General features: G+C 43.4%; 1 protein-coding gene across 1 annotated transcript; it reads right to left on the bottom strand.

Annotated features, from left to right (window-relative positions):
* Nucleotides 1-12,165: 12,165 nt before the first annotated feature.
* Nucleotides 12,166-28,432, bottom strand: RGS18 (regulator of G protein signaling 18). Its single transcript, XM_056844477.1, has 5 exons — nucleotides 28,295-28,432; nucleotides 22,037-22,141; nucleotides 18,347-18,408; nucleotides 16,634-16,800; nucleotides 12,166-12,460 (listed from the first exon to the last, which is right to left on the bottom strand). The coding sequence occupies exons 1-5, from the start codon at nucleotides 28,408-28,410 to the stop codon at nucleotides 12,203-12,205; spliced, it is 708 nt and encodes a 235-aa protein (XP_056700455.1). The 5' UTR covers nucleotides 28,411-28,432; the 3' UTR covers nucleotides 12,166-12,202.
* Nucleotides 28,433-72,089: the final 43,657 nt, after the last annotated feature.

The raw sequence follows: 72,089 nt of genomic DNA, 5'->3' as shown, positions 1-72,089 counted from the left end.
CTGCCCTATCCAGCATTCATGTTGGCTGTTGGAAATCCTGATGACAACAACCAGTACTGATTAGATATGGAATAAATGGGTATCGGTTATTATGGACATGTTCCTTAATAGGGAACAGATTTCCCCCCCCTAAATAAATATATATTAAATAGGTCAAAAGAGTAAACATATTCTCAGGGTTTTTAGATATTAAAGCAAATTAAGCATATGTTTGTATTGTATGTACAATAGTTATTTCTCTTTTTCTTTTTGGTATCATCTGCTACCCTCTAGAGTACTGGAATAAATAGATCATTTTTCTGACCACTGTGTGGCAATTGCTATATTCATGCAGTTAATGATTAATAAAATCTGTATTGTTTTTATTCAGTTACATTATACTCCTTGCTTCCTTTATTATTTTTCATCATCTTTCATTTCACACTCCATGGTAGAAGCTCATGGGAATGGAAGGAAGCCTGGCTTACTTTTTTAAATCTTGAATTCTCAAAATCATCCCATGCTTACTAAAGTTCATGAATTTTACATGATTATCTCTCAATGCTTGGTGTATGAATTCAGTCAGCAGTGTCGTTTCCGCAGCTAAAAAAATTAATCTAGCTTCACCCTTACAACACATTTTCCATCCAAGTTTCTTCTGTCTCTGTTGTTCATTGATTGAGCAATCTAGCAATTATTGCAAGCACAAGTTAGACGGTTTGGACTGGTAGGTTGCTGTTGATCGGCTGCTGTCTGTGTTTTGCTAAGGCTGCTTCCAGTTGAAAAAGGTCCTTGATGCAAGGTGCATTAAATATATTCATTTATTGAAGTTGAACATGGTTAAGTGTGTGATTGTGGCCCTTTGGTAAAAGAATAGAAATTCTCACAACAGAGGAAAATGGGAATGTGGAGGCAGACCCCAAATTTACAGTGCATTCCTGAGCTTTGTAGTGGCTGGGGACAGCATAACTGAGGCACCGCTGTGGCGCCTCCAAAGCCGTTCCCTGGCTCCTTAAAGGCTTAAAAAAGCCTTTAATTTCTTTCCTGAAAATGGGGCATTTTGCCCCATTGAAAACAGCGAGGCTACGCAGCAACACTGTTTCAAAGGGGGTGTTCCTGGCCCAAAGGGGGTCAGGAAGCTCCCTACTGGTAGCTCCCCCCCTGGAACACCCCGGGAATGCCCCCCCCCCCAGGATGCCGGCGTGGGTATTTGCTATGCTGGATGCCCGCGGGAGGCCAAGCCGGCATCCCTTGGTCGTGCTGCCACGGCAGCTCAGGAAGGCCAGCGTGAGCACCCCAATGCCGGCTCCCCTGCCTCTCACAGCAGCGCAAGTGGCCCGGCCGCCAGTGCAAGCAGCCCAGATGCCAGCGCAGCCACTTGCGCTCTTCCTGAGCTCTATTCAGCCAAGAGCTCAGGAATGGGCTGTCAACTCTTCACATATTGTATCTGATGTTTTTCTTGGGAAATTGTCTTTTTATTTCCTTTCTAAATAATATTTTGAGAGCTGTAATAAACAGAGGAGACCCCCCTCCCCAGTTTCATAACATACAGTGTTCCAGTTCTTGCTGACTCCTAATCTTCTTGGAGCTCAAGGTTCACTGTGAAATATAAAATGGTGCCGTGAACATGCATACCAATTTTCAAATGTATCTTCACCACAGGTTTGGGATTTTTTTTCACCCAATTACTAAATAATTGTTCCATATTGTATGCTGTCTTGAATTAACTGTACATTGTTCTCCGTTTAAAAGCATGGGGTTATCCTTGTTGTGGATTATATATTCTATGTGAGTTGCACATTATTTACAAGCAGAATCTGAAGATCAGCTGAGCCTTGCTGATTCAGACCATCTATTCTAGCACCCTATTTCCTACAGAAGCCAAGCAAATGCTAATATCCATTGGTAGACATATCCTTCATGAAGTTGTATAATCCCCCTTTAAAGTCATCTATTACTTTTATTCACTTCATTTATACCTTGCTGTTCTCTCCAGCGACGACCCAAAGTACCTTATATCATTTTTCTCTCCACCATTTTATTCTCCCAACAACCCTGTGAGGTAGGTGAGGCTGAGGGTTTGACCGACCCAAGGTCACTCAGCAAGCTTCCAGGCAGAGCAGGGATTTGAACCTGGGTCTCTCAGATCCTAGTCCAACAGTCTAACTACTATACCACGCCGGCTGTCTACAGTACAGTAAATCAGTTCTAAACTAGTTAGTTAAGTTAAACTAGTTCTGAAGTAATTATCATAGGCATGTGCAAATATTTATGTAATTAGGATTAAAATTGCACTGTTAACTTGCAACAACAAATATGTCCTCTTCTACCACAAAAAAAATAAAAATAAAAAAATACAGGAATCCACAAATATTACCAGCATTCTACTAATGAAGAGTTTGTGACTATTCATGCATCTATTTTTTTTTCCATTTCATCTTTGCAGGTGTTTGAATATGAATGAGTTCAACCACAGTTGGGCTGGATTGAGAATTTATAAAATCTGAGTGAAATAAAATCAGGTTAAAATATATTTTCAGCAGAGTGGTTTTTTTCAATTCAAAATATCTGGGGCTTGTTAATGTAAGAAGTCATCATGAGGTCAGGAAAAACAGGGAGTAAACTGTTGATTTTCTCTCTGTGCTATATCAATAATAGATCTTGTTGAGAAATAGCGTAAATAATAGATATGTGTGTCAAAAGTATAAGCCTACACACATTAATATTTAGTGTGCATCAATGCGTTTCCCCATATTGGCTGACAGTGTTCATAGCGGAGTGTGAAAGATCATTCAAAATGGTAATCTGCATACTTGCTTTCCCTTGGCTTGTTGTTATTACTATCTCATTTAGCTGTATAACACCACACATGAACATGGTGCTTTGCAGTGTAACATGCGCCAAATGAGAGGTTGCTGCCCTGGACAACTTGACATTAACAGTGCATTCCTAAGGAGAGTTACTCCAGTCTAAGGCCAGTGAATGGGCTTAGACTGGAATAACTCTCTTTAGGATTGCACTGTAAATGTCAACACTGGGCAAGAAAACAAAGGGAAGGGAATACCAGGGCTAACAATGAATGAATATGAACAGGTGAGTTTCACATTTGGAGTTAAGCTAAAAGCTTGTAACCTTGAAGACTTACAGAATTTTATTCCAGCATACCCTTCCATGGACTGGAGCCCACTTCTTCAGATGCTGTCAGTGGCTCCTCTGTACGCAGACGTTTTATGTAGGAAGTGTGGAAAGAAAAGAAACAAACAGTAGGGGACATGAAATGTAAATATTGAATAGCTATAGTAAGATAGAAATCCTAAATTTCAGTTCAGCCTTGATGGGGAGGTTCAATCCCCATGATTGAACTGGGACTTGGGAATTTATGAATGGTCTCTGGTTCCCTTGACCCTGCTGGTCCCTCCCCCCTTCTACACCTTCTACATAAGGTCTCATATGAATTGGGCTTTAGTCCACAAAAGTTTATGCTGGAAAAATATATTATTAGTTTAAGGCAGAGTTTCCCAAACCTTTTGAGTCATGGAGTGCTTTTCAGGAGAGAAATTCATCACAGAGCACTAATTTTCACCTAGCATCTACATACTAAACCGAATGACAGTAGTATTTTTCTTTCCAATCTCTTCATGGAGCACTAGGAGATGTTTTGCGGAGCACCAAGTTCTCCTTGGAGCACAGTTTGGGAACCTCTGGTCCAAGGCATCCCCAACGTGGTATCCATGGGGGCCATAGGTCCCACTGACATCTTTCCTTGTACTTGTCAAGTGTTTTTAGAAAATAGATGGGGTTAGGTGGAATTTTTGCCCAGCAGGGGTTCTGATCGGCCGTTGGAGATCTGATTACCTATGCAGATTTTTAAAAAGTTATTTCTGCAACAGCTGCCACCTCATCTTCACTGTGTGCGAGAAAATATTTTTAAACAGTATGCTCATTTTAAAAGGCATCCTGTTACACAGAGCTTTTGCCTGAAATGTTACTGTTAGAGTTACGCATACTCTCATACTTTCCTGACAGTTAATGGCTGGCTCTTATTTCTGACATTTTGTGGTTGTGCCCACCACCCTGTGTCAGAATTCCACAGGTGTCCGTAAGCTTGAAAAGGTTGGAAACCCCTGGGGCAATGTAGAATTATGATGGGAAGGGTGGATTTTAAGGAAAGAATGGAAGGAAAAGAGAGAGATGGCATTATGTAGGTTTGATACCTTCATAAACTCAATATTATTTATGCAATGTTAAGAAATGCTTAGGTCTTTGGAGTATAAAGTTCTTATTAAGTTCAGTGATATTAACATTGACCTTGGAGCTGGTTTGGCATCTTTCTCCAACCACGAGGATCCATTTTCCCTGCTAAAACTAGAAGGCAAAGATTTCTCTGGGTCATCTTCCTTCTTGGAAGATATACAAGTCTCAAGGCGAAGCTGCATATTATGTTGCAGATGGGTTATGGAATCTCTTGATGTATAGCTTAATTTTTTTTAAAAAAAACTACAGGGTGGTGACTTTGAATCAGTGCCACATCCCCCATAAAAATCCCCCTTGAATGGTTACTATTTCTAGTTAAGGAAAAAGACTGCTACCTGCATTGTAGATGACTGGTAGCCATGTTAGTGTGTTGCAACCAATATAATAAAGAGTTGTGCATCACATAACCCCCCTTTTATTTTTTTTGTGCATTCTTATAACAATATATTGATATTATTGCTGTGTTATTTTTTTAAAAGGCACTAAATATTGATATATTGATATATTGCTGTAATGGCAGGTCAAGAAGGTTCTCTGAATCCTCAGATTTCATTAAAAAAAAATTAAGACTGCAATCCTGAAGAGTGCCCAGCGATTGGCTTCCGAGCCTTCTCGGCAGCATTCGGGCCACTAACGCCAGTGTAAGTAGCCTGGACACCAGCACGGGGCCCCCGAATGCCGGCACAGCACCTTCCTGGCATCCTAAGGGCTTTCGCCCTGGAGGCTCAGGAATGCGCTGTTTGTTTAAAGGAAATATTTTATTTGGGGGAGGGACTTGCTCATCTTAACAGCCTTCCTTTCAGTGTATTTTGTTCAGTACCTGAACATCTGGTCAGTGGCAGCAATTCATGCTCCCTCCAGATCCATTCAGATCTGCCTTCTATTTATTTGTGACATTAATATTCCATGAGCATCCTTTTACACGAAGGTTAATAGAACAACTCTAGCTCACAGTAGGTGTACCTGTTAGTTTACTTTGCTTTAAGAAAAGGATGGCTCCTTTAAAAAGAAGCCACAGCAGCAAGCCAACTAACCCGTGGCTTCTGTGTAGCACTGTTATGACATAAACTGAAAGGGATTAACTTTAATGAAACTCCTCAAATAGATAATATTTGATATGGTGAGCAATTTGGTATGAGTTTATGTAAGTAATTTACCAGAATTTTCTTCCCGAAATGATAACATTTTGTATTTCAGCTTCTAAAATACAGAAGTTTCTTTACCAAACAGTGCATTCAAGATAGGTGAGAATCAGACAGTAGAGACTTGGAGCCAGACTTATTTTTCAGCCTTCATTCTTTTCTATTTTAATGAACATACTTTCTCATTATTGCTACTACAAAGCCTAATCCTAAACTCTTCATAGTTTCTTGTCATTTTTAAAGCTATCACAAATTTTGTTGTAGTGTATAAATAAATATGGGGTAACCCTAGTTGTCATCAAAAAACTAACTTCTATCCCTCACCTTAATAAGCTTTTTACTTCTACTGAGAATCACCAAGAGGCACTTACAATAAATGACAGGAAAATACTATGTGCCACAATGAAATTTCTAGGCACCTTGGCACCCCAGCACCTGGGATTTGTCAAGCCTGCCTTAGCACAAAGTGTCTCATGGATTGGAAAAACTGAAGAATACCATACTAGCTTCTCAAATGAATTAAAGCAAACAAAAAAGTATTGTAGGTTGGCAGTACAAGCTATTTACACACTGTCAGGATAATGTATACAAATGAACCTTCTCATGCATTCTTTCTTTGATTGGTTTTTAAAGGGGGGGGGGAAGCAATTTCTATGCAGTGCAGTTGTTTATGCCAGTCACACTTATTATTAAATCCTGTCATTGGTGAATTATTGAATGAAACCCATGTTTAATATTTTAAGAACTACCGTGCGCTACAAGATATCACTGCCATACTCCCTGCAGCAAAAAGGCTGAGTAATTGACACATGCCAACTCTGGGACTGGAAGCATGACTTGAATGGTAAATATTTAAAGAGAGGGAACTCCCCTTCCTCGCTGCCAATTGTCTGTAGATAGTGTATTCAGCAAACAGCTTAATTTGGAAACTGGAATGGCTTCCTGTGGTCTCAGTGCTTCAGTAATTCTCTTTCCTTTGCTCTTGTTTCAACATTTGTACTTTATTTTCTAATATAATATCACTGTAAGTCTATACAGGACATCCCCTTGTTTCACCTGGAATGTGATTTTCAACAATATCGTAACAGAAAAATATGTCTTGGTTACTGTGTGGTTCTTAAAACAACACAGATTGTTTTATTAAGGGTGCAATCCAGTGCTGTGCCTCATCCTTTCCTCTGTCTATGCTGCAAGAGCCCTCAATCTCCCTCTCTCGTTTGTTTATTTTAGTCCATTTCTGCTTCCTTCATCTTACCCTCACAGCAATGTGAGATGGGCTAGACCACTTTAGCCACCCTTCCACATGCAAGGTCAGAATAAATATTAATTGTACCTTAAGATATTTTTCACAAAAATCATTCCTTGAGACTAAACTCGACATGATAGATCCACAAGTCTGATCCATGGACACTGCCACCATATTAAAGGGATTTAAAAATGCTGTAAGGGCTGAATCTGGATTTTGGCACTTAAAGAGGCATAGTGGGGGGGGGAGACAAGAGTGCCTCATAGAATAATAGAATAGAATCATAGAGGTGGAAGGGACCACCAGGGTCATCTAGTCCAACACCCTGCACAATGCAGGAAATTCACAACTACCTCCCGCACACACCCCGTCACCCCTACTCCATGCCCAGAAGATGCCCAAGATGCCCTCTCTCTCATGAACTGTCTAAGGTCACATAATCAGCATTGCTGACAGATGGCCATCTAGCCTCTGCTTAGAAAATTCTTCCTAATGTCTAGGCAGAAACTCTTTTGATTTAATTTCAACCCGTTGTTTCTGGTCCCTTCTGGGGCAAGAGAAAACAACTCGGCACTATCCTTCATATGACTGCCCTTCCAAGTAGGGCTGTTGAAAAAAAAATTCGGTATAGTTCAGCTTCGGCAAAATTTGGCTGGTTTTTATTCAGGCCGTGCCGAAGTCCGAACTCCCCCGCTTCGGATCCCCGGAAATTCGGGGGTATCCGGAGTTCGGGGGAAAATTCGGCCCCCCGCGCGCCTTCAGGGGGATTCCCTGAAGGCGCGCGGGGGCCCTTTAAACAGATCTGCACCTCAAAGGGCCCCCCACACGCCTTCAGGGAAGCACCCTGAAGGCGCGTTGCGGGCCCTTTAAACAAGACCCTCTGCGCTGTCTGGGCAGGCATCGCAGAGGGTTTTCAGACGCCCCCCAGCCCTGCCGGGACTCCCAGCAGGACTGGGGGGGGGGCTTTAAATATGTCTGTGCCTCCCGGCCGGGAGGCACAGATCTGTTTAAAGGGCACCCCGCCCCCCTTCAGGGGGCTTCCCTGGAGAGGCGCAGGGTGCCCTTTAAAGAGATCTGTGCCTCCCGGCTGGGAGGCACGGATCTCTTTAAAGGGCACCCCACCCCCCTTCAGGGGGCTCCCCTGGAGAGGCGCGGGGTGCCCTTTAAACAGATCTGTGCCCCGGAGGCACAGATCTGTTTAAAGGGCACCCCGCTCATCTCCAGGGAAGCTCCCTGAAGGCGCGTGGGGTGGGGGAAAGGGCCCGAATCGGCCGAATTTATTCAGGAGCACCCCGAACTCGGCCAATTCGGTTCCCCGGTTCCCCCCCTTTTTGAGTTCGGTTCGTCTGAACCGAAAAACCGCCGAATTGAGAGAAATTTGGCTGTTTTTTGGTTTAGGCTGAACCGAATCAACAGCTCTACTTCCAAGTACTTGAAGATGGTTATCATATCCCCTCTTAGTCTTCTCCTCCTCAGGCTAAACATACCCAGCTCCTTCAGCCTTTCCTCATAGGACTTGGTCTCCAGACCCCTCACCATCTTTGTTGCCCTCCTCTGGACACATTGTCTACATCCTCCTTAAATTGTGGTGCCCCAAACTGAACACAATACAGAAGTCAAGCTGATGGGTTGGTAGTTACCCAGATCCTCCTTTTTCCCCTTCTTGAATATGGGGGCAACATTTGCCCACCTCCAATCTTCTGGCACCTCACCTGTTCTCCAAGAATTCTCAAAAATAATGGTAAGAAGCTGAGAAATTACATCTGCAAGTTCTTTAAATACCCTTGGATGCAATGAGGACTTCATTTCATTTAAAGAAATTAGGTGTTTGTGCACTACCCCAATGCCAATCCTAAACTCCAACTCCCTTCCCTCATCATATGTTCTGCCTATGCCATGTTGAGCATTATTTCCCTTGCAAGGAAAGACTGAGGAAAAGTAGGAATTGAGCAGTCCTTCCCTCTCTTCATTTCCTGTTACAATTTCACTTTTCGGTCCTCACAGTGGGCTTATCATGTCCTTGTTCTTATTCTTACTCTGTACATAGGAAAATAACCCTTTTTGTTGAGTTTAGCATCTCTCGCTAGCCTATGCTCATACTGAGCTTTAGCTTTCCTCTCCCTACAAGCACTAGTTATTTGTTTATATTCCTCTTTGGTTATAAGGCCCTCCTTCCACTTCCTAAACGAGTCTTTTTTATTTCTCAAATCTTTAAAAAGCTGTTTATGGAGCCACCCTGGGTTCTTTAGACTCCTCCCATTTTTCCTTCTCATAGGAATGGTTTGTGATTGCACCTTCAGTATTTCATTTTTAAGAAACTCCCGCCCTTCTTGAACTCCCTTCTCCTTGTATTTCTGACCATGGGATTCTACCTAGCATAAGTTTAAGCTTGTTAAAATTTGCTTTCCTGAAGTCCAACCTATATGTCTGACTACGTACAGTTTTTCCTTTCCCCAAAATTGTAAATTCCAAGATTACATGGTCTCTACTACCCAGGGTGCCTGCTACTTTAACCTCATCAGCCAGTTCTTCCTTGTTGGTGAGAATCAAATCTAAGATAGAAGATCCCCTTGTTTCCCTGTCCACTTTCTGGAATATGAAGTTGTCAGCAAGACAAGTCAGGAATTTATTGGACCTTGCATTTTTAGCAGAGTTGGACTTCCAACAGATATCCGGGTAATTAAAATCTCCCATGACCACCATGTCCCGTTTCTTTGAGAACTTTTGTAATCTGGTCTAGGAGTGTCTCTTCCAAGTCCTCTGCCTGGTTTGGTGGTCGATAGCAGTCCCCCACCATAATATCACTATTATTTCTTATTCCTTTTATTTTTACCCATAGACTCTCAACTGGACTTCCATTCTCAGATTCATGTATTTCTTCACAAGTATTCACATCTTTGACATATAATGCTACTCCTCCCCCCTTCCTTATCTGTCTATCCCTTTTAAACAAGTTGTACCCCTCAATCTTAATATTTCAATCATAAGTGACATCCCACCAAGTTTCAGTAATGCCTATTAGGTCAAAATCCCTTTCCTGTATTAGGGCTTCGAGTTCTTCCTGCTTGTTTCCCATACTCTATGCATTAGTGTATAGACACTGGAATCTGTGGTTTATGTGCCCCAAGGTTTTCGTTTCTGTATTTACCCGTGAGTTTATGTTTCCTTGCATACATGCCACTCCCTGCAAATCTTTATTGTTCTCATCTCCAGTTATTATCAGCATCCTAGGCTTCAAGTTTTTGTCTCGCTCCCCCATAGGATATAGTTTAAAGCCCTCCTGATCAGGTTTGCGAGGCTCTCACCAAACACATTTTTTCCTATCCTTGTGAGGTGCAAACCATCTCCTGATAGAAGAGCTTCTTCTCAAAAGCGTAAGCCATGGTCATCCCTCACAGCAGTTTTAAATCACTTTAAAATGGTAACATGGTCCACCATTTAGACCCAGTCACATCTAGTTTGGCCATCAGGGTAAATAAGATAAAAAATTGTGTTCATTTTCAGCACTGACTCCCTATTTTTCCACACACACCCCCACACACTATGTACCACCTGTGGTAAGGGTATCATCCAAGCTCTGTTTTTGTCCATTGCTATTTTAGTTGCAGAATTCAGAGTACATATATATGTTCTGTTTGAACCAATGAGGTTGGCTGCAGTTCTAGCCATACTTGCTTGGGAGTAAATCTTAGGGGTGTGCACCATTTTTTCTGGTATTTTTCAGGTTTGGATTTAATAAACGCAGAATTTTTTGAAAAATCCTTAAAAAGCCAAATCCCCATACTGGTATGGGGTGGGTAGGTTTCTGTCATTTTTTGGATATTTGAATTTTTTTTCCAGAAATTTGAAATGTCAGATAATCAAAGTTCTCATTCAGCTCTTCACTGCCTGCCCATATGGACTTCGGAGGTGGTGACAGCAGCGCAGAGCTGAACACTGGGTTCGGCTGAGCTGAGCCCGGCATTCAATTCTGCACTGCCTGCTGCCTCCCAGACCCAGCCAGCAGATAAGTGAGGGCGAGAGGCAGGGCGGGGGGAGAGGGGATTCCCTCCAGGTTTTTTTGTTTAAATGGTGGTGGGGTGGAAGTAGCCCAAATAATGCCATAAAAATTCGGCATAATTCAGGATCCACTTAAATGGCTCCCTTAAATCACCGCCATTTATTCAGGATAACTCCCCCCAAATACCTACAAGGTATTTTTTTGGATTTTTTTTCTTTGACTTTGCTGAATGTACACCCCTAGTAAATTTCAAACCCATGGACTCAGCAGGACTTTCAACTGAGTCAACATGCATAAATCAGGCTATATGTACATCCCAAACCCTTTTTATTCCATTCATAGATACGAAAGGCAAATCCTAGTTTACATATCTTAGTGACACTCTCTGTTATCACACTGTAGTGTGACCAATAAATAAGATTCTGATTGGCATTTGTTATGCTTAACTGGCTGAGTTCTCAAGGGCTCCCATTGGTTCAATGTGAATATTGAGATGGGGGAACTTCTCTTTGCCCAAGATGCTGTTGTCAGCAAAAGACAAGAGGAAGGACTGACCCCAAGTTCAACAGTAGACTCAAATGCACCCTTTACATTCTCCCATACAAGATAGTGGCTAATATTCATTTCTATCAAGGACTATACTTGGAGAAAACTTTATATGAAGTGGCTTTCTGAGTCAGAACACTTCAGGAATTTATCTTCTGGACAGTTTTGTACCACCCAGATAATGTATATGTTTTTCTGAATGTCATTTTAAAAATTGTATATTATTTCTCTCTTTTTATTGTACTTATGTATGGTAAATTTCAGTGCACTACTGATAAAAAGAGCACTTCAGCACCGGGATGGCTTTTGTGTTCTGATAATTTATATGCCTGGGATGTAAAAGAAAACAGGAAAACATAAACCAGAGTATTAACGCCCCTCAGCTTCTGCCCACTTTATGTTCCTCATCATTTGCAAACCAAACTTATTGTATCAGAATGGCTTGTGCTGGCTTTATTCTTGTGTTAAAAAGGACAACTCTGAACATGAATATTTTAGCATAAAAATCTTAGGTGTATCACATTACAATAAGTAAGGTGCTGGGCTACTACCAGCCCTCAGGACAGATAAAGCCCTAGAAGCTTTATCTTTATATGTCCCCCCAACAAGAGCCCCTAACCCAAAATGTTTTCACATTGCAAGAAGTAGAGAATCTATATATAATCTCCAATCTCTAGTTTGGATTTTGTATCTAATACCTCACATACTATATTATGTCCAAGAGCATGTGCTCCGTAACAGTGGATCCCTTCTTGTTCCTCCAGTGTAGACTGTTAGGGCTGTGCAGGGTATTATTGTGAATTATTATGCAACTGATCACTACCGACAGTAAAAAAAAAAAGGGGGGAAGCTATTGATTACCACTGCCAAGTAAAACTAATTGGGAAAGACTTGAAGACCAGATCATTAACAGGTAAAAGTGGACACAACTCCATGGGCATCTGAAGCTACACTCGCATAAGTCTGTTGAGGCAATGACCTTCAACCAGTATCACTGTATTCTCAAAGTGGCAGACTCCAAAAGGGATTGTTTCCTTACAGCCAGATGGCAAAATCTGGCTGAGCATTTTTGAATTCATTGAAGGTGAATGAGCGCGATCTTCTTCGAAGCGCTGAATAACCCAGAGGCCTGCTGTTGAGCAAATCTGAGTAAAGGTTCGACTTCAGAAAGCGTGGGTAACTGTCTTGCTCCATCAGTGTGTAGATTTTGGTTTGTGCGGCGTCAAAGCTGTTGAGTGTAGGTTGGCTGATGTTCTGACTGGCGCACTCTTTGGTGTTAAAGTCAAGGTTGACCTAGAGAGCAAAAGGAAAATCAGTCTGCATGGCGACTAGGGATGCAAACCTCCAGGTGGAACCTGGGGATCCCCGGAATTACATCTCCAGACTACAGAGATCAGTTCCTCTGGAGAAAATAGACGTTTTGGAGGGTGGACTCAATAGCATTGTACCTTACTGAGAGCCTTGTCCTCCCTAGGTTCAATCCCCAAATCCCCAGGAGTTTCCCAACTTGGATCTGGCAACCTCCCCTCCCCCCCATTCCTCTCCGATGGCTAAGGGGGCCCTGGGAACCCTAATGGTAACACAAATTAATGCCTATGGTTAAAAAACTTCCAATTCTGTTATTTCTCATTCATCAAGTTCTGTGGATACATAGAAATTGGCAATTGGACATTTTTTCAACTTTACTGTAGGCATTTCCCCTCATAGAGGAGTTAGTTCTGTGTCAAAAAAATGCTACACTTGAACCCTCTGGTGGTGGGCTGCAGTTAGGCCTCTAAACATATCTGTATCAGACACACTAAAATTCAAAACCCTGGTCCATTATGAAAAATATTGGATGATCTTTTGAAAGTCACTGTTTATCCACAATTTGTCACATTGTAGGATATGTAGGAATATTCCTTGGACCCTTAGAACGATGTGAGAAAAAACACATTAATAATATCAGATGATTTTAACTGATTTGCCCAGTACTGCGGCAGGATTAATCAAACCTACACCATTGTTCAAATTTTTTTTAATATTTCAAACTGTCTTGAGAAGGTACTTCTACATTTCATGTAGTCAGCTTTTTAAATGGTCTCTCATGTGCTAGATAAGAGACAGACATCAAGTAGTATCTCTATATGACCTTCGAATAAGGCATATGCATGGTTGCTGCTAGAACTTATTCAGACTGCAGATAGTTCCAGGTCCACTAGTGGGCGCTGAAGAGCTTATGTGTTTATCACAGCTCCGGTTGGATGGCCTTTTAGCCGAATTACATCCAATTGGAATAGCATTGGGCTGAGAATTTCTGAAGACAGCCACAGGCACTTATGCATCTGGAATTCTGCTCAGTGTATTGTCCAGTGGCACCCATTGTCTGAGGATGTCATGTACAGGTCAAGAACCTAGCTGTGGGATGACAGCAAAGGAGCAGCAGATTGCAGAAAACACTTCCAAGGACAGCATGTAGCCCATCTGTATCACGGAAAATCACCACCATTAGACTAAAAAGTCTTACATTGTGGTCCTAAACATTGTGGTCACTGAAGTCAATGGGCTTAGAAGGGAGTGGCTCTGTTTAGGATTGCACTGTGATACCCCAGTGTAAAGCAAAGCAACGTTCCCATGTGCTGCCCCTGTTTGTTTTGTTGGACTATTTCAATAGAAGAATGGAAGTCTGACAGGTTGTTTTACTTGAAAATCATCGGGGAGTGTCAACTTTCATATGTGAATAACAACACAGAATTTTGGATATTCACTGTAACCTATGAAGATAATAGCCAGTTCCTAACTGTCTTTGTCATGCCTGGAAAAGCCACCAGGATTCTATCTTCTTTATCAGTGTACCAAGAAACGAAAGGGAAGAATGTTGAATGGGGAAATATAGTTGAAGGATGTTGAACCATTCAGGCAGAGACTGGTAGGTACGCTTCCCAATGGCTTCAGTTGAATTATGAGACAGTAATCTGGGATGCAGTTGAAAGGATGCAAAACCTTCCCCATTTATTTTGAACCACATAATTGAATCTCTGCCGTTCATTTACATAATTAAAACCAATTGGCATTTATTTCTGATGGTTATTTCTCCTTTCCAGCTTCAGAAGCTTATAGTAATGAACCAAAATAAAGTGCTGCATTTGGAGACATCTTTCTAGTGAGTGAAAATGGTAAGAGACAGCACAGTCTCTACCAGCAGGAACTATATGGGAAGGTTGGGGGGGTGGGTTAGTACTGCAATATGAGTCTGCACTATTTATTTATTTATTGGACTCCCAGGTCATTTAGAAGCAGGTGCCAATATGTTAATTAGTCTTCCCTATCTCTTCTAACCCCAACTTTCCAAAGCCTCTTTGAACAAGAACATCTGATACTATGTTGAGAAGACATACAGTCTTGGTTAGTTCAGGGGAAGAGAATGTCAATGAATGTGTACCCCCATGGACCTGACTGATTCATAGATGGCACACTGAGCAAACCTGGTCAATTGTATATGTTGTGGTGGAACATGGAGATGGAGGCAGTCTCTAACAGCGCATTCCTGAGAGGAATGCCTGCACCCGTCATAGGAGGCAGCGCGCCTCTGCTGCCTCTAAAGGAGGTCCTCCCCGAAACCTCCCTGCGATGTAGAAAATCCATGCAACCCTTCATAGGGTTGCACGGGAGATACACCACCTAAAACCTAAAAAGGTGGCATATCTTGCCAAAATAAAAAGGGGCGTTCCTGGCCCGAAAAGGCTTTGGTGGCCGCCTAAAGGCAGCTGGGGGAGGCCCCAGCCCAGCCCTGGAACGCCCCAGGAATTCCTCTTGGGATGCCAAAACGCCTCCCTGGATGCTGGCGCGGGCTTTTACAACAGTGGGATGCTGGTGGAAGGACCCATTGGTATTCCAGGATGGTGCTGCCGCAGCAGCGGCCGGCACCTGGCATCCGGGCCTTCCTGACAGTGTTCGGGCCACTAACGCTGGCGTAAGTTGGTCGGACGCCAACACGGGGGGCCCAAATGCCACTGGATGCCAGGTGCTGGCAGCTGCCTTTCTGGCCTCCTCCTAAGGAGGAATGCTCAGGAATGCGCTGTTAGACATACTAAGATGAACTATTATACACACCATCTTTCCTCACTCATTCACACGTACATGGTGCCCATCATAGAGACAGACACTTAGGAAGTTAAATATAAATGATAATTCAACTGATATATAGACTGATATATCCACTGTGTATATTTGTTTACATGTGATATGTCCTGTGTATGTCATTGTTAATACTGCTTTCTGGAACAAATCTGCAGTCCATCTTTTTTTTAATGCTTGGTGGAGTATGATTATTACCCTGAAAGCTGTGTTTAAATTGGTGATTTGTTTTATTCATTTGGCTTATTATCTGAAATCTTGGCAACGCAATAGTTATAGTTTGTAAAAGTAATTGGATCTGTAATTGCTGGTTAGCAGACTGATGAAGACTAATTCTTACATCCTCACTTCAGATATAAGCAAATAAAATTCTTGGGCAGATACATATTTGTACTTCAAAATGATATTGTTGTGGTATGCACTATAATTTCTCTGACATGTTTTCAAAGTGTGAGTATCATCCAGACAAAGATAAGAACTTTACATTCTCATTGGCTTCCATGAGAGAGAGTTCAGAATGTGCTCAGTGCCCCGTATAAATTAATGGGACTTAAACATCCTTAACTTTGCTGGCTCATTCTCTATGACTGCTGTACCAGTAAGGAAGTTTAGAGATTTGGCATAATTAGGTTAATGTTTAAAAAGAAGAAAGGGGTAGGGGAAGCAAGTCCCATGGAATTCAATGGAGCAAATTTCAGCATATGCTCTTGTGCCAAGATAACAGGATTGTGCCTGTTATTTTCATTCTTTGACTTTTGTGCAGTTAAAAAATAGAGCTGACTGTGTGGCTGGTGCATTCTGCTACTGCACCACATCAAGACCAAAAATAATAAAATCATAGGATCATAGAGTTAGAAGGGGCCATACAGGCCATTTAATTCAACCCCTTGCTCAATGCAGGATCAGCCTAAAGCATCCCTGACAAATGTTCGTCCAGCCACTGCTTGAAGACTGTCAGTGTGGGGAAGCTCACCACCTCCCAAGGCAGCTGATTCCACTGCTGAACAACTTCTACTGTAATTTCCCCCCCTGGTACATTTCCATCTATAATTTAAACCCATTATTGTGAGTCCTATCCTCTGCAGCCAGCAGAAACAGCTCCCTGCCCTCCTCTAAGTGACAGCCCTTCAGATACTTAAAGAGAGCAGTCATGACCTCCTCAACCTTCTCTTCTGAACATTCCCTTCCCAAGTCCCTCAGCCTTTCCTTGTAGGGCTTGGTCTCCTCCAAACCTCTGGGGTTCAGCCAGGTGATGTTTATGTGCAGAAATTCATGGTGTGTGGGGGGAACTGAATCAATAAGGTACCAGCAACAATGCACTGAACCTCATCAAGACCATTTTCACTATACCTCCTTTGGAGCATCTTTTTCAATGAATGCCTTGTATATTTCCTTTGCTTTGAGTGAAAGTTGACCAGGGTCTTTGATCTTTTTGTAATCTTCACACGCCATCCAAAACTCAATGTTCTCTTCACTAAACTCGGATTTGAGGAACCTTATGAATGCATCTATCCCAGCTACAAGACAGAAAGTTTGGTTGTCAAATACACTCAAAACAAAAGTTGCTAGATGATGAAACACAAATACTTTTTAGATGACAATTGCAATGGGAACAGCTACTTTGGGATTTCTCTTCAGCAGCATTAAGTAACAAAAGGGGTACTGAAAAAATAAATATTTTGCTGAAGGGGTTCGTTTGAATTGAAAAAGCAGTCTAGGTCATAACTTTCAATTGTAACCCTTTATCTAGAATAGCCATTTTGAAACAACTGAAAAACACATGGTTGGTTTGATGAAGGAAATGTGTGTTCAGCGTTAGTAGTGGGTTAACTCTCCTCAACGAACAACTACTTAAAAACAAAATGTCTTCTGAGTCGAGCTCTGACATTCAGACACAGTCTCTCACTTGTGATGACATAACTGGGAGCACAATGGGGTACAAACACCATTATAGTGTTCTAGCAGGAATGGAGGAGGACGGGGTTCTCTCCAGGTCAGATTACACTCATGCTGAAGCAGGGCTGTAGTGATCAGAGCAAGCATATATATAGTCTGGGGGAGGGGAAAACATTTGGAAAAAGAGAGCCCCCCCCCCAATTTTAACTGGGGCCAAATATGAAGAAAATGATGGGGAAGGGGCAATAAAAAAAAATCCTTATGATTTGTTTCCCTCTTTCATAATGGTCAAATAAACTACAGATTGCATTATGGCGATTATTGTTTCTGACTTGTTCTTAGAAACATATATTTGTTTTATTTCTGCAGGATTATATTGGAGACGACATACTGATTCCAGTCCCACTGCATGCATGTACAGCAGGAGGCACTAGTTGATTGATCTGTGGTGCAAAACATTCATTGATTAAGCTACCAATTAAATTGATTAAATTAAACTACTAAATTAATTAGGTTTCATGACGGTGTTTGTAATCTGGTCATAATACAAACCCATAAGTTTTTTAGGATGAGGTTCGCTTATCTGTATACCAATGCAGCATCACCATGGCTTTTCAAAGTGTGTACCTGGAGTGTCCCTTGAGTTCATAAAAACCTTTGCTTTGTGTGTGGGTGACCTGTTGCTGCTTTGGTGGTCCTATTAGGGCCTCACTTCTTTATCATTACTTGCAGTGATACCACATAAACATATATATCCCAGAAATCTTGTTGGTGTCTAGGGTGCTCCTGGACTCGAATCTAACATATGTACCATATCATTCACTTGATCCTAAATTGTGCATGAGATCTCCATTTTTACCAAGGGGAGCTTTTGAGCAATATGACACCCTGAATGAAAGTCTTCTTTGGAGAAGCTCAGTTATTCTGAGTTATCTCAGGTCAGTTTTCCTATCAAAATTCAAGACCATTTCCCGTGGCAAGCCATTTGTCGTTAGAAGTCGAACTTAATAGACTTCCTCACTTTACGCACAGTTAGTTCTCCATTGTAGAAGGATAATCATAATGAGACATTTTGGCATGAAAAATAGATCTGAGGCTACTTGTGAGGGGAAAGAAATGACATAGGGCTTTCATGTAACTCCGGATGAAAACACTGGCAGTACTAACCTTTCTGCGAAATAAGTTTGTCAAAAGATTCACCCCATTTCTTTATTTCTTCAGGGGACTCACTGTACAAGACAAAAAAAGAAGGAGTCATGTGTGGCGTGTATTTTGAGGCTTTTCCAAACATATGTTCCCTCATATTGCTTCTTGTTTGTCATATTTCACAGGGTCTTGAATAAGATTACGTTACAAAAGAACACTCTTTCCCTTGAGCATTGAAAAACAGCTGCTTTAATTTTGCTGACATTTTTTCTATTGAATGATAGAACTTCCCCACCCCTACCTCCTCAAATGCTCATGCACACACACCAAACTTCAAAGGACTGAAAGGAACTATTGTCCCTTGGGTGTTTTGTTGTGTCCCTGGTCTTTCAAGAAAAAAAATTAAGCCATTCTGAATGGTAAAGATCATAAGACAATGGGGTCAGCTGTCTTTTTGACACAGTGGGAACAGGAGGGCTTGGGAGCTCCAGTGAAATGCTTGTGCAGAGATCTAGTTTCAAATGCAGCCTGTTGACGTCTCTGTGACCACAGGTTATTTTTAACTGTGTGCAGGAAGCTCTATGGCATACGGAAACAAAGACGCAAAAGCAGTGGCCCCGTAACAGCATTAATACATGTAGCCTGTCGTTTTGTTTACCGCAAAAAAGAACATTTTTTTAAATGTCATGCTATTTTTGAAGCACTGGATTTTCTTTTCTTTTTTATATAAAAAAGAATGGTGTATTTTTTATCAAATATGTCAAACTGTGAATACTGTATATTGATCTCTCACTCTGTATTTCACAGAAAGGCAGTATAAATCTCAATCACACTTTGAGCGCAAATGTTTGCGAAATAACTTTTTAATATATTTGCTGGATTGCTGTTCAGGATTTGTTGGAACTAAGGTTAAGATAAATTATTATTAGTAGTATTATTACACATCACTTCACTTCATTGTACCCAGGAACATGCAGCATTTAGAACCTGAGTTTGTGTGTATGTGTCTGTGGAGAAAATAATTGACTGGTATAACAAAGCAGTGGACAGTAGAGAAATAGGGCAAGCCATGGGGGACAGATGGGGCCACGTAGGGCCAAGCAATGGAGGATGAAGCCCACAGAAAATAATGTGATTGTCTAAGGTGTACAGTTTCAAGACCTCTGCCACTGATGAATACCCTTGATACATAATATTGGGTCATATTAACACAACACCTACTACAATGGAATCAAAAGCACAAAGAAGAAGAAGAAGAGTTGGTTTTTATATGCTGACTTTCTCTACCACTTAAGGAAGAATCAAACCAGCTTACAATCACCTTCCCTTCCCCTCCCCACAACAGACACCCTGTGAGGTAGGTGGGGCTGAGAGAGTGTGATTAGCCCAAGGTCACCCAGCTGGCTTCATGTGTAGGAGTGGGGAATCAAACCCGGTTCTCCAGATCAGAGTCCACCTCTCTTAACTACTACACCACGCTGGCTTTCCAGCGTGAATCAAAATTGTATACAGAGCAGACAACTGCAGGTGAACTCAACCACAGACTACATAGCTAACCACATATATGACTCATACATACACATCAACAATTTAAGCATTAAGAAGACATTCTAGCAAACAGCCATTTTACAGATCAGATTTAGACAAGTTCTGAGGACCATCAGTGAATTTATGGGAGAAAACTGGAGGGGGAGATTCAAAGCAGATAACGCAAAATTCAGAGAATTCAGGAAAGCAAGCAAAGCCTCTGGCAACAAGTCAAGTCAGCAGTGGCCTGACCAGGTCTTGGACATAGGGAAGGAACTCTCTTAGTGCTGAGCATCCCTGCCTGAATCTGCATGTTGGCTTGCATAGTGGGATGTGCGGTGGCATAAGAGAGAGGTAGCCTTAACTTGTAACTATGATGTATCCATGATGCTATATAATTATGCATGCTTGCATACTTGATCTGTGAACCTGTGAATATCCACTTGAAAATAAATGCTTTCATTGCCTGTGGGATCAGCTGTGCAAACCTAGGCAGAGCAACAGCCCATTGATTTCAGTGGGCTTAGAAGCGTATAACTTTAAGTATAATGTCGGATTGCAATGTTAGAGTAAAAGTTTTCCAGGTTGAAGGGAATATGTTATTAGAATAGAGCAGAAAATAATTGCCTTGGGTAATACCTATAGGCTGTGATGAAGCCTTTCAAGAAAGTAACACCTTGCAAACTGTTTCCCTCGTGGTGGGTGCAAGGAGAATTGGTGTTCTGATTGGCAGACATGCCAGTGATCAGGAGGCATGTGCAAATCTCACAGTGACGATCTGCTGTCTAGCTACATCTCCCTTTCCCCTCAAGTTATAATTCATTTATGGTTGTTCTGTTTTTTTTTAAGGCAGCTTGTATATTAAAAGATTTCCAAATGAAGTGTCCCACGTGGGAGCAAAAATTTAAGAAAATGTGGTGTTCCTAGAACAAAAGCAGAAATCAGTACAATATTCTTTTATTATCTTACTGCAGTTGCACTGAATTTTTGTCTGTAAGCTTTTTCAGGTTGACCACTGTGCTTTTGGGGGTCTTGTACCCTGGAAAACCCCACTTCCTTTCCCTCTTCACAGCCTATTTGCTGACCAGCTGCTTCCTGAATATTTCTTGCTTTAGTATCTTTTTGGTATGCGTTTTCTTCATCCTGAGGCCACTGACATTATCATAAAGCCAACCAGATTGTATCACTCAATGGCAGGCAAAGCCAATTCGGAAGGAGAGTTATGTTTCTTTTCTGAGCTAGTCAGAGGTCATGGCTTGAGCTTGATGACACCATAAACCCATGTAGCCAATCAGATTTGGCTATGTGATGATATAGCTGTCAGCAAAAAAGCCCATTCAGGGCAAGTCAGTATTTTCTGAATTACGGTACATTACTTTCACTCCGGGTATGTGAATACTTCACACATTTTTCACATGCTCCCTCCAACCTACAGATTGGGAGAGCGTTTCACAAGGGGAGAAGTATTCAGACAAAGACACCTCCCCTTCATTTCAACATGGATCTAGTCTTCTCTGTCTGTTAGGGCCAATTAATACCAGCTACAGATGACAAGACCTGAGCAAGGCTGTTAATGATAGGATGTTTTGGAGACCATTGATTCATAGGGTGACCATGAGTCGGAAGTGACTTGACAGCTCTTAACACACACAAACACACACACACACACACACACACTCAGATGGCATGCTTATATAGCTAAGTGGATGGGTGGTGGAGCTCATCAAAGGGGAATAACAATATGTTTTTAAAAGAGGGGTGAAAAAAGGAGCAAGAGTTTAAGAGCTCCCTGGCCAGAAGTATCGTTCATAATGAACTAGCTTCAGTGGGTACTGTTTTGCAGGTGGAGAGTGGATGATGAATATTTAGGACTAGGTTATCTATATAGCTGCTAGCTCCCCAACTGTTCAAACTATACATCTGTAAATTAACAGATATTCCACAAATACCAAGAGTCACTATCTCGGAAGCTAAGCAAGGTTGACCCTGGTTAGTTTTTGAATGGGAGACCACCAAGAAAATCCAGGGTCACTATGCAGAGGCTGGCAGTGGCAAACCACCTCTGAACATCTATTGCCTTGAAAACTCTACTAGGCTTGCCAAAAGTTGGCAGTAACTTGACGACACTTCCCACCACCACCACCAATTCCTGGGAGCAACTCGCGTTTTTAAAATTGCTCTCACCTTGAAGCATCTGTCAGTTTCTCAAAAGTGTCAAGATGGGTGGGATTTGGGTGCAATTCAGACTTCTTCAGCAGGAGACTCAACCGGTTCTTCTTTTCCTGTGCTCTGTGAGAGAAGTTAAGCCCCTTCAAAACACCAACTCACAATATTTTTAAACACTTCCCTTTTGCAAATGCAGAATGGTTCTGAAAAGTTGAACATTTCCCTTTACATGCAGTTGCACTAATGTTGATGTTATTCCTCCCATGTTTGCTGTAGAGAATAATGAATTTCTCACTTAACACCTTTGCATGTATTTACATACTGAATCATTTGCAAACGGTAAATGAAAGTCTTCTCATTTCTAACTCTTTTGCATTTCGTTTAAAAGCAAGAGGGGGGAAAAGTTAATTTTAGTGAGCCCAGAGAGAGGGTCAAGGTCTTGTGGTGATTAAAATAAAGCAGAATAAAGGAAAGTGTGCTATGAATCTCAGCCCTTGAAATGCTAAAAGGAAACTTTCTTGCCTCTGAATTAGGGTAGGTCTAGGTTTATGGCAGACTTCTCAAAGTCCTAGGAAAACTCCAGAGCCATCAAAGAAATTCATATGAGTTTGAGTTTAAAACACAAGCTGAGACTTGAAATGTTTTTGTTTTATTGGCTCTTGTAGGTTATCCGGGCTGTGTAACCGTGGTCTTGGAATTTTCTTTCCTGACGTTTCGCCAGCAACTGTGGCAGGCATCTTCAGAGTAGTAACACTGAGAAGCCAGTGAAATTCATAAACATCAGCACAACTTTAACAGAAAAGAGGAGAGTTTAAGAATGAATAAGGCTTGGCTTCCTGTTCTGAAAACCTCCAGACTAACAAAGGCAACATTCAACAATAGCCATACAGATTAGTTTTGGATTACACACATTAACAGATCACTTCAGGATACAATGGTTCCATATTAACATACCATACCCTCATTAGCACATTATCTTGATACTTACAGGACAATGATTAGCACATTACTTTTGCAGGACAATACTCAGCTCAAACCCAACCCCTTTCTGACTATATATTACTCTTCCTACACCCTTGACACTGAGAGACACTGTCCTTCAGTGTTACTCCTCTGAAGATGCCTGCCACAGTTGCTGGCGAAACGTCAGGAAAGAAAATTCCAAGACCACGGTTACACAGCCCGGATAACCTACAAGAACCAATGAACTCTGACCGTGAAAGCCTTCGACAATATTTTTGTTTTAGTTTGTAGTGGAGCAAGTGGGGTATCTGTTTGTTGGTGAATTGGTATCTGGGTAGTAGGTGTTTTTTAAATGCAGTAGGTATACAAGAAATGTCTGAAGAACACGTATTCTGTTGAAATGGGAAGAACCAGCATGGTGTAGTGGTTAGGAGCGGTGGTTTGGTGGAGTCTGATTTGGAGAACTGGGTTTGATTCCCCACTCCTCCACATGAGCAATGGAGACTCATCTGGCGAACTGGATTTGTTTCCCTACTCCTACACATGAAGCCAGCTGGGTGACCTTGGGGCAGTCACACTCTCTCAGTCTACCTCACAGGGTATCTGTTGTGGGGAGGGGAAGGTGATTGTAAGCCGATTTGATTCTTCCTTAAGTGGTAGAGAAAGTCGGCATATAAAAACCAACTCTTCTTCTTCTTCTTCTTCTTCTTCTTCGTCATCGTCATCTTATAGACACCCATAATTGAGAATTGTATATGACTGTAAGCCGGTTTGATTCTTCCTTAAGTGGTAGAGAAAGTCAGCATATAAAAACCAACTCCTCCTCCTCCTCCTCCTCCTCCTCTTCTTCTTCATTGTCATCGTCATCTAACAGACACCCACAATTGAGAATTGTAGATGATATTTCAAATTTGTAATTGACATTTTCTTCTGGCAATTGTTAATACCTTTTGGCAGATTTGTTTGTTTACTTCTTTTCTTTGCAGTGGGGACTCAAAGTGGCTTTCATTGTTCTCCTCTCCTCCATTTTATACTGACAGCAACTTTGTGAGGTCAATTAGGTTGTTTGGCCCAAGGTCAATCAGCAAGTTTCTATGATAGAGTGGGGATTCAAACCTGGGTCTCCCAGACCCTAGACTGACACTCTAACTACCACACCATAAAAATATGTAACTTTTGTTTATGTAAGTTGATGTGAGTTAGCATGGTGGATTCTGTGAGACTTTGATCCTGCATTAAATAATGTGTGTGTGTGTGTAAAGTGCACACAGCTGACTTACTGGGCCCCAGCAAGGGGCTTTGAAGGCAAGTGAGAAGCAGAGGTGGTTTGCCATTGCCTTTCTCTGCAGAATCTTTCTTGGTGGTCTCCCTTCCAAGTAATGACCCTGCTTAGCTTCCAAGATCTGACAAGATCAGGTTATACCATGCTGCTCTCCCTCCCACATTAAAAGATAACAGGAATTTATTTGAAATTTTACTTTAAAAGGTGCTGTTGGGTATGTGTTTGGGTATGTGTACACACACCCATATTTCCAGGTGTATGAATTATAGTGGTGCAGTCTAAGTGTTGGTTGGTTTTTTGAATTTTTTATCAGCCAGCTTGAAATCAGGATATGATGTGTAGTTGATAGAGTTGCCAGCTCCAAGTTGGGAAATACCTGGAGATTTTGGGGTGGAGCCTGAGGAGAGTGAGGTTTGGGGAGGGGAGGGACTTCAATGCCACTGAGTCCAATGGCCAAAGCAGCCATTTTCTCCAGGTGAACTGATCTCTATCTGCTGGAGATCAGTTGTAATAGCAGGAGATCGCCATCTAGACCCTGGAGGCTGGCAATCCTAGTAGTTGAGCAAACAGCTATGTAGGGTATTTGGGTGTCTGAATGCCCTGATTAAATGCATGAAGGAAAATGGTCATACAACATTTCCCCTGTGTGTTATGTAGCAGAAGCCAATGCACCATGAAGATACTGGGCGGGTAGTCAGAGATAATGTGCATGTAATTCCTATTTGTGCTTCCTAATCAGAAGGCTTCATGTTTGACTGGGCAAGTAGCAACAGCTAGGGTTGCCAGGTCCCTCTTTGCCACTGGTGGGAGGTTTTTGGGGTGGAGCCTGAGGAGGGCGGGGTTTGGGAGGAACTTCAATGCCATAGAGTTCAATTGCCAAAGTTGCCATTTTCTCCAGGTGAACAAATCTCTATTGGCTGGAGATCTGTTGTAATAGAAGGAGATCTCCAGCTAGTACCTGGAGGTTGGCAACCCTAGCCCAGAGCCAAGGAATACGGGTCTGCAGTGCCACAGCTTGGGACATCTAAACTTGTTCATTCTGATATTGCTGGTAGGTACAGAAAGATCCTGATAACATCTGATCTCCAGAAATGATTGGCGTTTCCTAAGGATGCAGAGGGCATCAGAGCAGTACTTATGGTACTGAAAACCCATCTGTTGATTACAGTAAGCTTATTATATTGTTACTTCAACCACTGTGTTAGCTGTCTATGTGTTTCTGTGCACAGTTGATGGTGCTGCATTTTGTGAGCCCACAGCATCTTCAGAAGCATCTGATCTCATAGGGGCTCTCTGACTCATGGAGATCCACTTGTAGGTCATGCTCCAAAAGCCATCATACATGGATGCAAGACTTACATTCCATAGGGTTTCCAACTCCAGGTTGGGCAATTCCTGGAGATATGGGGTAGGGGAGCCTGGGGAGGGCAGGGATGGGGGAGCAAAGGGACCTCAGTGGGGTATAATGCCATAAAGTTCGCCATTCAAAACAGTATTTTTCTCCAGAGGAAGTGATTTCTGTAGTCTCGAGATCAGTTGTAGTTGTTGGAGATCTCCAGGCCCTATAGGAAGGCTTACAACCTTTTTGATGGGCAGTGTAGTATGTTGATTAGAGTGCACTGCCAGGCCTGGGAATATCCTGGTTCAAAGGCAGTCTTGACCATAAAGTGCACTGGCTGACCTTGGGCCAGTTGCCGTCTCTCAGCCTAACCAACCTCAAAGGGTTGTTGTGGGGACAAAAGTGGGAGACAAAACACCATGTACAACTTGAGCTCTTTGCAGGAAAAATGGGATACAATATACATCTAGATGGATGGATGTATTTAGAAACACTTATGTGCCACTTCTCCAGAGACCTGCTCATGGTGGCTGCACACATATTAATTGAGTAAAACAATAAAAATCACAACATAAGACTTACGACTATTAGAACAAGACTTAAAACAACATAGAATCATAGAGTCGGAAGGGGCCATATAGGCCATCTAGTCCAAACCCCCTGCTCAATGCAGGATCAGCCTAGAGCCCTTTTCGCCTGAGAAATTTTTACACGACCCTGGGTATATAGGTATATAAAATAGGTATACAAATCAAACATTTACTGATAATAAATCATAAAGAAATGTATTTTAAAACAATTCTTTGGTATACATATAATTTTACCATTTATTAAAGACTAAAGCAAATTTGCATACTGTTGCCAAATTTTTCACGAGCCCCACATTCAGTTACACGACCCCATAAGGGATCATGACCCACAGTTTAAGAAGCTTTGGCCTGGAGCATCCCTGACTCATGTTTGTCCAGAAGCTGCTTGAAGACTGCCAGTGAGAGAAGCTCACACCACCTCCTTAGGTAACCGATTCCACTGTTTCACTGTGAAAATGTCTTTCCTAATATCCAGATGGTACCTTTCCACCTGTAATTTTAAATCCATTATTGCAAGTCCTATCCTCTGCCACCAACAGGAATAGCTCCCTGCCCTCCTCTAAGTGACAGCCCTTCAAATACTTAAAGAGAGCAGTCATGCCCCCCCTCAACTTCCTCTTCTCCAGACGAAACATTCCCAACTCCCTCAGCCTTTCCTTATAGGGCTTGGTCTCCAGGCCCCTGATCATCCTCGTTGCTCTCCTCTGCACCCACTTGATTCTGTCTACTTCCTTTTTTCAGTATCAGCAGTCTAAAATGATAAAATGACCCTCAGGCTAGTAGCAGTCCATACACATAACTAAGGGAAGATGGAAGCCCTCAGTTAAAAGCTTTGGTAAAAATATATAGTTTGGCTTGGTGTCTAAAGGACAGTAATGTTGGTGCCAGATGAGCCTCAAGGAGGAGGGCTTTCCAGAGGTGAGGTGCCACCACTGAAAAAGCCCTTCCTCTTGGTGCCACCTACCTCCTGTATGCTGACATTGGCATAGAAGGCAGCACCTGGGGAGAGAATCTTAACTGGTGGGCAGACATTTCCAAAATATTACACTGACAGTACAGAACTAGTTCCCCTTTATCCTGTCTCCTTCCCTCTTTTCTTTCTGGGGGCAAGTAAAGGCACTTTTATTCTCTCTACGTTTTAGATTGTTGCTTATTCAGCTAAATCTTTTTTTGAAACCTGATGTGGTTGTTTTAATAATGTTGCAACGTTTTTTTGTTTGATTTTTAACCATTGGTAGCCTTGCTTGAAATTGTTTGTTTCTTTTTGTTGTGGTTTCTTTTCTTGTAAACCTCTGTGGAAGCACATTCTGGCTAAATCAGCATTTATATCTTGCACATGAATTAAAAAATAATAATTCGTAGCCATGTAGAACTCAGAGCTAGCACATTGTTTGGCGAAGTTAAGTTCCATTGATTTCAGTGAGACTGAAATGTGCCTTACTGCAGACACTTTAAAAAAATTCCGGACCCATATGTGTTTATGTGTTTGTGCTTATACATACACACACATATCAAAGTTTCCAAACTGTTGGATGCATTTGACAAAATGGATGTTAGCCTTTAAGGCATCATAGGCTTCTTTATTATTTTTGCAACTACAAACTAGCAGAGAAACTATTTCAGGAATTTTCTAGGTGGTTGAATAAAGGTTATGTAAAACAATGACCACCAAGATCATCCCTCCCCAACGGATGCAGCTGCAGGGTCCAGAGAAGGGAGTGTAGAGGCATCAGGATCAATAGGATGCTTTACCCTCCTTATTCACCTGGCCCCAACCATAACTTCCAACATGCCTCCTAACCTACTTCATAGGATTATCGTGAGGATAAAATGGGGGCAGAAAAACCATGCACACCATCCTAAACATTTTGGGGGAAGAATAATACTAACAACAATTACGATGGTGATAATGATGCATCCAGCCACAACACAAGTTAAAAAGTGAGCACAAAGAAGTGAATTGGGGTTCACATATTGGGAGGGGGCTCCTATTTAAGAAACAAGTGGAATTTTAGACATCACAAACTATCACGAGCAAGCTACTCAGCTTCACTGTGCGCTCTGCTCTGCCCCTTTGCTCTACCATGTTCAGCAACGCTTACCTGTTTTTTGCTTCCGTCTTTGCCCCATCTTTGTTGAAAGGTTTCATGCTTTTATATAACAATTTCATCCGCGAAGAAGCATTGAGCTGGGGGGATAAAAGCAGCGGATTCTCCATCTTTCTCTCTGCAGCTCTGTCCGTACTTCACTCGTCTTGTTCCACGTAATTCACCGCTGATGTTTTGGCTTCCTCAGTGTAGCTCCTCACATGCTTTGACTCTTGCATTGGTATTGGTTAGAGGCCTGTGAGAAGTGGTTTCCCCCCCACTCTGCCAGCGGCTCAGCAAGAACTGCAAAGCCAGCAGAAGATTCAAAGTTTGTCTTCTCTCGGCCATTTTTTTTTTTTTTGCAAGTCATTAAGTGTCACTTGTGGTTAGCGTATGTGGAACACTTTATTTTGCTAGAAACATTCAGTATAGTGAGTATTAAAAAAATTACAGAGTCACAGAAAGGAAAGAGGGGAAAATGGCGTTCTTTTGTTTTTATTTCTGTCCAGTATGTGCTTTGCAAAATTCAGAGTGTCTTCCGTGGCCTCTCAGTGGTCTCCCAGTGAGGTGCCGCGTTGACCATGCTTTCTTAAAGTCAACAAGATTGCTGCATCAGGTACTCCCTGACTATTCATTGTATTTATATCCTAGGATGGAATTCTAACTCACTCAAGAGATGATATGAGGCCATGACTCTAAATCTACCACAATGGTATCAGAGGCACATAAAAGGAACCTTTTGATTAAATTATTTTTTTCAAAACCTGAAATTTAATTTTCTGAATTGTTCTATACTCTTCTGTTCCCCGCCTTTTTGAAGTCTCTCCCCTCCCCAAACCCCACCCTCCTCAGGCTCCACCCCAAAAACCTCCCGCCGGTGGTGAAGAGGGAGCTGGCAACCCTAGCGCAACCACAGAATGGCTGGCACAGGAGGTGGAACCAATGACAAAATAGCTGCCATGGGAGGAGGAGCCAACTCCAAAATGCAAGGGAATGAGGTGATGTGTGTGTAAAGTGTCGTCAAGCTGCCATCAATAGAGATAAGTTCGCCTGGAGAAAATGGCCACTTTGGTAATTGGACTCTATGGCATTGAAGTCCCTCCCATTCCCAAATCACACCATCCTCAGGCTCCTCCCCAAAAACCTCCCACTGGTGGCAAAGAGGGACCTGTCAACCCTACTGAATAGCTATCATAACTCACATCTGCTAGGGTTGCCAATTATGGGATGGGAAATTCCTGACAATTTGGGGGTAGAGCCTGGATAGGGCTGAGTTTGGGGAGGGGAGGAACCTCAGCAGGGTATAATACCATACAGTCCACCCACCAAAGCAGACATTTTCTCCAGGGGAACTGATCATAGTATTGTGGGGATCAGTTGTAATTCCCGGAGATCTCCAGTCTCCACCTGGAGGTTGGCAACCCTCCCAGGATGAGGGGAATTCTATTCACGGGGGGGGGTGGGGGTTGGAGTCAGGCAATTAATGTGATTTATAGAGGTCTATAAAATTATTCACTATATGGAGAGAGTGGACAGGGAGAAGCTTTTCTCCCTCTCATAATATAGAATGTAGGTTAATCTGCTGAAGCTGGAGGGTGAAGAAGAAGAGTTGGTTTTTATATGCCGACTTTCTCTACCACTTAAGGAAGAATCAAACTGACTTACAATCACCTTCCCTTCCCCTCCCCACAACAAACACCCTGTGAGGCAGGTGGGGCTGAGAGAGCTCTAAGAGAGCTGTGACTAGCCCAGGTCACCCAGCTGGCTTTGTGTGTAGGAGTGAGAGATTCAAAACAGATAAAAGGAAGTATTTCTTCACACAACACATAGTTAAATTGAGGAACTCCCTGCCCCAGGATGTGGTGATGGCTGCCAACTTGGAGGGCTTTAAGAGGGGAGTGGACATGTTCATGGAGGATAGGGCTATCCATGGCTACTAGTCATGATGCTTACCTATTCTCTCTAGCATCACAGGAACATGCCTATTATATTCGGTGCTATGGAACACAGGCAGGATGCTGCTGAAGTTGTCTTGATTGTGGGCTTCCTAGAGGCAACTGGTTGGCCACCGTGTGAACTGACTGCTGAACTTGATGGGCCTTGATCTGATCCATCATGGCTTTTCTTATGTTCTTATGCTTTCATGCAATATTAGATTCATCCGAGGTGGGGGTGTGAGTTGGGGGGAGAGAAAGGAACCTTCATCTGGGACATGTGGTGGCTCTCAGCAGCCTTGCTCCTAAATTTGTCCAGTGCTTTATGGTGCACTTGTAAACATAGTTACAGCTTTCTAAGTCAATTGAAACCATTTCTCAAGATTGCATTGTTAGTAATTGTAGCACACTAGCTCTTTTCATCGTTCACTTGCAGTGCCTTGCTCTAAGGCAGGAATATTTCATTGACCAGGCAGTCCCATCAGCAATACCACACCAAGATAACACTCCAGACTAGACTGGACTAGGGTTGCCAGGTAGGGCAGGGAACTGGGGGCGGGGGGCAGCTTTTAGTGACAGTGTGATTTCATTTCTGGGGAAAACCTGATAGTAACATCACCCCTTTCTAGGAATTGGTGGAAACTCTGTGGTAAAACCATAGTGTTTTTGGAGATTTCTAGGGAGGACTGATACCACTTCTGAGTTTTCCCTGGAAATAGCATCACACTGTCACTGATGGCCATTTTTTAAAATGCCCCCCCCCCACTGGCCATTGTAGTTCCAGCTGGCACATAGCAACTCTAGTTTAGACTCCATAGATAATTAATATCTATGAATATAATAACTGTAAAATCAGATTGAGTGGAACATACCCAGTATAAGGTCAGTTTTTGAGAAGTACATGTCTGAGAAACAGCATTGCGTGCTTAACCTCCATTTTCAAGCTTGGTATTAATGTATGTTTCACATCCTGTGCCTCCAGTTTAACCACAGAATACTTAGCAACCACTTCTACATTTCGAATTCCTCGTTTTACTTTGCCATTTTCTCACATATTTCTGCAGCTTCTTAAGACATACAAAATGTACCAAGAAGACCCATATACTCAAGTCTCTTAGCACCGTCTTTTTTCTTTTCTTTTTTCTTTATAGTTTTGAGTGGGCCTTTTATACCCCAGCTGAACCCTGACCTCCACCTCTATTTTGAACAATGAGCCAGGCCTCCTGGCTCACTTTCAATAATTCAGTTTTAAAAACTCAGATGGATCTTCCTTCCTTTCAATAAAACTAGGAACTGGTGCCCCGTTTTTCAAGACAAGTTAGGTAACTGGATAAACTCTGGCTGAATCGAGGGTAAGGATTTCAAAACTTTATGGAAGCGGGAAGCAGGTCCAGAACAATTGTGCCCTCTCTCTAAGGATGCCTGCCAACCTCCAGGTGGTGGCTGGACATCTCCTGCTTTACAACTGATTTCCAGCTGATAGAGATCAGTTCCCCTGGGGAAAATTGTTGCTTTGGCAATTGGACTCTATGGCATTGAAGTCCCTTCCCTCCCCAAACCCTGCCCTCCTCAAGCTCTGCCCCAAAAACCTGCCGCCAGCTGCGAAGAGGGACCTGGCAACCCTACCTCCCCGCATGTTGAGTGAACATTAGGTGAGGGAGATAAGAGGTCATCTGTATTGATCTTATGTGAAAAGGGGACAAAGATTTACTTGAATGTTGGCCTTCTCCCATATGAACCTCTCTGACTTTTTTTTTTTTTTTTTGTATCTGGGCCTTTTCAGGAACGATGTCCAGTGGAATTCCTTCCCTATACAGTTCTGTGAGGCACCAACATGTTTATCATTTAGGCATCAAGTTGAAACTTATTCAGGCTTGTAATGGTTGGATCATACCTCTTACTTGACCCAATGTTTGCTATTTTATTAGCTGCTGCTCATCTGTTTACACTTGCCTTACTCCTAGGGACAGCATGAGGGGAAATTTGGAGCTTTGCATTATGAGGAAGGAATTAGAGAAAGTAGTCTCCCCCGTTCCATTAGTGTAACATTTCCATAGAGCTGAGGCCAAGGAGAGGAAGGTAAATCCCTATCTAGGGCTGGGAAATTCCTGGAGATTTGGCGGGTGGAGACTGGGGAGGACAGGGTTTGGGGAGGGGAGAGACCTCAGGGGTGTAATGCCATAAAGTTTCCAAAGGAGTCTTCCCCCCCCCCAAAATCTCTGATCTCTGGGAACTGATCTCTGGAGAGGCGCTCTAGATGGATGTCTGAATGTCACAACATGTTAGATAGGCGTAGGGTTGCCAACCTCAAGATAGAGCCTGGAGATCTTCTAGATTTAGAACTGAGATCAGTTCTAAATCTAGAAGATCTCCAGGCTCTATCTTGAGGTTGGCAACCCTATGCCTATCTAACATGTTGTGACATTCAGACATCCAGCTAGAGCGCCTGGTAATGCCTGCCCTTCCTGTTTGCCCCAAAACTTGGTATCCTGGAGAGTATTCCCATTTTCTCAGCCTCTAATTTCGTCGAACGAAGCCAACCTAATTTCAATAACCTTTTCTGAGTAACTGTGATCCTTGAATCATTATAGCAACTGCCCTTTGCTTGTATCCTCTTATATCGTTAGTAGACCAAGTTGCTGTCTCATCATTTCACTTAATAAAAGCCATACCAGAGTTGACTGGGGAAAAAGGGGGAAACATATGTTAATCAATTCATCCCTGAATGTGTGGCTCTAACAGATTAAAGCAGCATTGCCTGTTCACTTTGCTTCCTACCCATTTGTGGCTTTCCACGAAGGAAAAGTTGGTTTAGATAAGGGTTTTTAAAAACACTTGTCCAGGTGGTGATAGCATTTCACCTCTTCATTTGTCTCAATTCAGAAGCGATCTTACTGAGAAATGGCCCATAACTTTAAAAAAGAGAGAAAGGAATTCTCTATTTCCACATATGCAACATCAGTTATATGGTTTAACATTGATTTCTTGTCAACGTTTTGGAGGTTAAGTGAAAAGTAAATGATGCCCTTTCAGACTGGTGCTCAGGGAGAGTATATTCTGAAATGTGTGTATTATCTTAGAACCAATCTCACTCACCGAGGGAGGATGTTAAGTACACAACCAGAAGGCTGGTCTGTCAGATGCAAGATGGCGGGGGGGGGGGGGACTGAGTGTGTGAGTCCTTTTGCCATACCCTCAAAACGGCAACCTTTACATATAAGACTAGCATGTCAGCAAGAGATCTAGCCTGAATGTACAAAAGGTTTTCCACACAAGGAAACATTTAAACATGTATTCCCCCCTTCCCAGTTCTAAGCAATTCACTATATGATTTTACAGACCCAGGTGATTCCAAATTGTCAGTTTGGAATACTCAAAAGACTCACAATTCTCAGGTTTTCAGGAAGGAAGCTTCTTCTGTATGCCTTCGCTCTTTTTTATGGCAGTAGGGTTGCCAACCAGGTATTAGCTGGAGATCTTCCGCTATTACAACTGATCTCCAGCCGATAGAGATCAGTTCACCTGGAGAAAATGGCCACTTTGGCAATTGGACTCTATGGCATTGAAGTCCCTCCCCAAACCCTGCTCTCCAACCAGTCCAACATAAATAAAACCCTGCTCTCCAGGATACCAAGTTTTGGGGCAAACAGGAAGGGCAGGCATTACCAGGCGCTCTGGACTGGTTGGGCGCCATCTTGTTTTCCTATCAGATTGTTAGCCATGGCCCTGCAAGATCTGAGCAAGGCTGTTAAGGGTAGTACTGTTTGGAGGACATTGATTCATAGGGTCGCCATGAGTTGGAAGCGACTTGACAGCACTTATCACACACACACAATATATAGACCTGGCTCTACTTCCACACGTACGTTTTATTTATGTTGGACTGGTTGGGCGCCATCTTGTTTTCCTATCAGATTGTTAGCTCAGAGCCCTTGATTGTTCTCCTACTGAGCATATACACAGTAAGCAGATATGTCTGCTTCTTTTCCTTTGTTCTGGTACCTGCATTGCTTATTTATGAACAGGAGAAGCCCGCAGATACTTCTGTTCAGATCTGAATATACCAACGGCTTTCTTTCCTTTCCTTTGTGGCGGGGGAGAAGGGGTGCGGCAAAAAATTTACTTTACGCCAAGATAGAAAATCTCCTGTGCACATGGCAGTGTATAAGCTGAAGGTAACTAGGACAGAATGAAGCTCTCTTGGGAACAACAGTTTCTCTGTGTCTTCACCCGTCACCTCCTACATTCCACTCTGCCTTTTAGATTGGGATGCAATTATCAGGTAGACACTGGTGTTATATGGAAACGAAGGCTCCACACTGATTTGGCATTAGCTGCCTTTCTTTCCCATAGGTGACTGTGGAATGTGTGTATTATCTTTCAGTCCTATTATTGTATGGCGATTACTAAGTTGGGTCTCACTGCAGAAATTCACCATCATTGCATGCAGATGATTCAAATGAATACAAATTATGTATGTTGTCATGATGCAGGCAAATTCATTTAAAATTACCCTTGCAATTAAAAATGAAGTGAAATTTCATCCTACATGTTCTGTGCATTTTCTACTGGATTGGAGATAGGCAGTTGTTTTTTGTTAAGTCAAAGGCAGTTGGAAAAAAGAAATGACCCACTTGTGTTTATATTTATTTTATTTTCACTGCTACAAACAGATTTTGCAGATGTTAGTATTTCAAAATCATTCAAACTGTTTTGACCTGCGGTAACAGTGAAACAAAAGAGATGGGTGAATACCATGGGAAGTGAAACCTTGGTCAAAACATTACTTTCTTAAAAACTACTTTTGCGCTTCAACCTTAATAAGGAAAACCACTGGCATGGAGAAGGGAGATTGATGATGTAAACTGCTTTAAAATATGACATCGAGTTGCAACCAACTCATGGTGACCCCATCCACAGGACATGCAGGGCAAGAGACAAACAGAGGTGGTTTACCATTGTCTGCCTCTGTGTAGCAACCTCAGTCTTGTTTGGTGGTTCCCATCCAAGTACAAATTGTGCCCGATCCTGTTTAGCTTCCAGGCTCTAATGAGCTCAGGTAAGCTGGGCTATTCACACTGCCAAAAAGCATGGTACAATATCTAAATAATTTTAAAAGTTAAACTACGGAAGTCTACTGAAGCGACAGCACAACCCTAAACAGTCACACCCTTCTAAATCCATTAAAGCCCATGGGCTTAGAATGGCATTCTGCTTAGAATGGCATTGTTAAACTGGGGGAAATTTATGTTCTGGTTGCAGATAAGGTGAGATAGGCCTGTGGGGAAACTAGGGATTTCTCCCTAGAGCAAATTTATTTCCGCAGAGAGATAATCATTTGCCTACCTGTTGGGGAACAAAATGGACTGCTGTTGTAAAACATGATCAGGGTATGGAGATGTATGGCATGTGCAGTGTAGGTTGATAGGGGGAAACTGGGGTTCACCTTCCCACATGGGACAAGTCTCCTAAATGGACAGGGAGAGGCTTCCTGCCAACTGAAGACAGGAAGGAAGTAAAAGGTTGAAACTGTGGTTCAGCTTCTCTTCATGAGCACCTGGCTTAGATTACTTGCTCACACCTAGACACATTAAACTTAGACACATTAAACTCTCATGCACAGGAGAAGGGCTGGAATAGTTTTGAAACTCTGCCCCTTGCTCAGAGGCAACCTTTCCCAGGGTTGCCCAAGTCACTGGTAACACGGGAGGCTGGGTTTTAACTTGGGGTGGTGGCACAGTGAAGAGGGACATGCTTTACATGCTCATGCACATGCAACATTCATGTAAGCACACATAGACCCAGGGCGGGTTTATGACACATGGCACCTTACATATGTCACACAGAGCCCTTCTTTAGGGGCACCAGCCCCCACATGTGATAAAGCCCAGTGCAAAAGTTTTTTTTTAGGGGTATCTAGAAGGAGAATTGGTCGGTCATGAACTCTTTTCTTCACACAAATGGGCACCCCCATCCTGAGAGCATGCTGGCCATAATGTAACACCTAGTTTAACCAAAAACAACAGCACGGATGCTCAAATATTAACTATCAAATTACAACTATATTTGAAAGCGAGACTTCTGAACAGTACACAAATGCTATCCATAAACTACAATCTACAATCTAACATGAGCACTAAATAGCCAATATGGACAAGGACACAGTACAAACAGAGTGCAGGAATTCATCAAACAAGAACCACTATACAAAACTACAATATATTGCTACCACAATGAACAATATACAGAACTGCAATGGGTTAATCCCACAAAAAGACATTCAGACGCTGCATGCAGCAAAGTAAGTGGAAGTCTATATCCCTTTAAAAATCCAGAGAAAGAATACAGTGGGGTAAGTGAATCCAGCAGAATCCATCAGGGGTAAGAAACCCCGCAAGAGCAAGATGTGGCAAGGTGAACCAAATTCAGCAAAGCCTATTGGGGGTAAGAACCCCAGCAATAGCAAGTATGTGAATTCTGGATATTTGCACATTTTGTATAGCCTTCTTCAGCTTGCAATTTGTATTTTCAGTAGTTCACATCCAATCTTGCACGTAAACATTCATTGCTGTCCCTTCTGGAGCGAGTGGCACAAGGGCACAGCCAACCGCTGCCTGCCAATGCAGCCATGGTCTCCGGACAACACACCATTCCCTCCCACAGGTGGAGCACTGGAAGACAGGGAGGAAAGACCCACCAATGCTGCAACTCCCAGACAGCCACCTAAGCCATATCTTTTCTACGCCACCATACCTTTGAGATACGTTGGTGTAATTCTTAGTTGGTTTCCGAAACCCTTTCATTTTGGGGCTCAGGATTGCACAGAAAATATGAGGTAAGAAATTAAATTAGATTACTCCATTGTCCCTCTTCAAAGTGAAATGAGAAGAATGATTTCATTAAGGTTAAAAGAGCTTAGCCAGAATCCCCATGTCCCTGTCCCTCAAATCCATAGCCCCTTTTCTGTTCAGATCTTTCCTTCATAATATACAGGTTTTGCTCCAGTGCTCTTATCTTGCATTCCTGACATCCATTCCAACCAGGAACTTTTCGCCTTGGTTCTCAGATGAAAAGAAGAAAATCACCAGTTATAATAAGATACTTGAACTCTGAACAACAGATAATAAAAGTAGCTCAAATGTCACTCATCCTTATGTCTCACAAGGTGAATGACTACCAAAACCAAAGGTCAGCAGGCATTGATCACTTCTCATACATGACTAAATGTCATTTTTTTGGAGGAAGAGATTGTAGTTACATCCTGTAATGCATCAGGACCTATGTTCCAAGCTACTGCTGTTAGGGACAGTGTCAGACAGTCTCTTCCCATTATCTCGTGTTGACTTCAGCCATGATCTCTCTGTTCCTGAATTATAAAATAGGAACCATTTTCTGGCTGTATCTGACCCAACAGGGCTATTCTTATATTCTTAAGAAATAAGCATTCAAGGTTCTTATCATCCATACATTTCAGCTACTCCTGGGACACATTAGAATCTGCGAGCACCCCATGCTTATCATTGCTGAAAATCACATACGATAATGCTCTGATCAAGCAATAAGATGTTCAGTGGGTTTCCCATAGGCACCGAGGCTTGTCTTTGTGTACTTTGTTGCTGGATTGGAATGTCTACTTTTAATTTAGAAGTGATATAGGTTAATATCTTATTTTCAAGAGGAGCCCCATGGTGCAGAGTGGTGAGATGCAGTACTGCAGTCAAAAGCTTTGCTCACGACCTGAGTTCGATTCCAACGGAAGTTGGTTTCAGGTAGCTGGCTCAAGGTTGACTCAGCCTTCCATCCTTCCAAAGTCGGTCAAATGAGTACCCAGCTTGCCTGGGTAAAGTGTAGACGACAGGGGAAGGCAATGGCAAACCACCCCGTAAACATAGTCTGCCTAGTAAACGTTGGGATGTGACGTCACCCCATGGGTCAGTAATGACTTGGTTCTTGCACAGGGACTACCTTTACCTTATTTTCAAGTTGCAAAAATATAATGGGGCACAATATTTCAAAATATGACTTTAGCTTGCAGCCTGATTCCATCTTTACTAAGAAGTAAGTCCCTTGATTTCAAATTAATGTTGCAGGATTGTAGTCTGAATTCCATAGGTAACAATGGAATATTCATGTAGGTGTGAAGCTAATCGGTAACATCAATTTCCATCTTGCTTACTTGACAAGACTGTGCCCATGTTCAATAAATATATCTTTACTCAAACCTTACTTGTAAGCATTTTCTGAGCATGTGAAATCTTTGTATACTTTAATTTCCTGTCCCCTTCCAGGGTGACATGTATAGGTACTAATCTCTTTTTATCCTTAGATTAGGCTAAAAGATAGAAAAAAAGGTAAAATATGATGATTGGCCCAAGGTTACCTGATTGATAGTACAATCCTGAATGGTGTTGCACTCTTCTAAATCCCTTAAAGTCAATGGTCTTAAATGTGTGTACTTTTCTTAGGATTGCACTGTGAATGAGTATTCAAGTATAGGTCTCTGTGATTGTCAGGCTGTTATCTCAGTTTCTATGTTGCCTCTGTTCCTTTGCTGAACCGTCCAGACCTCAAGGACAGCTCCACATACCAAAGCCTGGGAAAGTGTGCTCTGTTTAGGCTTTGGTGATGCTTTGTAATCCCCCGCCGTTTTCAAGCCTTATATTGCCAACTAGCTAGCAAGACACTCATAGCTGTCATTTTATCTTCTGTGCACTGTATTGCCTATTTGACCAGTAAAAGCCATCTGCTTGGATTCTAAATGTCTCTGTGGTGATTTCTGGTTCTTTGGGTCAAGAGCTCACATTATGACAGCTATCTCCTTCATCACCCTTTTCATCAGTCAGGCTGGAGCCCAGGAGGGTTCGCCTGCCACTCGGATGGGAGCTAAGACAAAGCTCTCCGAGTGAGTTTACCGTGCCTGGAGCCCCGTGTGGCTCGCCTGCCGCTCGGATGGGAGCTACGACAGAGCTCTCCGAGTGAGCTCGGTCCCGGTGGATCTGTTCCCCGGAGCAGGAGCTCTGGAAGGGTCTCCTCCTTGATACCTTCCTTTGGGGACGCCCTAGACTACGTTCATTGGGCAGAAGTGGAACGTAGCCGCCTGACTGGACTTGTAAGGGCGTAGCGTGGAGGCCAGCGCCCGCCACGACCTCCTAGTGTCAGATTGTCTAGTGGAGGATGCTCAACTGGCCCGGTTGTGCGGAGCCGGGTTAAAAGTACTGGCAAAACGGATGGTTGCGCTCCTCCACGGAATGACCTCAACCACCGCTTCAATGGCCGGGATTGCTAAGCTGTCAACCCCTGTCTTTGGCGTCAACGCAGCGACCTTAGCGGTTCAGGTCCTGCCGCAACTGGATCTTCCGGATCAAGCCGGCTCTATGTCGGCATGGGAGCAGGAAGCTCTGCCACTAGTGACCACGACCCTGACCACCAAACTTGAAACGGATCAAGTTTTAGCGGATCGTAAGGGAACCAAAGAGGACTTGCACTATGAGGAAACTCTCTGGACTGCAAACTTCCGAATCAGCCAGCCCCGTCGCTTAGGTGATGCGGGCAAGGATATGTTTTTGCTCCGACAGCACAATCGGGAACACATAGACCGGGTGGCCCACTTGCAGGGTCAAATGCACGTTTTGCTTCACGACAACGACTGCTTGCAGCAGATACAAGCCGACCCGGATGGCTCGGCCCCAGCTCCACAACCAGGGTCTCCGGATCAGGCTCAACCGCAGCAACCTGCGGCACCTCTGGGCGGAACGCCCATGTTGCCAGTAACTCTAGCAATGCCTGTGGCACCAGGGGACCCCAGAGCTCCCGTCCTGCCACCCCCAGGAAGTCCAGGGGTCCCGTTGCTTGGATCTACACCAGCACCCGTACTACCTCCAGTTCCATGGAGACTACCCAAACTGAAGATCTCTTTTGCCGGCTCGGCAGAGATACTACCTTGTCAGCGACCCAAGGTGAGGGGAGACCAAAAGCCTCCCCCCGAAGTCTCCGTTCCCTGCCCGCAGAGATCAGCACGGCCCCCTCGAGATCGCGAATCCCGATTCCAAAGGGGAGCTTGTCTCGTTTGCGGCGCGATGAACCACTTTGTTTCAGCATGTCCTCAACGCCTGGAACTCCCTCGACCGAATGCATTGCCCCGAGCTCGGGGACGACCTCAACGCAGAGGCACCGCGGCCACCCGCAGTACAGCACTGGGACGGCCCACATCCTCTGCACTTCCTACTTCTGCAGACCCCTCCGGGTCCTGGATTACAAGTGCCCCATTGGGGGACAATTCTCCGTCTTCGGACAGGGATCCTCCCTGGGATACCCTAGCATTAACCCTGGACTCGCTTCCTGACCTCTCGCAAAACCGGGGAAGGTCTCAACGCGGAGGCGCCGCGGCCGTCCGCAGTATAACGCCAGGTCGGGGACGACCTCAACGCAGAGGCACCGCGGCCACCCGCAGTACAGCACCGGGTTGGCCCACACCCTCTGCACTTTCTACTTCCGCAGACCCCTCCGGGTCCTGGATTACAAGTGCCCCAGTGGGGGACAATTCTTCGTCTTCGGACAGGGATCTTTCCTGGGATACCCCAGCGTTAACCCTGGACTCGCTTCCTGACCTCTCACAAAACCGGGGAAGGTCTCAACGCGGAGGCGCTGTGACCGCCCGCAGTACAACGCCAGGTCGGTTCACACCCTCTGCACTTCTGTTCAGAGACTCTCCCGATCTTCCTGTTTCTACAGACCCCTCCGGGTCTCGGATTATAAGTGCCCCAGTGGGGGACCATTCTCCATCTTCGCACAGGGATCATCTCCAGGATACCCCAGTGCTAAACCTGGACTCGCCTCTTGACCTGTCTAATAACCGGTCACAGTCTGCGGTGAATGGAACGTCCCCGCAGACCCCCGCAGTTTCTCCTGTAAAACCTACGAAACCGACGAAGGTGAAAGAAGTAGAAAGTACGGTGTATGTGGACGCAGTGTTACAACACTATAAAGGGGGCCCCCAACTGCCTGTCAAGGCACTTATTGACTCCGGTTGCGCTCGCACTCTCATCAATGAAGCCACATTTGCAGCACTCAAAGCCAAGTCCGAGGCTTTACCAGCCCCCGTCCATTTTGCCCAAATGGATGGGAGCCATTTCAAAGGGGGCCCAGTTGATCATCGCACTATAGGGGTGGCGATGGGAATTGGCTCCCACTGGGAGCAAATAGACTTTACCATAGCCCCTATCCGATTTGGTCCTGGGAATTAACTGGATTAAAGGTCATAGTCCCAGTATAGACTGGGACACGAACACGATCTCCTTTGCCAGCCCCAAATGCGACCAGCACCGACAGCAAGTTGCGGTGCTGTCTCCACCCGCTTCGGCATTAATCTCCGAAGTCCCATCACCGCCATCCCTCCCTGATGTATACCAGGACTTTGCTGATGTCTTCAACATTAAAGAATGTGATGCCTTACCCCCCCACCGGGCCACTGACTGTGCAATTGAAGTGGTAAAGGACTGCACACTAACCAAGAGTAAAATTTACCCTATGAGCGCTTCCGAGCGCACTGTACTACGAGACTTTTTGGACAAAAACCTTGCCAGAGGGTTCATTCGCCCATCGAATGCCCCAAACTCAGCCCCTGCATTTTTCGTCCGAAAAAAGGAGGGCGACCTTCGCCTATGCATTGACTTCAGAAAACTCAATGCAGTTACTCAAGCCAACGCCTATCCTATACCACTAATATCAGATATTTTGGGGCAGTTGCAGGAGGGTCGTATATTCTCCAAGTTGGACTTAGTAGAAGCCTACTACCGGGTCCGCATCCGCGAAGGAGACGAGCCCCTCACTGCCTTCTCTAGCTGTTTTGGAATGTTTGAATTCCTCGTGATGCCTTTCGGGTTGAAAGGGGCCCCGGGGGTCTTCATGCAACTCATCAACGAAATCCTCCACGATTTGCTGTATCGCGGGGTGGTGGTTTATTTGGATGACATTCTTATTTATTCAAAAATCATGGATGAGCATGTAGTTTTGGTCCGAGAAGTTCTGCAGCGCCTGCGCAATCACCAACTCTTTGCAAAGTTGGCTAAATGCGAATTTCATCAGAGCAAAATAACGTTCTTAGGATACATAATATCCCACCATGGCCTTAGCATGGACCCTACCAAGGTCCAATCCGTTCTCGATTGGACCCCTCCTACCAACCGCAAACAAGTGCAACAGTTTCTAGGTTTTGCTAATTTCTATCGCGGGTTCATCCCTAACTTCGCCCAAGTGGCGCTACCCATTACCGACCTGCTGAAAACCAAGGGTAAAGAAAACTCGGCTACTTTATCCTCCGCTAAAATACTGTGGACTGATCAATGCCAAACCGCTTTTGTAGCCCTCAAACGCCTCTTCACTTCGGAACCCGTGCTACGGCACCCAGACCTGAATCGAATGTTCATTGTGCAAGTCGATGCCTCCGACGTGGCTATGGGAGGGGCTCTTCTTCAAAAAGGACCGGATGGTCTCCTTCACCCTTGCGCTTACTTCTCGAAGAAGTTTGCGCACTCCCAATTGAACTGGCCCATTTGGGAGAAAGAGGCATCGGCCGTTCACCATGCACTTACTCTATGGCGACAATTCCTGGAGGGGTCTAAAGTCCCCTTTGAAGTTTGAACCGATCACAAAAATCTAGCTGCCCTCACGGGGTCCCATAAATTGTCCGCAAAACAGCAGCGTTGGGCAGAATTCTTTGCTCAGTTTCGTTTCGTCCTGAAGCATGTCCCTGGGAAACAAAACGTTCTCGCAGATGCTCTCTCCCGGTTACCTCAATACCCGGCGAAACTCGATCGGCCAACAAACTCTTTATTTACACCCGCACAAAGAGAAGCCCTGCCTGTACTAGCTGTACAAACTCGATCCCAGACGCTGCCGCAACGGAAGCACGCAATAACCGGAGCGCAAGCTCCTCCAGCCCTACCGGCTGCCCAGCCGCCTCCACAACCGAAACTCATGATGGTCGGCGCTCCCGCTCCTCCAGCTCCACCGGCCGCCCTGCCACCTGCAGTCTGCACACCACCGCAAGTAAGCGCTTCCCCCTCGTCAACCCCCATGACTGCTCCTGATGCCACTATGACCAAGGGGGGGGGGTCCCCATCTCCGAATCCTTCTTAAAGTCCCTTCGGGAACAATGCCTTATGGAACGCTCAGATCAAACCCTGCCTCCTGGTGTAATCGAACAAGGAGGCTCTTGGTACAAAGACTCAAAATTGTATGTGCCCAAAGCGCTCCGAAAAGACGTTTTACACTTGGCTCATGGAGTAAAGACAGCTGGACACTTTGGGTTCCTGAAAACCCTTCACCTGTTGCGCAGACAATTTTGGTGGGGGGGAATGCGTTCTGACATTGACTCTTTTATTCGCAGCTGTCCTATTTGCGCCACAGTGAAACATTCTCAAGGCAAGCCCCCAGGTCTACTGCAACCACTTGAAATACCCAACAGACCCTGGGAAGTGATTGCTATGGATTTTATGACGGATCTCCCTCTCAGCGGGGGAAAAACTGTATTATGGGTTATCACTGACTTATTTTCTAAGCAAATACATTTGGTTCCATGTGCGGGGATCCCCTCCGCTCAGAAGTTGGCCCGCCTCTTCGTGTCACATGTCTTTAGACTACATTCGTTTCCGCGCAAAATAATCTGCGACCGCGGAAGTAGTTTCGTTGCTAAGTTTTGGAAAGCTTTTCTCAAATTGGTGGGGGTGGAACAGGGGTTGTCTAGTGCATACCATCCCCAAACGGATGGTCAAACCGAACGTGTCAATGCTGTACTTGAATGTTATTTGCGCTGTTATGTCAACTACCACCAAGATGACTGGGTAGAACTGTTGCCTTTTGCAGAATATGCTTACAATAATGCTGTACATCAGTCCACAGGCTTCAGCCCGTTTTATGCGGTGTATGGACAGGACTTCGGTCCTATCACCCCGATAGAAGGTTTGGAGGGGGAGGGGGATGCCGACATTGCCTCTTGGGCACACACCCTCCGTACCACATGGCCCTGGCTGGTTAGCAACCTTGACCGAGCCAAGCGCAAATACAAGGCGCAGGCCGACAAGCATCGTTCCCCCGGGGGGGACCCGCAAGTGGGTAACCTGGTATACCTTTCCACCAAGAACCTGCGTTCCACCCGTCCGTGCCATAAGCTCAATGCTAAGTACATTGGCCCATTTCCCATCATTCGCATCATAAATCCTGTCACGGTGGAACTGTCTCTCCCCAAAACCCTGAGGGGTGTGCACCCCGTTTTCCATATCAGCCTTCTAAAGCCCCATGTTGCTTCCCCGCAATGGCACCCGGAGCCGCCTCCTAAACAGCCCATAATGGTGGGGGGGAAAGAACATTTCGAAGTCTCTAAAATCCTGGATTCCCGCATACACCATGGAGTCTTGCAATACTTGGTCCGCTGGAAACACTTCCCCCCTGCCTATGACGAATGGGTTCGTGCACGGGATGTCTCCGCCCCCAAACTCGTCAACGCCTTTCACATTGCCTACCCAGACAGACCAGCCCCCTTGCAGAATGGGAGGGGGCCTTAAGGGGAGCAGGATGTCAGGCTGTTATCTCAGTTTCTATGTTGCCTCTGTTCCTTTGCTGAACCGTCCAGACCTCAAGGACAGCTCCACATACCAAAGCCTGGGAAAGTGTGCTCTGTTTAGGCTTTGGTGATGCTTTGTAATCCCCCGCCGTTTTCAAGCCTTATATTGCCAACTAGCTAGCAAGACACTCATAGCTGTCATTTTATCTTCTGTGCACTGTATTGCCTATTTGACCAGTAAAAGCCATCTGCTTGGATTCTAAATGTCTCTGTGGTGATTTCTGGTTCTTTGGGTCAAGAGCTCACAGTGATTCAAGTCCAACACTGTATGTATCCACCATGCCACATTATAGGGGGTCAGTATCACAGTCATACTGTAGTGCATGAAGGCATCCTTGGCTAATGAGGTTGCTACCATGGCCATTTCCCTTTCTTTGACTAGAGATGGTGGACAGGTTGAGTCTCTACCTCATATCACAGATTTAACACCCGAGGGCTTGAGTCCTGACATATGGCCATTGTAGTATAGTGTGGCACAGAGTGGTAAGCTGAAGTACTGCAGTCAAAAGCTGTTCTCATAACCTGAGTTCAGTCCCGAGGGAAGTAAGTTTCAGGTAGCAGCTCAAGGTTGACTTAGCCTTCCATCCTTCTGAGGTCGGTAAAATGAGTACCCAGCTTGCTGGGGGTAAAGTGTAGGTGACTGGGGAAGGCAATGGCAAACAACCTTGTAAACATAGTCTGCCTAGTAAATGTAGTGATTTGACATCACCCCGTGGGTCAATAATGACTGGTGCTTGCACAGGGGACTACCTTTACCTTTACTAGAGGGTGGTCCAGCAACTCTAGGACCAGATAGATCAGTGATTTCTTTGGATGAATTTCTCACAAAGCTCTCTCATAGCATGTCTCTTGCAGGCAATTAGTTTGCTGGTGATAGTCTGAAGGGATGTTTGCAGGGTGGTTTAGTGCGTAACTACTGTATTCTAAAAGATGTCTGTAATGCTCAGTTAACAAAATGTAATGTAATTTTTGAGATACCTCCCCAAGGAAGCATGTTCCAAATGCATTTCATTAAACGTCAAGTTGCCTCGGTGAGGACACAGGCCCCTCATCAGCTCATCAAGCAGCTTCATTTAGGCATGTTATAAAAGTTGAGCTTCAAGATTTCCCCCCTCCCTCTCCTTACTGCAATGGGAGTTGAAGAGTTGAAAATTAAAACGGCATATTTTGAATTCATTTGCATGTGAAAATTAATTCGGCAGCTCACGAAAAAGGTTTCCACAATTTATCAAAATCAGATGAATATTTATGATGGGTCACCCTGGAACTGTAATTGGTCCGACCATTTTGTAATGCTACGATAACCAAAGAACCACCGACACATGGCTGTTTTGTGTAATCTTTGGAGGGAACCCACATCTATTTCACAGAGTGATGCTTGCGTCAAAACAAATACTTTTTTACTGTAAATCTAAAAGCAGGTGAGTCCAGTTAATGTAGGTGTGCCAATCCCCCACAGAAAAAAATGGCCTGAAAATTGTTGGTTTTGTTTGTTTCGGTCCCAGTTCCCAATAAAGGAAGTACCCGTACTGTATTTTTTGCTTTACCTTTTTTTTAAAACTGCATTCTTTATGTGAATTGAGAGCTTTGTGCTGAGCCCTGTACCTAGCACCACCTAAACCACTCATCTTCAAGCCGTACTTGCCCAAATACTTAATTCCTCTCCTTATTGTAGCCCCTCTCTATAACCTAGGGGGCTCTTCCTATCATTTAGCCTGAAGTTTCTATTTCAAGACTGGTGGTGGAAAGTGCTGTCAAGTTGCAGCTTACCTATGGCGACCCCGTAGGGTTTTCAAGGCAAGAGATGTTTAGAGGTGGTTTGCCATTGCCTGCCTCTTAGTCATGAACCTGGACTTTGTTGATGGTCTCCCATCAAAATGCTTACCAGGACTGACCCTCCTTAGCTTCTGAGATCTGACAAGATTGGGTACCCTGGGCTACCCAGGTCAGGGCATTTCAAGACTGGACAACTGTAATTTGGAACAGCCACTGACTTCCTTCAGCAGTGCCTCCAAGAGCTTCATAGTACTTAACTCTACAATATAGAGACACTTCGTAATGTCTAATGTCAGAAATCCATCAGAATGAACAGGCCACATTATGAGAATCTGACTTTGATGTAAACAAAATGCCATGGCTTTTGATAGCTATCATTTTAAACAAAGTCATTATGGCTGAGTGACTGTGTAAGCCATGTTTATGTTTCAGTGTACAATTAAATATAGCTATGTTTGGCAACAATTTGTCTTTTACTGGAATATTTCACAGTCAAGTGTATGATTTTGACCTGTTTAGCTCATTGGCTTAACATTGGAACATGTCAAAGCATTCATCTCTTATTGGATGAGGAGAAAATGGCCACTTTGGCAATTGGACTCTATGGCATTGAAGTCCCTTCCCTCCCTAAGCCCTTCCCTCCCCAGGCTCCACCCCAAAAACCTCCCAACTAATGGCGAAGAGGGACCTGGCAACCCTACTTACAAGCCTGTCTTGAAGAGAAATGGTGGAGGGGTGTGTGTGTTCATGGCAGAGAAGAAGCTGTGTTGGGAGGTGAAACTGACCAGGTGAAGACAGAAAGTGCAGTGGAGCAGAGATTCAGGTCCAAGTTGGACAAGGGTCCAACAGTGAGGCTGTGTTAATGGGAGAAATCCAAAACAGGCTACAAACGTCGTGGCTTGAGGGGTGACCTTTTAGCCTGATATGCTGAGGGGAAGGGGTCTTTGGCATTGGAATGTGAAAATAATAAATATGCAATCTTTTGGGAGTGTGCAGGTTTGTGAAACCTTTGTCTCTGTTGTGGAAGGGAGTTTCCCCCCTTTGTATTTCAAGTGTCAGAAATTTCCCTTGGGTGATCTGAAAGACAGTCATGTTTGCATCTGTGGGTATGGTTGCCAGGTCCCTCTTTGCCACTGGTGGGAGGTATTTGGGGTGGAGCCTAAGGAGGGTGGCGCTTGGGGACTTCAATGCCGTAGGGTCCAATTGCCAAAGCAGCCATTTTCTCCAGGTGATCTGATCTCTATCGGCTGGAGATCAGTTGAAATAGCAGGAGATCTCCAGCTAGTACCTGGAGGTTGGCAACCCTATCCATAGCAATAACATCTTTCCCTATTAATACATGCTAGCTATTGCTTAATGCTGTACTGTGTGAGTCAGTCCTCATTGTAAAGAAGAAAAAAATGCATAAAACTTTCTTTCTTTCTTTCTTTCTTTCTTTCTTTCTTTCTTTCTTTCTTTCTTTCTTTCTTTCTTTCTTTCTTTCTTTCTTTCTTTCTTTCTTTCTTTCTTTCTTTTTCCCCAGCTGACTTCTGTTTCAGTGCTGGCTTGAAGCACACATTATGCTTGCAGGAAATGCATATGATTTTTTATTTTTTTATGTCTGGTCAAGTTCCGCACAGTTTGGAAGACTGTAAGCAGATTTATGGATTTTTATTAGAGCTGAACCAAATATTTGCAGTGAAGCTCATATCCCTGTAATATAGCAAATTTCAGTGTCCTAAATCCAACTGGGAAAATCCTGCCTTATTTTGCATGCTTTGCAAGCATGATTCTCCTGGGCTTCTACTGAATGTCAGCCAAGCAAACTAGATAAAATGATCAAATGGCCAAATGAAACAATTAACTCCCACCTGCCAGAAAACAAATTCTGATTGGTTGATATTGTCAAGCGACCCAAGCATGCGATGCAATAGGACAATTTGCTAGCAAATACATAAGGGAAAGAAATGATAGCAAATATATTAGCATGACTGAATATGAGCAATGAGATTGAACAGTAACAGTTTAAGAAGGCATAAAATACAATCTAACTTTTTAAACAAGGCAATCTTTTACTTGGTTACAAAAATTTATATTTACCCATTAGTGTGGCCAGCCAGAGGCTTACCAGGTTGGTAGAGGGGCTGTTGTGTGGGGGGGGGGCAGAGAGGTGGAATCAGCAGTGTGGCTGGAAATAACATTATGACATGTGCAATGCTGACTCCCCCCCACACACACACTTTCCTCCCGCTGCTAAATTTACTGACAGTGGGTAACTGGTTGTGGTAGCCTTATTACCAAGAATGCATTTAAATTACTTTAATTGGTAGATTAAACAACTAAGCTGATCAGTCTAACATGATCAATCATTGGAGAGCACTTTTAACTTGTGAGGGGTAATTTCCATTGGTAGCCCTAGAAAGAGTTATGTGTGAATTATGAGCACACATTTTTGAGGCTGTATTGAGTCTGGTGTGTTATTGTTAATTGAAAATTTGAAATATGCAATGCAAATATTTAAGGTGGAATTTCCTCTCAAAAATCTAAATTTGCATAATTTAGACATATGGTATCTCTTTACTGTTTTGATTTGGCAGGCGTCAAGTATGAAATTTCATATACTCCCAGATACTTTAAAATACAAATAGAAATGCACTTTGTCTATCCAATACTGTAAGATATGAATTTGAAAGCTAGGTCTCCCATAATGTCAAATATAAATAGCACCCATGTTTGGTTTCAAACACTCACGCATATCAAACATTGAAATAAAATATTGTAGGATATCATCTACAATGATGTAGTGAACATTTATAAAATCACCAAATATTTATTACCCACATCCAGAGAAGAGAACTTGGACAACTTGGAGCTGTAAATTCTTGTAAATGTTAAATTATTGATTTTTAAAAACATTAATATCCAAATTTTCTTTCTAACAAGAACTCAAGAAGAGTTCTTGAACTTAGACTTCCTAAGAGCTGTCCCATTCTGGCCCCAACCAGATCCAGAAGAAAATATGGGTGGCAGGTGTAATGCCTTATTAACTTAGTTTATGGGGAAAACATATATTCTTTCACACATATATATATTCTTATGTACAGATCTAGAATCACTATGCATGATGGGTAAAGTAGCAATCTTTGGTCAAAGAGATTCACTATTGTGAGGCCTGGGTCAGGTTGACCCAGCAAGCAGTTTGCAAGTCAGCTGATCTCACTTGGAACAGGCAGGTTCCCTAATTAAGCCTGGAGCTTTGATTTAAGACAAGAAGTGTCATCCTGGAATGTAAACTTGCGTTTCCTCATTAACCATTAGGGAACGCCTTGAAGAGCATTTTCTATTGGACATGCAAATAGTTGCTTATACGTCTATAAGGGTTTATTGGGCAGTTGAGTCTTACGTGTGTATTACGCCTCTGTAACCACCCATTACCGAAGTCTATATTCATGCGTGCAACCCTTTGATGTGTGTGGAAATTGCTCTGCGCTTTAGGCAATTTTCACCAGATTTTTGTGTATTGGCCAATAAAAACAAACTGCTTTGAATCATCAACTTCCGACTGTTTTATTGTGATTGAATATTGATACGATGAGACAGGCTTATCACAGGCATGATCATACCCTTCAGATACTAGAAATGCTGTGGGCTTAAGTCACAGGAAGAAAGATTTCAAGTGAACATTACCAGAAAATTGCAAGAGCAGTTTGTCAAAGGAACCAGTCACCTAGGGGACAGCAGACTTTTGCTGGAGGTCTCCAAGCAGAAGCTGGATAGCTAATCTGTTGAGAATAGGGCTGTTGAATTAAAAAAAATTCGGTATAGTTCGGATTCGGCCGAATTCGGCCCATTTAGATTCGGGATATGCCGAAGTCCGAACTCCCCCACTTCGGGTCCGTTCAATTCGGCGGGAATTCAAAGTTCGGGAAAAAAAAATTGGCCGAATAAAGCCACTAAAAACACAATCGCGCCTTTCCGTGGCTCTGGGGGGGCATTTTTGGGGTTAGAGGTCCCAAACTTTCAGCAGAGCTTCAAAGGACGTTTATTGAAAGACTCCCCAAGTTTTGTAAAGATTGGATCAGGGGGGGCTGAGATATGGGCCCTGAAAGGGGTCCCCCCACCCTTACTGTGCATCTCTCAGCAGAGCTTGCCGCCCACGCACAAAGCTCCCAGCCCCGACAACAGCTGAGAAGTTTGCAAAGCAACTGCAAAACAACACAACCTTGTAAAACAACACCTTTGCAACAGGGAAAACCAGAAGACACACAACTGAAACCTCCCCCCTCAAACCAGGGAGCGAGAGACTCGAGGGGGAACACACACCCCAGGCAGAACCGACGAAAGCCCCCTTTGGCTTCCCCCCCACCCACAGAAACTGCTTCCTCCCCACACACACACAGACTCTGCTTTCCCCCCCCCACACACACACATACACAGGAGAAAAATTATAGATTAAAGCCCCCAAAGGGGTCTTACTGTGGCTGTCTTCTGTTCCATCAGGAGGGGCTGAGGAGGACTTGTAATCCAAGATGATTCCAATTAGGCACGGGATGTTTTGCTCTGGAGATGCACACAGGATCGGCTGATCCATTCATCCCAATAGGGGAAAGGGGAAAGCCTATATCTCGGGACCCCCTGACCCAATGTTCACAAAACTTTGGTGGTCTCTTAAGAACACTTGTCTGAAACTCCGCTCAAAGTTTGGGATCTGCACCCCCAAAAATGCGCCCCCTGCAGCCATGGAAAGAGAAAAGGGGGGGAAGGCGATATTTCTGCTCCCACTGAACCCATCTTTACAAAACTTGGGTGGTATCTTAAGAATGATTGTCTGAAGCTATGCTGAAAGTTTGGGGGCTATATCCCCAAAAAAGCGCCCCCTGCAGCCACATAAATGGAAAAGGGGGAGGGAAAAGGGGGAGAGCCCATATCTCGAGACCCCCTGACCCAATGTTTACAAAACTTGGGGGGTATCTTACGAAGCTTCATCTGAAGCTCCACTGAAGGTTTGGGGTCTGTACCCCCAAAATGCGCCCCCTGCAGCCATGGAAAGAAAAAGGGGGGGAGCCCATATCTCAGGACCCCCTGACCCAATGTTTACAAAACTTGGGGGGTATCTTAAGAAGCTTCATCTGAAGCTCCACTGAAAGTTTTGTGTCTGTACCCCAAAAAATACGCCCCCTGCAGCCACAGAAAGGAGTGAATGTGCACAAGCACCCCACACACACACACACACACGAGGATTTCGCTCTCTCTCTCTCTCTCCCTGGCCGGGCCGCACATCAGCTGATTCCTCCAGTACTCAATCCTGACTGATTGGCCAGAAGAAGACCCAGCTTGGCCACCGATTGGCCGTGGGAGGAGAATGCTGCTTACTGACGGTTATGCTGCTTACTGATGGCCCCGAATTTGCCGGATTTATTCGTGAACTCCCGAACTCGCTGAATTCGGCTCCCCGGTTGCCCGCCAGTTTTGAGTTCAGTTCCGAACTAAAAACCACCGAATCAGGGGAAATTCGGCTGATTTTCAGTTCGGGCCGAACCGAATCAACAGCCCTAGTTGAGAATGTTCTAGTTTTGGATTTCCTGCACTGAGCAGGAAATTGGGCAAAATATAGTCTGTAAGGCCCCTTCCAGCTCTAGGACACTGAACCAAGATTGCTGAGTCGTATGCCTTTTGGGAGGGGCTGTGACTCAGTGGTAGAGCCTCTGCTTGGCATGCAGGAAGTCCCAGGTTCAATCCCTGGCATCTCCAGTTAAAGGGACTAGGCAAGTAGGTGATGGGAAAGATCTCTACCTGAGATCCTGGAGAGCCACTGCCAGTCTGAGTAGACAATACTGACTTTGATGGACCCAGGGTCTGATTCAGTATAAGGCAGCTTCATGTGTTCATGTGACACCATACCCTGGGCCTTCTAAGACATTGCTATCATAATGTGATTGCAAGCAGGAGTGACCCATCTTGTGTATAGTTTATAAGACTGATGAGTAAGTCTGATCTTGTAATAATTATATCACAGACTTCTGAGTAGTTCAGCTGCCACCTGGGACAAACAAGTTGTTCCTTTCCTGTGTAATATATTTCTTTTTTCCCAATGGAAACAGATCTCCGTCGATATATACCAAGAAGACTTTGGGTTTTCTCTTAGACACGGATATACTCTTTGTTCTCAACACAAACATGGAAACTTTTAGGCTTACACAAATTTGCTCCACTCAAAACTTACTGCCTACAGAATTCAACTGAAAATGACTGCTATTAACCTTTCCTAAAGCCTCAGGAAGCATTCTTGCATATAATTTATTCTTTTCTTTTTTAGAAACACAAGGCCACAGATAACAATAGAAAGCACAGAGCCTATGTACGTGTGTATTATATATAGACACAGCTATATGTACGAATGTGACTGACAAAACATAGATGAACTGAAAATGGTTTAGTTAGACATTTCTGTTTCTGGCTTCATTAGTAGCACAGGGATACTGGATTTGAAAACAGGTTTTAGGAGCAAAAGTGACAATTATAAGAATGAAAGAGAATGGAGAAAATTCTCAAAACTACATCTGCTACAAATAATCATTCCAGAAAGGTTTTTAAAAATTCAGCCATAAAGAAAAACTGTATTGCCCTCCAAGTTAAGATTATGGGAAGTTGAAGGGCATAACTATAAATTGGTTAGATCCAGACTAACTGGCAATTTACACTGATTCCCCCTTCCTACTACAGACTGCCTTCGTGTCATTCTTCAGGGTACCCTATCCCCCAGGAGCACGATTTTGTGGAGGTTAGTGAGCTCCCTTGTGTATGTGTGTGGGGTGGACAGCAGGTAAATTCCATTCTGCACTGGAAAATTTAGTCTGGATCTAACCTGTTATGCTTACCTCAAGAATGTCCCTCGCTCAGGTGGAGATGCATGCTCTGACGTTTCCTGCTCCCCAGGTAAATGGGGGCCTAATTCAGATAGAAACTATGGCATGCACAGAGAAACGGCTTAGTCTTTTCTCCCTCTCCACTTCCCAATCTGAAACATCTCATGAGGGGGATACTGTTTGCTCTGATGGGGCCTGCAATTATATTGATGAGCTACACATATCTTTCCCAGACTGGGCAAATACCACCCCCAGAGGCCAGCTCAACTTAGGCAGGGGAGGAAAGGTCTTCCACAGCCCTGGTCTGAATCAGGCCCATGTATGCCTGGGAAGTGCAGAACTTCAAAACATATCTCTCCACATGATCCAGGAAATATCCTTGGGGAAAATAAAATGTAGGTAGGATAACAGTCTACTGTACAGTGTGTGTGTGTGTATGTATGTGTGTGTGTGTGTGTGTGTGTGTGTGTGTGTATATATATATATATATATATATATACACACACACACACACACACACACATACATACATATACACATATATATGTGTATATATATGTGTGTATATGTATATGTGTGTGTATATATATACATAAATGTGTATATATGTATAAATGTGTATATATGTATATATGTGTGTATGTGTGTATGTATATATATATATGTGTGTGTATATATATACATATATATACACACACACAAAATTTCTCTCTTGCTTCTAGTGTCCCAGGATATGGACATATTAGGGTTACCAGCTTCAGGATGGGAAATACCTGGAGATTTTAGGGGTGGAGCCTGAGGAGATTGGGTTTGGGGAGGGGAGGGCCCTTAGCGGTGTATAAAGCCATAGAGTCCACCTTCCAAGGTGGCCATTTTCTCCAGGTGAACTGATTTCTGTCACCTGGAGATCAACTGTAATCCTGGGAGGTCTCTAGCTACCACCTGGAGGTGGCAACCCTAGGACACATGTATACACACCACATTAAGAGCTTATTACTAGATGAGAGAAGTATGACTGACACTCACAAGACCACACATGGTTTATTGTTAGGGTTGTCAGGCTGCAGCCTAGGGCTGCCAGGCCTCCTCCAATGGTGGGAAATCTCCCGCTGGCATCTCTCTTTGCTTGCTGCTGCTTCAAACAATGGCAGGAGGCAAAAAACAAAAAACAAAAAACAGTGATTTCAGTGGTGTCACTACGTAACTTCTGGGAAAAACCTGGAAGTGATGTAGGGTAGTTCTTAGAATTGCCAGAAACTCTATGGTCTTCCCCAGAAGTGACATAGACACTGACGTCATGTCCCCTCCTCCCATGTTCCCAAGTCAGGCTTGGCCTTGCAACCCAACCACAGCCAGCATTTAGGGGGCAAAAGATGGGCACATTGAGTTTTCTCTAATCCTAGAGTTCCCATGACATCATTTCTTGGGGAAACACATTAATTAAACCTGACTGTTCCTGCTTCAGAACCATGCAACTGTTTCCAGGGCCAAAACTGGCAGATGCAACTATTGGTATATAGGCACCTTCTTTTTCATTGCACTTCCAGATGAAAAACACAAAAATGAGCTAGTATTCTACATGATGTAAGGATTGGGCTATGTTAAAAATTTTCTCTCATCCAGACTTATTAACTCTTTTCATTCCAGCTATACAACATAAAGGATCTAATTTTCATGCATGAAACAGCATACACATGTTATATGTTGAGTGTCACCTACCTATTACATTGTATGTATATATCGATTTGCCTCATTTTTATCCCGTATATGGCTTTTCCCACCTTTATTTTCTCCTCAGAATACATAGATTGGATCTGAGATCTCCATCCGGTACAACAGTCAGACATGAACTGTGGGTTCTTTCCATTCCCACATCCATGATGCCCAATAGGAGGAGGAGCTAAAAAGGTCCCAAAGGCTTGCTCAAGGTTACCCAGTGAGCTTCATGGTGTGGGGTCATTATTATTATTTTTTTACCATTCACACATTCAGCTACTAGCCATCAAGTATAAAGACCCAGCATGGTGTAGTGGTTAGAGTGTCAGATAAGGATCTGGGCGACCTGGGTTCAAATCCACACTCTGCCATGGACACTCACTGGATGATATTGGACCAGTCACATAGGAGTAAGGCTAAAGTGGAGGAGAGAATATTGAATTTGTAAGCAGTTTTTGATCCCCGTTGGGGAGGGAGGTGAGCTATAAATATCAACAAATAACATAGTGCAGTGATGTACATGCATGTCTAAAGCCACCTTTTCCACATTATTGCCTCTGTATTGTTTTGTGTCTCTAACAGAGAGAAATAAAAGGACCACAGCAGTAACAGGAGATAAAAATAAGGCTGAGCTAATGCTGCGAAATAGGTAAAAAAAAAAAAATGTTATTATTAACTACATAATTTATGCTCGTTTGAAAGACAACTGTAATAAATATAGATCCCCCTGAAGAGGCCTCTTGGGCGAAACGTGTAGTGAAATTCTATTCTGAATAATAATTTTTCTTTAACCTATTTTGCACCGTTGGCCTCGGCTTTATTTTTATCACTTTTTGTGTCAAGTAAAACATATTTACATCTGACAAATGTTTTGTTAGAGACATATTTTCCCCCAAAAAGCCTCATATGGATGTCAAGAACAAAAAACAAAGCTGATTGTCCCTAAAAAGGTTACTCCAAAGTAATGTAATTGACTTTAGAAGTTTCTTGAATGCTTGCCTCAGTTCTTTTTTAAAAAAAAAAAAATAATGTAAGAGTTTAAACCTCATTGACTTTCATGGGCTTAACACTTCTAAACTGCTCACAGTACTGGGAAATGGGGCTTGCGTCCTATTCCTTTCAGAACCCCCCACCAGTATGAGTACTTGAAGGATTAGCCTAAGCTACTTTGGGAAATTTTAACTCTTCCAAATGGGAGACTGTCTGAAAAGCCTCAGCAAACCCCAGCCCCCTTTTTAAAGCAATGGGAGCAGTATCATTATGGCTGAGAGTTGTGTAGGCAATCTAAAGGCAACATTAAACTCTGCTGGAGCAGGCCTATTATGTGATACCATTATCTTTGTTTCTATAGAAACTCTCTAAAATGTCAACTATTTTTAGCCATGTAGCTGGGTAAGGCAGTAGATTGCCTATAAGGGCTGGAAAGAAAAGGTTTGTAATATACCACATTTCAACTGTCTGATTAATGTCACATGTATTGTGTGGTTCTGCAGAGTGCTTCATCTGTCCCCATTTAAGAGGGACAGCCACTGTTTCTGCTACCCATCCTTGGCAAAGTGCTCATGCTTACTTTTTGAGGAGGTGTTTAAAATTTCACTTAGGTGGGCCTATTCAGGTAACAACTGTTGCCTGGTGTGTTTTGAATTTTTATAGCAAGCAAAAACATCTGCTTTGGGATTAAATGTTTTATTAAATGTTCTTCAGATTTAAAAAAAAAATGGTTTAAAGGAAGCTACTACAATCAGTTTACCCCCTGCATTAAAAGTCAATGGCCTTTTGTGCATGGTCTGTTTCTGCTGAATCTGCTGCTCTCTAACTGCACAGTACTTGCAGTCAAATTCACAATTCCAGGAGTACCTTGTGATCAATTATGCATCCCCATCAAAAATGCGGAGCTTCTGAGTCCCTCCCTCCTGAAAATGCTGCTTTGTAATTGGCTGTAGTGTACTTTTTTGAAATGTGAACAGCCCCATAATGAGATTCTTTCATTTTAACTGAACTGTGGCCATTTTACAGCCAAAGCAGAGAAGGGTCCAGACAAACACACACACACAACCAATTTGTTTCTGGCTATCTCAATGCAGGGTTCATAAGAACATAAAAACACTTGCACAGTCATTTCCATGTCATGGTTCCACTGGTAAGTTTGCACTCGCAAACAGAAAAGAAAGGCTCTCATGCCTATAAGAGGACACGTATAAGGGGAGGACGGGAAATCAGCCCGGCTCTGTTCTATCCCCGGGGTCTGAAAACACTCCCTGTGAAACTGAGCAAGAGGACGGGGGCCGGGGGGATCAGCTTGGCTCTGTTTGATCCTCAAGGTTTGAAAACACTAGCTGTGAAACTGACCGGAGGAGGCGTATGAGGGGAGGGTAGGAAATCAGAGAATGGGCATGGAGAGACAAATTTGAAGCAAAACTGCACAGGACTGGCTTTCGATTTAGGATCGAGACAGACTTTAAATTTGTTGCAAAACTTCATCCTGAAAATGCGGGGAAAACTTGGGGGGGGGACAGTGAAGTGACTACTGAAGGTTGAAAAAAATCATGCATAATTCCAACGAATCCCTGAAGTAGTCTGGTGGTGATCATGACGTGAACTACCCATGCATAAAAGGCCAGTTCAAGACATGTTACGTGAGCACAGCATGCAGAGAACAAGTTGCACTCTGAAATGAAGGGAATGATGCAGTAAGTGCTCCTTGGTGAGGGGACAGGACTGTTATCATAGTGTCTCTGTGTTAGAAGATATGATAACTGTTCCCAGTTACCCATAACAAACTGCTTATCTAACTATAGTTACAGAATATGTAGAGCTGATACATGTGGAACTGAGCAGACTGAAGCCCTGTTCAGAAGTTACAGTGACTGCATGTACAATCTGTGTGCCCTGTACACTTGATTTTTCTTTGAATAATTTTCTTGCTACATGCAATGATTATACAGCTGAGCCCATGATTGAGATGGATTTATCTTTGGTACTGGTCCCCAGTTTCAATAGTAAAGGGAGCATATGTTGGCTTTTCCTTACAAACAGATGAAAGCACTGTCGAAGGCTTTCACGGTCAGAGTTCATTGGTTCTTGTAGGTTATCCGGGCTGTGTAACCGTGGTCTTGGTATTTTCTTTCCTGACGTTTCGCCAGCAGCTGTGGCAGGCATCTTCAGAGGAGTAACACTGAAGGACAGTGTCTCTCCTGAAGGACACTGTCCTTCAGTGTTACTCCTCTGAAGATGCCTGCCACAGCTGCTGGCGAAACGTCAGGAAAGAAAATACCAAGACCATGGTTACACAGCCCGGATAACCTACAAGAACCAGATGAAAGCATGTTACATACTTTTAATGGATGTACATCCTGCATCATATGATTGGGTTGCCAGTCCTGTGTCAGCACCCCCAGGTGCTTTTGGAGGGCTGAGTGTGGGGAAGGGGAGTGTAATCACCTAGGGGTTATATCACTGTGTCAACAATACTCTAGGAATTTCCCCAATCTCTGAAGCAAAGAACATAGAAATTGAGGAAATCCCTAGTTTCATGAACTGGGTGACCAGAAGAGATGTCCGCAACTCCCCTTCCCAGTTTTGTCCTGCCACTCAGTTGCCTGAGAGCAGGTAGGGGCGGGAGGTTGCCTGTGGCAAGCAGGCAACTGGCAGCCCTAGTGAGCAGGGCTTTATACAATTCACTTGCAAATTATTTCTGTGAATACTGTATCAAATCAAAGTAGGTTGATTAAATACAGTCGTAAAGTTGGAAGGAGACATATTGTCTACCCCTCCCCGCCTCCTTGCAGAAAACCGAAAGCTATGTATGGTTCGATGCTAGGTGGTCCAGCTGCTCATATCGTTATATCTAGTCTTGTCCTTCAGAGCAGTCTTTGCTCTCTTCCAGATGGCAGCCCTTCATGTATTTGAGGAGCTTGATCCAGCCTTCCCCAGACCAAACATACCCAGTTCTTTCTAGCTTTCCTCAAAGGTAAGGAAGCCAGGCCTTTCGCTATAGTGGGAGGTCTCCAGGCAATCCCTTTTGTTGCCTACCGGTACCTCAGATAAAACCATGGAGTTCTTGCAAAATGCTAAAGCATCCTCCATGCAACTTCTGGTTATAATAGGAAGTAACATGAGCACACTGGTATGCCAGTTGCGTACCAGGACCCACCCCTGAATTAGGGTTGCCAATATCCAGGTATTAGCTGGAGATCTCCTGCTATTACAACTGATCTCCAGCCGATAGAGATCAGTTCACCAGGAGAAAATGGCCGCTTTGGCAATTGGACTCTATGGCATTGAAGTCCCTCCCCTCTCCAAATCCTGCCCTCCTCAGGCTCCACCCCAAAAACCTCCCACCGGTAGTGAAGCGGGACCTGGCAACCATACCCTGAATTCCTCTTCAGGGGTTGCTGGTTGCAGCCTGGCAACCCTACTCATTAGTGTTTTCTAGCCCCATCAACTGACATTTGCCTTCATCAATAAAAGTCACCCCTTAATCAACTAACACATTAATTTATTGATCGCTCTATCAATTAACAGGGCAAACCTAAGCAGTGCCGCACCCTTTTTAGTCTGTTGAAGTCAATGTGCTTTGAAGGGTGGAATTCTGCTGAGGGATACACTGTAAAACATGCAGTCCTGTTAAGAGGGCAGATCAGATACTTAGCACACAACAAAATTATTTGTAGCGCTGTACAGGGCCACTGTTGGACTTGTGACGAACCCAGGAAGCCATGGAGACATCAATGTGTGAGCTAAACATGACTGTTTTGATTTTCATGAGCAAAATATAAATAATGAGTTCAATCCATATGTATTGATCTGTTTATCTCAAACCTAAGAACAAGACAGAATAACTTTTTTGTCATTCTGCATCAGCAAATTCAGCACTTTTTCTTGAAGTGGCCCAACTTTTGGCTGAGAAATACTACATAATTAAATAAATATACCTGTCATCCCTAGCTAAGGACAATAGTCCTACTCACATCTCACCATTTCATCATTACTGTTTTGCACTGATAGTAAGCCTCAAAACTGAAGGTAGAATGTTTCCCCATGAATATTTATTATGTTCTTCAAATGCGTTATGTCCAGAGTTGCATGTATTTATTTGGTTTTTTGGGATGTAATGCCCAAAGCAAAAGAGATTATGTTGTGTCTGTTCCACTGTTTGGTATACTGTGATCTAGTATTTTTCCTGCAATATGACAGAGTAATTAAACATTTGAACAGCATTCTTATGCTTATAATTGTGAAAGGGTCAGAAGGATTCAGACAGAATTGCTTGGCTGTACCAATCCGTTCTCTTGGGGAAAAAATTGTCATAATTTGAAAATAATTAGCCAAAGGCACTGGTTTTTTTCCCCCATAAAACCATTTGTAGAATTGCAAATGACAAAAGTCCTGTTGTACATGAATATTGAAAGTGGAACTGGTTTCAGAGGGAGAATAAATGTCCATTTTGATTTCCTGAGATGGAAAGGCATAGGACAGAACTAGACAACAAGAGGAATGTGTGTCTGCCACCAGATACAGCAAACTCTCTCTCTCTCTCTCTCTCTCTCTCTCTCTCTCTCTCTCTCTCCCTACCTATCTACCTACCTACCTACCTACCTACCTACCTATCTATCTATCTCCCCATTGGTGCCACCAGAGCCAGTGTTTGGGATGAATGTTTAGGGCCCTAGCCATCCTGGCTGAGCAGAGGGGTATCCAAATGTAGGCCATAACTAGAGATGGGCGAGCACCATCCATTTCACCTCTATCTTTATCCTTCTACTTCCTTCGCAGTTCATTCTGTGAGTTGTATTTCCTTGAACATCTCATAAAAATGAGGAAGGGAGAAACCTAAGACCATTAAGTCCAGGAGCTTGGATTTTATGTACCACAAGTAGCACTGTGCTATATAAACATTAACTTTTCCACCTCTTCCACTCTGCTGCAGTTATCTATGATTCCTGAAACCATGGGGATCGAACTGAAGGACTGCAGTGAGAGGGGAGAATCAGGAATAGCTTTTAAATAGCTTTTTAAATAGCTATTTTAAATAGCTTTTTCATGGGAGCGCAGATTCTCCCCCCATCCCGAGGCATTTTCAATTTTTCACGGGAGAAACAGCGCACTTCTCTGCACTGCTTACGTCTGCTGCCGCTCATGACTCACCGCTCCAAATCCGCCTAATCCCGCCCACTCTTCCCATGATCCGGGGAGCGAAGCAAACATTTTTTCATGGGCATCTGAGCAACAAAACGCTCTTCTACTGGAAAGTATGGCTCAGAAGTGGTTTGGATTGCCTCTCTTTTAACCCGGCTTATTTTGCTCAGTGGGGGAAAACACAGATTTGCAGTGAATAACCAAAATTTGCCTCCAACGCAAATCAGCGTCGAATAACAGCCAGCGTTGGTCCCTGAAGAAGGCGTTAATCGCTGAAACAGAAAGATCACCGGGCTTCTGTTGAGAACAACTGCACTACTGAATTGCTACTCTCAAGAAGCATATCTGTGGAAGAAAGGGAGGTTGGCACCCCCTTTCATGGACTTACCTGTAATACTGTTATTTGTTTGTAACAAGGCATAGTCCTCTCTTTGGTGTTACTTTTAAGGCAATAATTAACAACACATGTTTTTGCCTATATACTATCAGTGGTGGATATGTTATTAAATACCACTACTTTATAATCATTGTGTCTAGCTTGTGAAGTGCTGTTTCTAGTTTGCGGAGTATCCTACAGCACGCTAACCTTTGTTTACCACACCAAACCTCCAGGTACTAGCTGGAAATCTCCTGCTATTACAACTGATCTCCAGCCGATAGCGATCAGTTCGCCCGGAGAAAATGGCTGCTTTGGCAATTGGACTCTATGGCATTGAAGTCCCTCCCCAAACCCTGCCCTCCTCAGGCTCTGTCCTCAAAACTTCCCACCAGTGGTGAAGAGGGATCTGGCAACTCTACTAAAAAGTAGGGCTGCCAACTCGGTTAGGAAATTTTTGGAGATTTGAGGGTGGAGCCTAGGAGGGCAGAGTTTGGGGAGAGGAAGAGTCTCAGTGAGATATAATGTCATAGAGACTACCCTCCAAAGCAGCCATTTTCTCCAGGGGAACTTATTTCTGTAATATGGATATCGATTGTAATTCCAGGAGATCACAAGACTCCCCCTGAAGGTTGGCAGCCGTAAGTGAGGCTCCAGTTAGGCATCCAATTTCAAGCAATTCATAATGAATATACCAGAACAACATTTGAAAATGACCTTAATTGTCTGCTGTTTCCTCCTCAATATTATTTCTCACCTGTAGACCTGACTCTCACCTGTTTGCAGTATTGTCTCGGATTTCTTGGAGCTGATTTTTCTTATGGAACCTCAGTCGGTCAGGCATGTTCAGCCAGTGGCTTAGTGGTACCTACTTTGCTTACCAGCTCAAATTGGGGCAAAAGGTCTATCCCTCATCTGTATCTGGCAAACACCCCAATTAAAAGTGCCAGAAAGGACATTCTGGAGCCCTGCCCCCTTTATGAAATCTGACTGCACTTTCTCTGCCAAAGATTACTCATCTTTCATAAAAATCCTTTTGATGAGTAAACATTCTTTAGAACCTATTAATGGTCATCCTCCAAAACTAGGAGGCAAAGCAGTACCTATACTTTTATATGTCGATGACACCGCTATTTTATCCTTTTCTAAAATTGGACTCAAACGTTATCTAGGGGCCTTTGAGAAATATTGTCATCTAAATCTTCTTAAAATTAACTACTCCAAGACTAATGTCTTAATTTTCTCAAAGAATTGGTCACCCTCTAGTTGGCACATTGGAAAGGCCAAAATTCAACAGGTAAAGAGCTACAAATACCTGGGTATTACCTTTAATTATAACCTTAAATGGGCAGTACACAGAAATAGGACTGCCAAACTAGGGAGAATCTCTTCAAGCCAACTGAAGTCATTCTTCTTCTATAAGGGCAATCAATTTGTTCCTGCAGCAGTCAAGGTATTCAACTCCAAAATTTTACCCCAGATTTTGTATGGTATTCCTATTTGGGTCAATGCTTTTAATCGTGATTTAGAATCTGTTCAAGCAATTTTTTTTTTTTTTTTTAGACAAATCCTGGGTCTCGCTAAATGTGTTTCTTATCATGCAATTTGCTCTGAACTAGGCCAAAATTTGTGTGAAACCAAGGTTTGGTTATTAACTATTCGATATTGGCTCAAACTATATTTTAGAACTGAGTGTGGTTCCCTTTTATCACTGTTGTTAAAAGAACTTCACAATACCTCCTGGGATTGTATAATTTTGACCAAAATAAGATCTATCGGAGTTTCTTTGGAAGATTTGGCTCCAACTACTGAAGCCCACATTTTTAAAATCATTAAACAACGTCTCTTAGATATGGAGCTTCAAAAGATGCACCCAATCCAACCTTATGTTTGCTCTTCAGCAATGTTGGGTCTTTTGAATAAAATTGACAGTATCCCCCACTACTTTTACAATCTGGATATCCCTATCCTCCGTAAAGCATTCTCTCTTGCTAGGGTCAATGCCTTTCCATCAAGGATGCTGTATGGAAGGTACCACCAAATCCCAATACAGGAACGGATCTGTCCCTGTGGTTCCAACTCCCTGGATACAATTGAACACATACTGTTTGACTGTTCTCTATACAAAACATCCCGTGGGAAATTGTTAAAAACTTGGTTTTATTCAAAACATCACCTGTCTAATAAAGTAAAATGTCAATTTTTATTGAATGATTCAGTACCTGAGATCACTGAGGGTGTTGCCAATTTTCTAGTGGATGTGATGAAAGTGCAAAAACTTACAAGCTCTGATATTTGATTATATTGTTCTTTGTTTTATTTCACTGATTTTATGTTTTATGATCCCTTTTTGTAATAATTGTAATAATTTTTATGCCAATAAAGGTTTATGAATGTATGAATGTATGAGTAAACATTTAGCCATTTGAAAATAATCCAAATGACTCCAAATAATATAGAGGATTTCAAGAATCATGGCTTCTCTATTTCTCAATATTACCAATGTCTTCGAATGAACCTCTAACATACATTCTCTTTGGCATTCTGGACACTCACATCTTCCAGAAAAAGGAAGGAGAGAGGACTGAGTTTCCTTAAAAAAAAATAAAAATAAACCTGAATCTTACCTTTTTTTCAAGGAGTAATGTGATGTGAAATTGCAAAGCCATCTGGGAAGGGAAAAGTTGTGGTATGCACCTCAGCAACTGACTATGGGTTTGTGTTAGTTCTGTTCCCTTAACACAGACTTTACTGTTCCGACCGACTCAATGTGTACTCAGCTGTATATGCTGTCCTGTCTCCTTTGGGCAGAAAAATGAACACATCAGGTCCTTCCATATTGCCCCCCCCCCCACTAATGTGTGCTCAAAGCACTATAACATTCTGTTTTAACTCATAAATATTTCAGGTGGAAGGCCTGTATCAGTACCGCTTAATTAAATTGAAACGAAGTCAATGGAATTTCATTAAAAGCTAGGTTATGGCTTAGAAGTATTTGGGGTTTAAAGACACTGCCTGATTCCTCCCCCCCCCAGTGTAATTATGCTATCACGGGGAGGGTGGGGGGAGAGAATCTTTCTCTCTGCTCTCAAGATACACTGCTGAACCCTACTACTAGATCAAGTCAGGCAAAAGTATATGGGATTGCTCAAACAAAGAAATGATTATGGAAGTATAGTACTATACTTCCATAACTACCCCTGTAGTACTTGTGCATATTTTCTCCAAACAAAGAAATGAGGCTGAGATTTGTGGCTTTATAATGATAGGTGTAGTTCTGTTGCTCTCCTGTGTCAGCTGACAACTGCTAAACTAGTGATTGCAGCTATAGTGCCTTTGGGCCAGATGCCCTGATGGCATGTAACCAAAGCAGGTCAAAGGTCTGACAAGCTGCATCAATAAAGTTGCTTTGACCAAGGTGCTGCTTTTATGAACTGAATTTTTTACTTGTTTATGGGACATTTGATTATAATGTTGTTTACTTGGTGGCTGGTATTGGATTAAAGGTTAGAACCACTATGTTACTCTGAGCAGGCAGTCTCCACTTAAATTGGATGGAATCAGCTGGAGACAGAGAGTGAGAGGGGGTAACTGGGATCGATAACCTATGTATACCGGGATCATCCTGGGTGAGAACTTTTAAGTGAGCAGGTGGTTGTATAATTGAAATGGGTTTTATTAAATAATAAAAGTAATAAAAAGTAAGAAATGTGTTTCAAGCAATGAATATACACACGCAAAGAATACAAGAGCTGACTAAGAGAAAAGGGAGGAGGTTGGATAGGGTTTAGAGAAGAGTGATAGTTACCAGTCTTGAAGGGACATCCAGGAAAGCAGTGCTGAGGAGAAAAACTACCAGCATTTCCGGAAGCAAAGAAGAACCACACACAAGTTGGGGGTGGAGGCACGGATCCAGGACACACACACGGAGGCACGGATCCTGCATATTACCTGCAGGATGCAGGGATTGCTAAAAATTCACTGTTCCTCAATCCCCATGTCCACCTGCAAGTGTGATGTGCCATCTCATGATGTCTCTACTTGCCATGGATTATCCATCTTTTACCTTTTGGTGTGCTAGAAAGTTGGACCTTCAGTTTCTCCTGATCCCCTGTTCCTCTTGACCTCTAGGAACTATCTTTGATGTGCCACTTCCTGATGACCGAACCTGCCAGGAATTATCCACTGTACTTCTGCAATTTTTCATGTCCTTAAAATTTAACTATGGATGATAAATTTAATAACAGAATGTGTAGAAATATAAAAGGCTTTGGAAAAAGTGGATTTTTTTTTTTTTGGTCATGGTTGGACCCAGGTTGTTTGGTAGAGTGATTGGTGGGACATAAGATACAAAAGATCGAGAACCACTTATCTGGAGTGATCTAGGTTGACACTACAAACAGGGCCACATTAGTTGTGGCACCCTAAATGTGGAATATTTTCACCCAGCTAGCCACTTCTGAGCTTTCAGAAACAGGGTTGTTTGCCTAGGCCAGTGATGGCAAACCTGTTAGAGACCGAGTGCCCAAACTGCAACCCAAAACCCACTTATTTATCGCAAAGTGCCAACACGGCAATTTAACCTGAATACGGAGATTTTAGTTTACAAAAAACAACTCATACATTAACATCCCCACTTCATCCTATGCTAGCGGCGTCGCTCTGCACAGGATCGCGCGGCCCGTCTCCGGGGTGGGTGCCCCTCACCTTATAGAGCGTGTAGTGCAGGTACAGGTAAGGGGTGCGTCGCTGGAAGTCACGCAGGGTCTTGGCCAGCGGGTAGCGGAGCTGGAAGATGGGCAGGCCATGCTTGCAGCGCCGCAGGCAGGAGGCATGCCATAGAACGCGCCCAAAGAGCTCCAGATCAGCCAGCCTCTCGTCTGGTGCAGCGCCGGGGCCCAGCTCTCCAAAGGCTGGCTCCCCAAGCCAGGGCTCCCCCAGCACCTCGCCACCACCGCCAGCGCACTCCTGGGTGTGGACGCTTTCCTTCCAGACCTTGCCCTCGCACTGCTCCAGTGCATAGGTGTAGGCGCACTGCAGCGGCAGCAGCTCGGCTGCCGGGAAGCTGTGGAAGCTGTACTTCTCATACTGCCAGGGCAGCCAGCAACGGCGGCAGCAGCAACCCCTGGCTTCGTTGCTCCATGCCCACCCCACCGCCACCTGCTGCTGCTGCTCCAGAGCTGTATGGCCGCTCGGAGGCCCATCGGGAGGCTCTGGGAAGCAGGGGGGGGGAAGGAAGGTGGGAGGCAGGCCCAGGAGGATCCCGCAGGGTCTTAGCGCATCCGGCGGGCGAGGGAAGGGACCAAATGGCCAAAAAGCACGGGAGGTTTTGCCTGGGATTTGCAACTCTGTAGATGTGCTGGGGCGACGGTGCGCATGCCCACAGAGAGGGCTCTACGTGCCCCCTCTGGCACGTGTGCCAGAAGGTTCGCCAATACTGGCCTAGGCTTTTGTGTGATTCCCCCCCTTCTTCCCACTACTTTCAGAATTGTATGTTATATGCACATTTAAGTAATTTTTATCTACTATTATTGTATTAGTTGGTCATAATTCTGGTGATCACTCTGATTTGATTTTAAATGCTCCTTCGGTGTTTAACTTTTGATTCTGAAAGTTCCCCCTACTTTCCCTTTACTTATTTATCCTTAAGCCTCTCCAAGAACTTTCTGGGGAAAAGGGTAGAATTAAAAAAAAAACTTTGCATAAATAAATTCAGTGTTTCCTGAAGTATAGTTTCTGGAACTTTCTCTTCCTGGCCCAAAGTACCAAAAATGCAAAGCTGAATTTTCCTTGATATAATTACCCAGGCTGAAAAGGATTTGCCACCTAATTGAATAAGGGCAACAAGCAAGATTGAGTTAGAGGGGAGACGCAATCTGTTTGAATAGGTCTGCCAACTGCTTTGGAAGAGGAAAGCCAGATGGGGTGTGGTGAGACAAGAAATTCCTTTGGCACTCCTGTACATCTTTTGTCATTGCCACCTCCCTATAAATTGGATTAATTCACTTTTAAATTTGCAAGGCAACAATCTGACAGACATAATTTGAATGTCACCATCTGTGATAAAAGATAAACTATACAGGATTGGAAGATCAGCAGTGACATATTAGGACTTGGAGAAAGACTAGCTGCTGTGGCAAGATTTGTTTGTATCAGGCCACTTTAAACTCACCAAGTCTGTTGCTGAAGGTCATGAAAATATTTACCACTATTAGAATATGATCTAATGATATGCTGTGATAGGGTGGGGAAGATGTGGTTCAGTGGTAGAGCATCTGCTCTGCATGCAGAAGGTCGCAGGTTCAATCCCTGGCATCTCCAGCTAAAGGGACTAGGCAAGTAGAAAGACCCCTGCCTGAGATCCTGGAGAGCCATTGCCGGTCTGAGTAGACAATACTGACTTTGCTGGACCAAGGGTCTGATTCAGTATCAGGCAGCTTCATGTGTTCATGTGATCTATGGATGTGGGACAGAGGCTGCAATCCTGTGAACACTTACTTGGGAATAAACCCTATTAAACTCATTTCTGAAGTAACAGGCTCATGTATGAGCCTGAGGCCAGAATCCAGCTGTTTAGATCAAAGGTCCCCACTCATGTTAAGCCTGTGTACACTTTTTGGAATTTAGGGGATGGAGTGTGGACACGACCCCAAAATGGCTTACATGCAAGGGCTGAATCCAGTTACAAAATGGCTGCCATGGGGTGCTGTGGTCAGTCACTAAACATGGGGTGGTTGCAAGCCAGTCCTGGGGCATTCCGCGGGCAGAGCTGCGGTTAGGCAGTTTCCTAACCCCTTTCAGCCTGGGAACACTCCCTAATGCAATGGCATTGCCGTGCCACCCTTTTGGTGGTGCAGAAACCCTGTTTGCTATGGGGACCTTTCCCTCATTATTGGGTTTTGAAAAATTAAAAAACCTTTTTTTTCCTGCACAGCGGCCATGAAACCTCATTGGAGGTGCCGCGGCAGCGCCGTGGCCACAATATCCCTGGCCACTGTGGCTTTCAGGAATGGGCTGTGAGTCTTCATAACCGTTGTTGGATATATGCCAATTTACTTAGTCATGACTAACGCCCATTCTGTTTCTTCCCGCGGTATTTATTTGCAAGTAGCTTTTGCTGGATTGTGCTATTAAGATTGCTGCATTGTAATTTTAAACCAAATCATGCCACTGCATTCTAAACCCTCAAAATCCTGCCTCATTTCAGCTCACATGGGCTGTACATATGCATCTTATATCAAGTTGAAAATCAAGCTGGTGAATTGGTTTATTTTTTAAAAATGTAAATTGGAGTGAAATCCTAAACAGTTACACCCTTCCATGTCTACTGGAGGCAATGAGTTTAGAAGGGTGTAACTCTTCTTAAGATGGCACTGTTAGATCAGCATGTCCATCCTATTGGCTGATATTTCCATTTTCTATAGAGAGAGTTAGAGCTTCCCTGTATATGTGGCAGTAGGAGCTATACATTAATCCCTACAAGACTGAGATGAAAATGGATTTAAACAGTCTTGGCTGAATTCCACCAACCTCAGGCCACATCCATGAATTTAAAATAGTTTATTCCCATTAATTTCAACCTGATTAAATTGAATAATGTTCAAGTCAACCATTTTAATTGGTAATTTGAGAATAGCCTTATAATTAGCCTCAAGTAAGAAATCGGAGTGAATGAATATGCAAGATTCTAATGGTTGAATCCAAAGAAAGGGGAGTCATTTCTCTTTCTAATCTGGGAGCCAATATAGCCTCTCTAAATTCAATTTTTGATGCTATAAGTCTTTCCTGATGACACAGAACATGCCAAAATAATAATAATGTTGGCATCTTTATTCTCAAAAAGGTGGTTGTTGAACTGCATGTAAAATGTGTAACCACTTTAGGTGTGCTGTCAAAGCAGTAACAATTTCTGACGGCGCTGCAAGAGTGGAATTTGTCAAAGTGTCAGCTGCAACAAGAGGGTTTCCACTTGCCAGAATTCTATATAAATGTTAAGCAGGAGGAACACAGTTAGCATGCTAACTATGGAGCCAAATTCGGGAGGAGCTGGCGTAGAAAAACCATGTGGTTGAAATGAATCCAGTATTGGGTTTTAACCAGAGATCTGAACTCCAGGCTCTGCTCAGTCATGGAGCTCACTGGGTAACCCGGGTTTGGTCATTTCTCCTGAGGCTGTTGTAAGAACATACAGGTCTGCCTTCTGCTGAGGTTGTTTATGCATAGGTACTTTCACTCACGTTCACCCCCATATGTCTCAGTTATTCCTTGGAGTTATGCATGAGTTTTCCCTCTATTAAAGATGACCTTGCTGCCAGCCCTCACAAATGCTGGACCTTCCCATTCCTCTGTTAACCCAATTCTTCCCTCTCCCCTGAGCTCAGCTCAGTTGAAATCTCCATACATAAGGCAACGTGCAGGACACACAAGCTTAGTTTTGCTCACAGCCAATTACAAAGCAACATGTCCAGAGGCAGGGATTCAAATACTTCCTGCTTCCTTGGAGCTCTTGCTGAGCAGAAGAAAGGCTTTTCAAAACAGAGGCTTGGATTTCTCCCCACCCTTCTTTTAAAATTGCTCCATTTTTTTGTTTTATGTTCTTAAAATGCTTTTTTATACAGTAATTGGGTTGGGGGGGAAATTTTCTCTCACTACAGCCAGTTACGAAGCAGCATTTCAAGTGGCGAGGATTCAAATACTTCCTGGTTTGAGCTTGGAGACTGTTTTTGCATGGAGTCCCAACAGGAAAGAGTGCGTCCGGCAAGCAACAGACCTCAGGTAAAACTCCCATGCATAAATGACCTGAAAGACACTGCTTCCTTAAGTTCTTTCAACTGAGAATATTGGAGATTGAAACTGGAGCCTTCTGCATCAAAGCATCTGCTCTATTGCTGTGTACTAAGTCATAGTCCCTCCCCTACTGGGAGAACCTCCTCTGGACACCATTCTTTGAAGGAAAGGGATATCATAAGTAATAGTTCTCACTGAAACCAATGGGATTCACAGGTACTTTACTTTGGCTGTGCTGTACCCAATGAAACAAACAGAAATTGATTAAAAATGAAAGAAGGAAAGATTAGAGAATTTAGAGAAGAATTATCTACTCTGGTAAGTTCTGTTCTGCTTGCCAGGATGCTCCAGGCCTCTGGTTTTCCACTAAATCTGTCCAGCATAGATTTATGTTCTTGCTATCTTCGGTGGCTGCTTTGACTCAGGAAGACTCATAAAATACCATACCAGGAGGTTGGGGGGATTGATTGCTTGGGAACATAGGAGTTGCAGGGGAGTTGCCAGCTCTGGAGCAGTGGTAATGTTCAGGTGCTAGATCATACAAAATGGTGTCTTTGTTTGGTGCTTTATAAAAACAACTTGATAAAGTGAAAATTTAATATCAACAAGGAAGATCTTGCCTGGTTAAGGATAATAAATGGTTTTCAGAACTAGGCTCTTAGATTTATGTTCACTAATAGCTTGTAGTCTTTATGAATCCATCTGAATATCTATTATTTTCACAGTTATTCCTTGGCTGTTTAATACGTCCTTAAGGACGGGTAGGTAGGTAAAAATTCATTGTATATGGCAAACGCCAGTTACAGTGTAACAAAAACAACTGCCTAATTAATGATAAATAAAATAAGAATAAAAGCAAAATAAACTTGAGAGCAATGTTAAAATCCCCATGGCTAAAACACAACATAAATTGCAGTGCATGAAACGTTAAGGCACATATTTTGCACAGATTTTCTTTGCAGCCAGTGCATTCAAAGACATCGTGTAGACAACATGCTGGTAGTCATCAGAAAGAAGACAAGATATTTGATCTACCACTGAGTGTGAAATAGCTGTAAGAAACTTGGACCAGGGAGCAGAATAAAGATGGCAAAACAGGATCTAGTGGAGAAGGTCCTACCTCAAGGGTATGAAGAAACACTGACCAAGCCAACTGTATGTGTGTGTGTGGGGGGGGGGGTGGATAGGCATAGTGTTCAAGGGAGCCTGCTTGGCTCTCCCAAGCTGGCCCTTGGCATATATCCTAATGATAACAGATCAGGAGAACCATGCACATCCATCAGTCAGGGTCAAATCCACAGTTTATTTTTCATTAAATAGTAGGCATGTAGATCCAATTCAGATCAGGACTACAGGGCAAGGGAAAGAGGGTTAAGCATATTTCTCCAGTGAGGTAATTAGCTGCTCCCTGGAGCCATTTCAGATCAGGACAAATGTTGTGGGGGGGGGAGAGGTTCAACACCCCTCCTTCCTTGTCCTGTGGTCTCAGTGTGAATGGGCCCCCACATACCTGAGGTCCCTTCACGGAGCATCACATATGGTATGGCCCTCACTTATCCAGAAGCCTCCCAGCACTGTGTTGGTAATGTAAAATAATGAGAGTAAGACGGAACTTTGT

The sequence above is a fragment of the Euleptes europaea genome, chromosome 2 (assembly GCF_029931775.1).
Source record: "Euleptes europaea isolate rEulEur1 chromosome 2, rEulEur1.hap1, whole genome shotgun sequence".
NCBI classification, from domain to species: Eukaryota; Metazoa; Chordata; class Lepidosauria; order Squamata; family Sphaerodactylidae; genus Euleptes; species Euleptes europaea.
This window is presented reverse-complemented; position numbering and strand designations above follow the sequence as displayed.

What these genes read in the sequence shown, in the direction of transcription:
- RGS18 (XM_056844477.1), bottom strand. Translation starts at nt 28,410, where the DNA reads ATGGAGAATCCGCTGCTTTTATCCCCCCAGCTCAATGCTTCTTCGCGG. An exon ending in AAACTGACAGATGCTTCAAG is followed by an intron (nt 18,409 to 22,036) that starts GTGAGAGCAATT and finishes TGTCTTGTACAG; the next exon opens with TGAGTCCCCTGAAGAAATAA. An exon ending in AAAAAGATGCTCCAAAGGAG is followed by an intron (nt 12,461 to 16,633) that starts GTATAGTGAAAA and finishes TTTGCTCTCTAG; the next exon opens with GTCAACCTTGACTTTAACAC.